We start from the raw sequence: 60948 nt of genomic DNA on the forward strand, positions 1-60948 counted from the left end.
AGTCCCAAGCATCAAGTCCCAGGCAAGTCTCAAGTCTTTTGAGGACGAGTCTCAAGTCAAGTCTCAAGTTACTGTGTGTGCAGCTTAAGTGCAGACTCGAAAGGTTAGTGGCTCAGATACAGTGTGTTAGTAGAGTCTCAGTGGTCAATATGTGCAGAGGGAAGGTGGAGTCCCGATGAAGGAATTTTTTATTAAACTGGTGTTGATCAGAGACAGTATGTGCTTGTTTATAATAAAAATAAAATGATCTAAATTCATTTCTGATTGCATGTTTATTTATAGATGCATTTATTTGCCCAACCCCAATCACCATCCATCAAACCTCTGATTCATGAGTTGGTCAGATTCATGGGACATCATAGATGTAAACAAACCTATGGTTTCACCAGAATACCTAGTGCTGTTATCTACTACATGTAAGGCTCTGACAAGACTAAGAACGTGCACAGCCATGCTGTATCTCAGCCCTGTACAAATACTACAATAGTACAATAGTACAAATTATTAATGTTTTTTTGGCAGTTGTCATATGACTAACTTGGACAAGACAAGGAAAATAGGCTGGTATATAGATCTAACAAGGCTCTTTATGTTGCATTTGAATATGCATGATATGGTTGATAGAAGGGTACTTTTAAAAAAAATAAACATCAGAAACATCAACAATGACGCAGCTGTAAAGAAAACAGCTTGTTGTAAGCAACAGACAATAGATAAATTAAAAAGATATGACTTATTGGATGGTGGTATTTTGTACCCTGTGACCATAGGACCTGCCTAGAGTGAAGGCTATACACTCAGGCACTGAAGCTAAACTAGTTTGCCTGGTAATGGGGCTAAAATGGCTTACCTTCAGACAGCAATTAAATATGAAGAAGCCAAGATTTTTCAACCATTTCACTCTGATTTTCTTATTTCATCCCCCTGGAAAGCCTGTCACATTCATCCTTGACACAAATACAGTATGAAAAACCTTCTCTGTTATATATAGTTCATTATTAGAACCAAAATCTAGCCAAAACCTCACCCTGCTACTGTGCTAAACTAGGCTATCATGAATACAGCTCTGTACTCATGTCTTTAAAGTGTAAATTAGCATCAGATTGATAAGTAGAGCTGACTTATATTATTCAGGTGTGGTTCAGATGTGTGCCCTGCAGCACCTCTCATCACACCCAGGGACTGCAGATGGAATTTAACAAGTAGCTACATCCAGTATGCACAGCATCTTTTCTCTTTCATAGGTTTGTGCACCTGATCTGTGACAAATACATGTACTAAAATAACCCAGCAGTGATGTCAGTGTTTGACTGCAATAAGAACATGAATGTGGCAGCAAAATTCAAGTAAGAGCCAGAATACTTTGGTATTGTAAGTTGAATAAAGTCATAGCAGCTGACATGAGGATCCTCTCAGTTGCCTCAGGACTAACAGATCCTCATTGTAAGCAGGGCCAGCTATTTCCCCTGATATTTGGTGTACTAATGTAAAAAATGGCTGCACTGACAGTGGCAGATGTGGTCTTTCTTCTCCCTTCCTCAGTCTTACATTAATAACACTTGACATTCTTGCACACCATGAGCAACAAACTGTGGCTTTGCCTGAAAAATCCTACAGAGAGGTTGGTATGCTGTCAAACTGCAAGTAAGGCAAGAATTTAAGACAATTTACTGAGCTTGGTGCTTTTGACTTTTAAAATATTTAACAACATGTAACGCAAGGAAACACTTTATGCAGCAACATTAAATCAACAATACCACAGAAAGTTATTACCATCTCCATTAAAACTGATTTTCCTGCAAAACATTTTAGAGTCTATGAGCTCATGTGACCTGAAGGCAATTGGAAATGGGAGACTGAGGTAGAGTCTGAAAAACATATACATGTGAATCCTATCTCCTCACATCCATGTGCTAATCAATCACTGGACACACATCTGAATTACAGACAGATAATCGCTATAGTAAGCTGTCATAATCAGATTTTAACTCAAATCTGTCTTTTAATGATCACTTTTTAAATTCTTTTTGTCTTAGATGTCAACTGAACAGCCACACCAATACATATCTAACCTTGATAGACATGCTGAGATAATACAGCATTTCAGACAGTCATTATAATTATTTCTTATCCTAATTGAACCTCTGTTTCTTCTCTGTCTGGTAGCAATACATGTTGACAGCAGAATATGAGAAAAATAAGTGCAATGTAAGAGAAATGTAAATGTACATGGTACCGACTAGTTTACTTGTTTTACTATCAGTTACCTTGCAGATAAAGAATCATATACATTAAGTCTAAAGGATAATTTAATTTTGTGTCTTAAACTACCTAATAATCTGTGCAGTTAAATAGAAAGAGATGAACGCACATGAATGAAGTAGTAAACAACCCAAAATGAATGAGAACTTTTCAACATGAAAAGTTCTTTATAAGCCTAAAACTGGATAAATAACTAAATAATTAGGTTATATGTGGATTAAATTCAGATCAGCCACTGATGGCCCAGAATAACAGGTACCTGGAGGCCTGATAAGATGATGCCTGAGAACCTCCACAGAAGTGTACACTGGGGAGCAATAATCACATGAAAAGGTAGCAATTCGTGATGATGACCTGACATGCCCAGATGAACAGAAACAATCTGGTAAGTGAGAGGGCTCAGAAACTGTTTATGGTCTGCATCCACATAGCCAGGGGCTCCTGCTTGATTCCCAACTAAATACTGTAATATCTGGGTTTTTCAACAATGGTCAGTTGGGCATTGCAGAATAATGAGCCCAGCCCACCTGCTCCCTCCTGATTACTGGTGGATCTGCCCTTTTTACTGAACAGGTGGATGCAGAATGTCAGAGGATACACACCATGCTGCAAAAAGTGCTACACTCGTCATGATTGTGCTCCAGTTTGACACAATCTATACTGACTCAAAGGTAATGCTGTTATTTCTCCTTTAGACTAAAGAGAGCAATTTGAATGAAGTCTTAAAGCCCTTTTACAGAAACAGAAACAATAACATACAACAGAACTTCCTCTTATTAACCAAACCTCTGTAAAATGAAAGAATGTAAAAACAAGTCTTGCCTTTTGGGGAAGGAGAAGAAATCTGTGGATTGACAAGAATTTCTTTACCTCTTTTATGCACAACTCATCAGCCTTAATGGCTAAATAGCAGGGCTCAATAAAACATCTATTTTTATTTAATTTCCCTTATTATCATTTTTATCATTTTTGATAATAATAGGGTGCTGATACAAAGAGCTGTGGGTCCCCATGTCATCTCAATTACACCATCTTGGCAACAATATACATAGAACAGGACAGCAGGTTCACACAGTTCATACAAATTAAGTACAAAATACAATTATAAACTTGACACTAGAAATTTAGCTTCCTCTCAAATTCACAATCCCATGAAATGAAATTAGTTTTTCTATTTTAAATGCAGGCGTGATCAGTAAGGCTTCAAAAGTGTAAAAAGGAGTGTAGAAAATGAATGTATTTGCACTAAGGACAAAAATATATCTGCTTTCCAAATTGTCTATTCTAAATATCTGAACATAAATACAATTTACAAACCAGCGAAGAGCTTTTCTGACAGGACACAAAACGAAACATTGAAGTGGTCCATGGTTAGCTCCTTTTCCTGCTGCTGCTGGATTTCAGACAGATACCATAATAGACAGTATAGATTGTGGTAGTGTTTGTAAAATGTTAATAAAACACTGTGTGAAGACAGTGGTGTGTGTGTTGGTGATATTGGTTTGTGGCACAGTGTTTTGAGAAATATGTCCATCTGTGCAATGTGAGAAGCGTCTGTTGAATTCCTGACAGCTTGTGGAGGCTGTCTAAACATTACAATGGTGCTGCTCCAACAGTTTCAGAACACACCATGAAAATGAATACACTGTTAAAAGTGTTGTTATTCTCAATCGATGTGTTTCATAAAAAAGGGCCGCTTTTTTTACTTTTGCAAGACCTGGCCCCATATTCACAAAGCTTCTTAGAATCCTCTCAGAGAGCTCCTATCTTAGACTAAAAAGTCCTAGCTGGGAGTCCTAGCCTAAAAGTGATTTAGGAAACTTCTAAGAGCAAAGCAATTAGTTAGGAGGTGTGGTTGACCTTGTTTCTAGGGGTGATGCAGCATTTCAAGGACTATGATTGGTTGATCAAAAACTATCTGTAAAGGTCTTAAAATGCCTCTTTGTGAAAATAGAATAAATGATAATAGAATGGACAGTGAAATCATAAAATGTTTGTATTAAGAAATTGTATAATCACATAGTTTCTGTTATATATGAAAATATCTTAAAGTTAATTAAAACAGCCAAATGTCAAAGTGCTTACATTTATTTACCATACTGATTTTATTACTTGTAATCCATTTGAGATTGATGGGAGCAAAATGGCTCACCTTTTTACCAATTTACATGATTGGTAAAAGAGGACAGTCTGTTTAAGTTGCACTTTTGGATGGCATGTAGCCAACAATCTAAGAGAAATGGAAGGAAGTAAAAGAACAAGAAAACCAAATTGGACAGAAGAAAACCAGAAGATTTCTATGTCACTATATGAGGCTGTGAAAGAGCTGACAGACAAGTCATCACTACTGCACTGTTGCATTTTTCCAGTTGCCAAATACCTCAGTGTTGTAATCATGTTAATTTCTGGATTTTCTGGCATTACTACTTTGGGTGGGAGATGTGAGCGCGTCTCTAAGAAGTTCGACCACAAACATTGTCCCATCGTGATCCAATCTGTAGCGTTTAATTAACTCAGGATCTTTCAGTGTTTGGAGAATATTTCCTATTTCAGCCATTTTGTCCTCTGCTAAAGAAACTCTTAAGCCTCTTAAAAGTCCTCCTCTCTACTCTTAACAATTTTTACCATAGGAGCTGTTTTTAGGGCTAAGATGTTTCATGAATCATTCTTCTTCATTGTATGACGCTAAACAGGAATGGATGAAGTTAATCAAGATAATGACTTAATCCTCATATTGTCTTCAAATTTACTACACACTTTTTGTCCTCCCGGGTGAAATTGACCCAGTCTGTTTTAACTGCTTATAAATCTATGGTGGTCAATTCATGTTCCTCGAGGGCCACTGCCCTGCTTGTTTTCCAGCTTCTGTTCCAGCATCTGATGGGCAGAACACACCTGACCCAGGTAATTAGCAATGGTAAGGCAGGGATAGTTGGATAATCTGGAAAACTGAATCCCTTAAAAAAATTCCCCATTTACCCCTGTGGACAGTCTTTTTTCTCCTTCAAGCTCTACCAGAGACCTAGGAACTTAGGTGTTCTATGCAGTATCTTAGATGTTCCTAGGACTGTGCTCTTCTGGGCAAAGATCTCAGATGTTCCTGGGATTTGAGATGATACTCTCCCAGGATGTCACAGCCCAGAGTGTTCCAATTTACCACAGGGACCACTATTGCCTTCACCTTCCACCATCTTTTCTATCTCTTCTTTCAGCCTGTAGTATTTGTAGGGCACTCCTAACTGTCTTGATCTGCCATTCCAAAAAAACGCCCATGGTAGTGGTGTCAGGCACATTTACAACAAAATGCTTTTTGGTCAGCTCTCTGAAGAGTCGGAAGAGTCACCCAGTAAACCACTCCTTGGGGTTTCTAACCTCCCATCTTCTGGTTGGAGGATTCTGTTATGTTTTTACATTTGAGAACAAACTCAGGAGGTATACAACGGGAAGTACACAGGTAAAAAAAAAAAAAAGCTAATTGAGCATAGGTGAAACTAATCAAGACAGTGAAACATAAAGCTACAGGAGGCATCCGGAACAGATGCCCGCACCACCTCAGCTGGCTCCTCTCGATGTGGAGGATACTCATCCTATCTCTAAGGGAGCACCCGGCCACCCTGCGAAGGAAGCTAATTTCAGCTGCTTGTATCTTGTCCTTTTGGTCATGACCTGGTCAGTGATACACAGTACATCTTTTGATAATTCCACAAAACTAAAAGAGTTTGACACAAAAAAAGAAATTCTTCTTTTATTAACCTGCACAGTGCTGGTACTGGGAACACAACACAACACATTCACCATGAATCATTCTTGAAGCCAACAACATCCAACATTTCTTTTAAATACAGCCATGGATGGGGAATGTACTGCTTTTCTGAATCTGCCGCATTGTCATCAGACTTGCCTGGATCCCTTTCTTCCTCCATGTTGCATTGCAAGTTTTTTCTCGATCATAACCTGAACACTCACTCGATTTCCCTCTCTAGTTAGTTACGTCTTTTACGTTGCGTCGTCATCCGCAGAGGTTGAAAAAGTAACAAGCCTGTTTTGATAATGTAAGGAGTAGAAAGCATTTGTGTTTAAATGTAGGGAGTAAAAGTAAAAAATCGTCAGAAAAATGCATACTCAAGTAAAGTACAGATACCTGAAAAATCTACTTAAGTACTTCCCACTTATCGGGACTCTTTTTGACCCTTGAAGATCAACTTTGAAAGATTGACCTGTCAATTGTGATCGACGGGTTGGCGACCTCTGCTTTAAATGAAGGTGTACAGCTGACTGTGGCCCTGAGGAGCTGCTCCTCTTGTGCTGGGCCATCCTCGTGTCAAGTGGTTGTTTGGTTTCCTCCAATGTAGAGTTCTGAGCATTCTTCTTTACACTGGACAGCATATACTACTTTGCTCCTCTTTTGTTTAAGTGTTCGGTATTTAGGGTGAACCAGTCTCTGTCTCAGTGTGTTGGTGGGTGAACTGGATGTTGCCCACTTAGGGTAGCCACAGGTTTTGAGGGCTGTCTTCAAGTGTGTGTCCCCCTTCTCTTAGCCATTGAGGTAGGGATGTTGTTTGCTCTGTGGCATAAAGTCCTGATGACTCATAGTTTGTTTTGCAATGGGTGATGGGAGTCAAATAGATAGGTATTGGTCTGTGTGTGTGGGTTTCCTGTAGACTTCTATCTCCAGTTTACCATCAGACCTGATGACGACTTCACAGTCCAAAAAGGCTAGCCTGTTTTTTTTTAGTGTCCTCTCTAGTGAATTTAATGTTTGTCTACTGCATTGATGTGATCTGTGAAGGCTTGAACTTCCTGGGTCTTGATTTTCACCCAGGTGTCATCTACATGTCTGAACCAATGGGTGAGTGCCATCCCTGTGAAGGAGCTGAGAGCTTTCTTTTCCACTTCTTCCATGTACAGATTGGCAACAATGGGTGACACAAGGGAGCCAATGGCACATCCATGTTTGTCTGTAAAATTAAACCTCTGTATGAGAAGTATGTGGTGTTCAGACAAAGGACCAATAGCAGGCCAATTTGATCTGGGTTGAGGCTGCTCCTGGCAGAGAGGGTGCTGTCTTCTTTTAGTCTTCTCTTAACCCAGTGTTTCTCAAACTTTTTCTGTCAGGCTGGCCTTTGGAGAAAAAAATTTCAGGCCCGCCAACCGCAGCAAAATTGCAACTATAGGTCAAATCTAACTTTTATTTAAAGAAACATCCACGTCTCCATCATTCCCCAACACAGGGAATTCTTCCGTTTCCAGGGGACCAGCTACCAGTACAACCGCCTGCCGTTCGGGTACTTGCTGGCTCCCCGCACTTTCTTGAAGTGGGTCGAGACAGCATTGGAGCCCCTTCGGAGACAGGGAATGAGAGTCCTGTTCTACCTTGATGCCCTGCTTCTGCTGGCCCACTGCCCAGAGGAGTTGTGGCAGCAGATGGCGGAACTACTGGATCATTTGAGCTCATTAGGTGTCACCATAAACTGGAAAAAGAGCACACTCCAACCCACTCAGTCCATAGTGTTCTGGGGAGTAGAACTGAACTCATTACATATGAGGGCCCGACTCTCGGAGGAGAGGAGAGGGTTGCCGTTCAGTTCCACCCCCCAGAACACTGCCTCACTTCGCTCCATGCAGACGTGTCAGGGCTCGATCGATGATGTGCCATCTGGGGATGATGGCAGTGGCTCATCCGGTGGTGCTGCTCGGCCTATTGCATACGAGGCTGTTTCAGCGCTGGTTTATCCAACTGAGGCTCGACCAAGTACGTCACCAGCGGCGCATACTATCCCTCTCCCATCAGTGGTCCCGGATCTGCTTTACTGGAAAAACCCCCGCGCTGTGTGAGTTACGCCATTCGGAGCGCTTGTTTATTCACTACAGAGAGTTTTCGCTGGGCTCCCCCCTCTCTGCAGAACGTTTCTCTCACTGGCTATATGAGACCATTGCACAGGCTTACTCCGCATTGGGCAGGGAGCCTCCAGTCGGCATCCATGCACACTCCACTAGAGGAGTGTCATCCTCCACGGCTCTCCTGCGCAGTTTGTCCTTGTGGGCCTCCCCGTGTTCCATTGTGCGTTTTCCATTTGTGGGATGTTGCGAGCTCATCCCTCTCTGATGCTGTCCAGGGAGCCTCCCAGTCGTAATTAGGCTGGCAAGCCCAGGAGGCGTGTTTTGTTACACGGATGCGGAACAGGCATCCATCTGTTTTCAGTTTTATATGAAACCAGTGCTTACATATCCCACCTGGTGCTTGCTTCGCTGCGGGTCAGGCGGTTACTCGCATTTCCTTTAGTTTTCTGACTCTTCTCCTGGGTGGCCGGACCCAGTGAGGCGTAGAGTATTTCTGGCTATCGCTTTGACCCATAGCGATAGACCAAAGGGCTGTGCACCAATGAGACAGAACGTTGGTTACATATCATAACCCAAGATCCTGGGAATTGGGTGCAGCCCTCTGGGCTCTGGGCCCCACTGGTCCCTTGAGCCGGCTGAAGAAAAGACCGGTTCGTTTTCTTAGAGAGGAGCTCGCCCGAACCACCGCCTTATATATGGGAGCTGCATTTAGTTAATCTGTCAGTCATTAGTGGGGAATTTCCTCAAATGCTAAGGTCTTATAAGCCCAACTTTTAAATCTGGAGAAACTGACCAAGCCTGTAAATATAGACCCATTTTAATTATGCCGGTGATATCAAAGGTTGTTTAAAAACTGTAGCAGAACAACTCATTGATTTTCTTGAGACAGATATTTTTTTCCGGCCAAAATATTTAATCGAAATGGCAACTTGCTAACAGAATTCATCAAAAAATCTTTAGATGGAGGGAATGTAGTTGGAACAGTATTTTTGGACCTAAAAACGGCCTTCAATACTTTTAAACACGACATACTTTTTGCATAAACTTAACCAGCTCTCAGTTGGTTTACATCATATTTAGAGTCCTGGGTACAGTGTGTAAAAATCAATGGCACAATATCAGCTCCTCGTGAATACAAAAAGGGCATACCACAAGGATCAATCTTGGGTCCACTGCTCTTTTGTCTTTACATTACATGAATTCCCAAAATTTGTAAAGAGGCTGAGTGCCAGCTTTATGCTGATGATGCGGTCATCTATGTCTGAGCAAAAAAAAAAAGATCAAGCTGCAGAGCTGTTGAACAGGCAACTGGTCAGTGTCTCTCAGTGGCTTCAGGATTATTGTTTGCCTTAAAACTTTAAAAGACAGTCTCAATGTGTTTTTCATTATGATCCAAATTCACAAACAATTTTCTGGTAGAAATCAGCAAAAAACAAATCCATAAAGTTGATGAATTCAAATATTTTGTGGATTCCCAATTAAAGGATGAGGCCCATTTAAGAAAATAACAAAAACTGTTAGGACTAATGAAAATTGTTTCTGTTTTATAAGATCTTGTCTATCACCAAGTGCTGCAAAACTCATGCGATGATTCTGTCTCATTTTTACTACTGTATCACTGTCTGGGGACAGGCCAACCAGTCTCTCAAAAAATCTCTCTACAAGCGTTGAACGTTGTGGACCAAAAACTCATGAAGTGGCACTATTGCAGGATATTAGAAAAACACAATTTACAAACATTTTTTTACACTATTTCTTTTTAAAACAGATTTTAAAATGTATTAATGACCTTGTTCCAGATGTTGTAGCTAATATGACTGAAAAATGCCACAGGTGTGACCACAAAGGGAGCTGCCAGTGGAGACTGCAGGCCAGCAAAGCATAAAACAACATTTGGTCAGAGTTCCTTTGCAGTAAAAGGGCCACAGATCTGGAACTATTTACTTACTGAGCAAAGCAGAGATCGGAAACTCTTTAACTATAAAATAAAACAATGGTTTAAATATAAATAAAACAGGGAAGACATCAGATAGATGACACCTTTGAGCAGGGCACAAACAACAAATCCTCCATTTCATGAAACTCACACTTCACTGTCTACAGAAATGTTTCTCTCCAGGTAAAGTGATTTAAGATAGTGTTGTGTTTCTTCTCAGCCTTCTGCACCCTGACACATCACATCACATCACATCAAATCACATCACTTGAAATCTGTTAGGGTTCATTGCTCAGAGCTTAGGTGAGATATTAGCAAGTTATTCAGTTTTGGTGCAGTTTTCTGTAATGCTTAGTTATTGCTCAGCTTTTTGCAGAGATTACAAACATTGCCTTTGTTAATGAAGTTAATAATTATAAGTGTCAATCATGGATCACGCCTCCACTCCTACAGACATTTTAGTCAAAACAAGGGCTGAAGACCAGACATCATGCATACTGCTAACTGTACATACTGGAAAGGAATGAGCCCTTCATCTGTGCTTATCTTAAGGAAACACATTATTTATGATTCATAATTGAGTATAAACACTACAGCAGAAACACATTGACATCTGCTGTATATCACCATATACAGGGGCATTAAAAAGTACGATTCCCCTGGAATTAACTGGTTTTCTACATTAACTTGCCATTAAATGTGGTCTGGGTGCCCACTTCTAGTAAGAGTAGCCACAGAGCCACAGTACTAAACTGTCTCCATTTATATATGTTGACTGATGAAGGCCTACAGACTTTGAGATGACTCCGTATCCTTTTCCGGCCTTGTGCAGATCAACTACTCTTGTTTTTAAATCTTCAGAGAGCTCCTTGTTGAGCAGATGTTTCTCATGAAATTTAAAATGTTTGAGCGTGTTTTATCAGTCAAAGCAGCTCTAAACTACACCCCCAAAAGCATTTTATTAATTGGACTTCAAGTTTGCAAACTACAGTACTGACTCCATTTAGCACTGGTTGAAGTAATTAGTCTATGGGTTCACTTTGTCCTCCAGCACTGTGAGTGTTTGTTTAATGGGTGTGTTCTGTAAGAGAAGTAGAATTGTGTGTGTTTAGCACATCGTGTTTGTCTGTTGTTGTGAGTTTGTTATGTTGCAGTATGAAGGAGAGGAGAAGGACCCAAATAACGAAGCCAATATTTTATTTCTCCTGGGAATCACAAGGGCTCAGGAAAATCAGAAATAATAGTAACCTCTTGCATCAATTCACAAATGGCAACAAATGATAATAATCCCACAAACACAAGGGAAAGGAGGACACATATATAAGGAGCGAGAACTAAAGGCAGAGTGTGAACATGTGAAAATAATTAAGGTTAATGAATGTAAAGCTGCCGGGGACCAGTACAGGGGAAAACAGGAATTCAACACAAAATAAAGGTCCCCGGCAGGAAGTCCGAAAAGGGAAACATAACAGACTTAGATAATGATCAGATCATATTTTATAGCAGAAATAGAAAAACCAGCTATCTCCAAGGGGTTCACATACTTTTTCTCGCCACTGTATGTACTATACATCAATCAGTTACAACTGAAAAATCAACTGCACTCTCTTCTTTTGGCTATAACTGCCATTATTTGTTACAATTTCCACAAAGGTTTTACACTGAATGTTCCAAGGGTCTATGAAAATGGGACACGAATAGAGTAGTGAGAACGAGTCCCTGTTGTATGTAACGAGTCATATCCTGCATGTATAGAATTTAAATGGTGGATTTTAATCAGCAAAATCATGAATGAATTACTGAACAGACATATTGGACACATGCATGGGAGGCCAGGGGTGTGGGAAACTCTTAACATTTCTTGTTAGAAAGTCGATCAAATGACACAAAAAGCTGCCACACAATGACCCCCTGTTTCTGGCACTGTCACTTCTAATAGCCAAGGGATAGTGAACATATTGGTCCCAGCTTTGCCACGCACTAACCCACTCAGTCTGCACACACAAACACACACGCGCCTGACATTACCACCCAGAGCCCCCTGCCTCCTCTCTCCTATCCCACAAATGGCCCCACCTCCACAATCATGAAGACTTAAGCTAACTACAATAGATGTAAAACCACAGTCATCCAACACTGATGAAAGAGACAAAGAAAGACTGCAAATAGAGTGAAAATGGCCACTGCTGTCTTGTTTATAGTTTACAGTATTTGGTCCTTTTTCAGTTTGAAGCTCTTAATCTATTGTAGGCCACATCATCATGTCTCATCATCCATCCATGCAAAAGCCATTTTTTGTGCATCTTTCTACTTCCATTTTGCAACTAGCTAATATGATCACACTCAAAAAATAGTTGCATTCTGATTATGGCTCCTTGCCAATAGTAGCCTGTAGCCTAGTAAAGAACTTCCAGTTACACTGGTGGTTCTCTTTAGAACTATTTGAAGGCAAGTATTTTCCACCTGCATTCTCAAACAGGAGTAGTTAAACGTTTTTTAGTCTTGTGATTTGATCATGCTGGCGTGACAGTAAAGGCTTAAACCAATTCTGCACAGGAAGCAGATCAACTGGTTACATTCTATCCAGCAAGCATCAGACTGTTGCACAACAACCACAAAAACTTTTCTACGTTTCTATCACAGTTGATTGTGTATATGGAGGCAGGAACAGTTAAAATAGTTCTATGAACATCTCTATCTACAGTAACTCATTCAGAACCACCTGTTCAACCAGAGGTATTTCTCGTAAAAAACAATCCAAAATTATTTGTGGATCATTGCCAGGATCACACTGATCAATATGAAAATATGAAAAATAATTTTTTTCCCATGTTATAGGCTATTTATTTTTGAATGAAAAATAAGTCAAACCTAGCTAAAGAGGATGTGTTTGTTAATCATCTCACAACTGCTCAGATTCATATTGAGTCTCTCTGAAGGGACCCAAACCCTAAGTTGGGAAACACTGCTTAAATAATATTTAACAACTTTACTTTAGTGGTTTGTGTCAATTTGGCTGATCTAATATGCTAAAATTCCTGAGTTCCATAAATGACTAAAAGGCTAACACTACACCTGAATAATGGTCGTAGCTAAGGAATGAAGGCCATCCAATATCTGTCACAGAGAGAGAGAGAGGATGTCTAATTTTAGAACCTGGCGATAAGCTGTGCTCTCTGTGGGACAGGGTGATATCAAAAGGAATGCATGCTTACTCTGTTGCCATGGCGATCATAGTTCAGCTCAGATATCTCCTAATTAGAAGGCAGTGATGGAAAAAGGTAACAAAAAGGAATAGCATGAATCAAAGTCATTATCATTACAGCAATAGGAATCAGTAGTTCCTGCCCAGCTATTGCACAATTGATATGGAGCGGTAGAAGGGTACACTTAGCTCTCAGAGTACAGAAGGCAGTGGAGAAGGCACAAATCATAATGTAGTGCTGCAGCTGCAAAATCCTCATCTAGGAGTCTGAACACCTTAATGCTGTTACATGTTTGTCTGTCTTATCTATAAATTCAAATACCAAGTAAAATTATGGAATCCCCTAATCTTACTGTGATAGAGAATCCTGCTTTTCTAGCTCCCAACCCGATATATAGCAAAACAGTTGATACATGTTAAGATGTTAAATGCATGTTAAGAAACTGCTGACGCATACTGTGCATTACAGTTAAGAAACTTCAGCTATACAGAGGGTTCTATGTGTCCTGAGGCAAAATATTCCCCATGAAGATGTCGGGCTTTCCTTCCTAACCTGAGAGGCTTGTGCCTGCTCATTTATATGTGTCAGATTATTTCAAATTAACAAACGAATGAATAATTGATTTATTCATTAGCTGCATGTGACATCCTGAAGAGTATAAAGCGTAATAAAATGCAATCTCTAAAAATGGATGTGGAAAGACGTTCCCCAGCACAGTAGGTTAATCAATCATCTGGGTCCAACTTTATATCATGCTTTTAAATTCTGTTGCAATGGTACCACTATTCATCAAGTGAAATACAGGACAAGACAGAAACATACATACACAGTACCAAACATGAAATACAGATTCCAGTGTTAGAGTTTAGTCAAATTGGGCTTCATGCACCATTTTTGAGGCATCAAAGCAAAGTCTTTCTAAGCACATTGCCTGATATCATATACACAGTCAACTCTGATAGAAACTAAGATCCTGGCAACTTGATATCCACAATCATCAAAATTAAAATTCTATGGACGTTATGGAATATTATTTTCATCCAAGGACTAAATTTATATGTGGTGTTTGCTTGTCAGTTAGACCATCTGTGATGTGCCTTTCCTGTTGTGTAGTTTCTGGGCTGTCATCACTGTTATAATCAATTGTATAGAAATTATGTTCCTGTGACATGTATATTTTGTTTAGTAGATGCTGGGATTATATACTAATCTGGGAAAAGATTGATCCTAATTAGATAATTGCCTGGTGAAGTATTATTAGAAATAAAGAAACAGTGAGATGAGATCTATGTACGTTATGAGCTGAAAGAATCAATGCTTTAGTTGTTTTAGTAACAGTTAGATATTGTGTTTATGAAACAAATTGTGTTTGTGAAACTAACTGATTAATTTGTGTTTAACCATGCTCTCCTGTTAAAGATCCCGCTGATTGGTTCTTTTTAAACAGAAGGCCATATGGGGAAAGAGGGAGAGAGGAAGACAAACCTTGGTGAGCATGGTCTGAGCGAAAAGATGGCTGCTCTGGAGAAGTAACTTTTGTTTGTCAGTGTTTTTCTAAAAGTGGATGACTTAACTAAAAAGAAAAAGAGCTTATGTTTGAAATCTGGGAACAACCAACTGTAAGAAACTGAAACAAATGCCATTATATTTTTGATTGGCAAGAATCCTGTCCGGCCTCTCCACCTCGCAACACCATCCACAGCATAATATCTCCATCACTGCTCAAACTACCAACAGTTGTGGTTTACACAGGATAAATCATATTGATTTTGGTGATCCATTGATCTATGCCATAGCACCACTATCAATTTAGATATTCCCCATGAAATGAATGTGTTTTCCCCTGACACTTCAAATGCATGACTGCATTTTATATTGCTGTACCAGTTCGTTGGTTTTAGGTACGGTGGTAGTAGGGCTTGTTTTGTAGGCTCTATTGGCATCTGCTAGCATACTATCTAATGATGCTTCTACACTGAGCATTGGTAACTGGCACAGCTTCAGTTGTTGGTTGCTGCAGAGATACCAGAGAGGCAGAGGGCAAAAAGATAAATGCTGTGTTCTCCAAACTAAGGTGTACTCCCAGCCGCAATAACACTGTAAGAACAGTGTCAGATAGAACATATCAGAAGGACATATGGGAGATAGAGAAGACACATCATCAGTGCTCAGTGGGTTCAGGAACTTAAAGCAGACCACAACAATCCCCTTGAATAGGAGGCAGGAGTTATCCATAATCACAATACAATCCAACAGTGGGTCAAGAACAGAAAGAGCTGGACTGTGCCAATCCCAGACAACTACAGGTGGCTGAAGAAACTAAAAACAGTGCATGAACTCCTAATGGCCCAGATGAACCAGTTGCTAGCAGGGGGCTCGAACCTGTTTAACATAAGGAAGGACAGTGCTGATCATGATAACCCCCCACAAGGAAACAATACTGCCCAACCACCAGGCACTAATTTGTCTCTTTGATCAAGCATCATAGCTGCCAAACTGCTGGACCACATGGTCACATACAGGAACATATTTCAGAAGGGCAGAGTAATGGGATATAACTACCAGCGAGCCACATGACTGGAATAACACAGCTACAAGTACCTTGATATCAATCACAAGGTATTTCAATGAGGTAGCAAGAAAGACAGCAACATCCAACTACCAAAAAAGCAGCTCAGTGGAAAGAACAACATCCAAGCCATCACCACATATGCATTACCAGTCTTCAGACACACTGGACTTGGTTAGTGTCAATGCCTCTGTCCCAGTTGAAGCCCAGAGCATCCAAGAGTATATCTGCAAGATGGTACCCACTCAAGCTCCTGTCTGAGGCAACAAGAGACAGAATAAAGATCAAGCAAAGTGCCATGGGATGTACCACTGACAGATAGCTGATTTGGCTGCCACTGTCAAATCCTACCAGTGCCTGGAAAATACTGGACTAAAAGACAGCAGTATGGCATGGATCAATAAAGACTGTGCAGAGTCCCTTCAGACATTCCAACATAAAGTGGCAGAGTGCAGAATGTACTGACCAACCTTCATGTCTTCAAGTAACGATGGACTGTTACACTTGACTTCCTTGAGAGATTACTGCAATTGTATGGATTACTACAACTTAATTTCTTTTTGACACTCTATATTAATACTGAAGACATGCAAACTATGAAATAACACATTGAATTATTTAATTTTAAAAAACTCTTAAATTAAGCAAACTATATTTTCAATTTTAGGTTCCTCAAAGCAGATATTTTGTTTTGATTAGCAGCTTCAATGGCAATATCAGGCACAAGTGATTTGGAAAGTGTTGTCATAAGTGAATACAAAAGGTACCAGTGTGAGACCCGACCTCCATTAAGGGGGTCTTAAAATCAGCTGCACACACCTACAGCTCTACTCATTTCCTAATTACAATAAATTGTCCAAGCTTGTTTCAGTCTGGGCCTGTTTAAAGAAAACACAGTAGGATAGCAGAAATTAACAGCATGCAACTTACAATTATATTCTTAATGATATTATGATATTATCCACCAGCTTTTTCTATTGAATTCTTTACTCGCTACTTACTCTAATGAAATCTAATGGTGTCCTCTGTTCTGACTTACTTTGTTTTCTTGGAGCACATAAATCATATCATGATTGCTCTATGGAAGGGGTGTCCAACTCTAGTCCTTGAGGTCCACTGTCCTGCTTGGTTTTCCACTATCCCTGCCCTACCCACTGCTGATTACCTGGATCAAGTGTGTTCAGTCAATCAGAAGCTGGAACATACGTGATCCAGGTAACTAGCTGTGGGTAGAGCAGGGATAGTTGGAAACCAAGCAGGACAGTGGCCATCAAGGAACAAGGGTTGGGCACCCCTGCTCTAAGGATTCTTCTTTTCCTTTGGGCTGCTCCCTTCAGGGGTCGCCACAGCGAATCATCTGCCTCCATTTAACCCTATCCTCTGTATCCTTCACACCCACACCAACTATCCTCATGTCCTCCTTCACTACATCCAAGAACCTCCTCTTTGGTCTTCCTCTAGGCCTCCTTCCTGGCAGCTCTAACCTCAGCATCCTTTTACCAATGTATTCACTGTCCCTCCTCTGAACATGTCCAAACCATCTCAATCTGGCTTCCCTGGCTTTTTCTCCAAAACATCTAACATGAGCTGTCCCTCTGATGTCCTCATTCCTGATCCTATCCATCCTCGTCACTCCCAGAGAGAACCTCAACATCTTCAGCTCTGCTACCTCCAGCTCTGCCTCCTGTCTTTGTCTCAGTGCCACTGTCTCTAAACCAGACAACATTGCTGGTCTCACCACTGTCTTGTCCACCTTTCCTTTCATTCTTGCTGACACTCTTTTGTCACACATCACACCTGACACTTTCCTCCACACGTTCCAACCTGCTTGTACACGTCTCTTCACTTCTTTTCCACACTCTCTGTTGCTCTGGACTGTTGACCCTAGGTACTTAAAATCCTCCACCTTCTTCACCTCTACTCCCTGTAACCTCACCGTTCTACTTGAGTCTCTCTCATTTACACACGTACTCTGTTTTACTGTGGCTCAGCTTCATTCCCATCCTTTCCACAGCAAACCTCCACCTCTAGATTTTCCTCCACCTGCTCCCTGCTCTCACTACAATGTCATCTGCAAACATCATGGTTCACAGAGATTCCTGTCTAACCTCATCTGTCAGCCTGTCCATCACCACAGCAAACAAGAAGGGGCTCATAGCCGATCCTTGGTGCAGTCCCACCTTCACCTTGAACTCCTCTGTCACCCCTACAGCATACCTCACCACTGTTTTACAAACCCTTGAACATACTTCTCTGCCACTCCAGACTTCCTCATACAAAACCACAGCTCCTCCCTCGGCACCCTGTCATACGCTTTTTCCAAATCTACAAAGACACAATGCAGCTCCTTCTGGCCTTCTCTGTACTTCTCCATCAGCATTCTCAAAGCAAATATTGCATATGTGGTTCTCTTTCTTGGCATGAAACCATACTGCTGCTCACAAATGCTCACTTCTGACCTCAGCCTAGCCTCTACTATTCCTTCCCATAACTTCATTGTGTGACTCATCAGCTTTATTCCTCTGTTGTTTCCAAAACTCTGCACGTCTCCCTTGTTCTTAAAAATGGGCACCAGTACACTTCTCCTCCATTCCTCAGGCATCCTCTCACTCTCCAAGATCTTGTTAAATAGCCCAGTCAAAAACTCTACTGCCACCTCTCCAAAACACTTCCATACCTCCACAGGTATGTCATCAGGACCAACTGCCTTTCCACTCTTCATCCTCTTTAACGCCTTCCTCACTTCATTCTTACTGATCTTTGCTACTTCCTGCTCCACAACAGTCACCTCTTCTACTCTGTGCTCTCTCACATTTTCCTCATTCATCAACTCTTCAAAGTATTCCTTCCATCTTTCCATCACACTTGTGGCACCTGTCAACGCATTTCCATCCCTGTCCTTGATCACCCTAACCTGCTGCACATCCTTCCGATCTCTGTCTCTCTGCCTCGCCAACCTGTACAAATCCACCTCTCCCTCCTTAGTGTCCAACCTATCATACAAATCCTCATATGACCTTTTTTTGGCCTTTGTCACCTCTACCTTCACCTTACGTTGCAGAAGTCTGCCCCAATCACCACTCTCTCACCACTAGGGATACCCTGGATCAACTCACCCATCTCCCTCCAGAATTTCTCCTTCTCTTCTAACTCACGTCCTGCCTGTGGGGCATAACCACTGACAACATTCAACATCACACCTTCAACTTCCAGCTTCAGACTCATCACCCTATCTGACACTCTCTTCACCTCCAGAACATTCCTAGCAAAATCCACCTTCAGGATAACTCCTACTCCATTCCTCTTTCCATCTACACCATGATAAAACAGCTTGAACCCTGCTCCTAATCTATAGGCCTTGCTACCTTTCCACCTGGTGTCCTGAACACACAACATATCCACCTTTCTTCTCTCCATCATATCAGCCAACTCTCTTGTTTTCCCTGACAAAGTCCCTACATTCAAAGTCCCTACTCTAAGTCCTACACTCCTGCCCTTCCTCTTCTCTCTTTGCCCACAAACACGCCCTCCTCTCCTTCTTCGACCAACAGTAGTCCAATTTCCACTGGCACCCTTTAGGTTAACAGCACCAGTGGCGGTCGTGTGTTAACCTGGGCCTCGACCGATCTGGTATGGAAGTCGTATTTGTGATTCGCATGTTTGATTTGGCTGAAATTTTACATCGGAGGCCCTTCCTGACACAACCCTCTGCATTTACCCGGACTTGGGATCCAAACATGAAGACACTGGAGTGTGCCCCACTGTGGTTGCATTACCCCTGCTCTAAGGATAATAGCAACAATATCCTCACCTTTGACCTCAGTCATTCTGAATGCTTGTAAATTGTGGTTATCAAGGATCAAAGCATTGACGTTAATAGTTCTGGTGTAATCAAGTCTCTCCTAAATTCCTAGACTTGATGAAAGTGTTAATAAAATCTAAATGCCAGATTTGTTGTGAGTCAGTGCCATCTGCTGGTACCACACACACACAGACTTGTCAAAGTCATGGTTAAGCACATTTGTTTTTAAGTGATAAAATAATATCTGTATAAAGTGGATCTTGTGAGATCATGTATAACAGCCCCAGTCTCTATCGGGGACTATAATGAGTCTGCCCATGAGGTAATTTATGAAGCAAAAATTCCACATTTTCATTTAAGCTTTTCAAATAAGATCATTTGTTTTATATTATTGTAAACTCCAGGGTAAACCAGCAGCTTAAACACAGCAGTGACTTATTGTCAGCTAATCATTGTCATGTCAGCAGAAAAAAACAATAACACATGACAAGAATATAGTGGTTTCACCAGTATTTTTAATCTTTGCAGACTTTCAGGGAAATTTTAGGGGAAAAGATTATCAAAATTTGTATGGAAGCCTGTCCCAATCACTTCAAAAGAACTTCCCACAAACTATCTGTAGTAGTACTATTCGACTCAGTGAAGCTCTACCATACAGGATGTAAAGCAAATTAATCAGTGTGATTTCTAACGAAAAGTCACAAACTAGGGACTTGTGAATTGTGTTGTCAGATACTACTAAGACACAGTGAGGCGTTGGTTCCACCAAATCCAAATGAGTTTGTGAGGGCGACCCGTCGGCCCTGAGTGTGCCAAGGCTGTGCTGTGCAGGGAACATAATTCAGGTCAAACTGTGGCTCGGTGCAGTCCAGGTTGAGAGTTGGGGGCAGGACCCCATGGTAGCAGGCTAGGGCAGTGAATGCTGCCTCCAGGGCCCCCGCGGCCCCGAGCAGATGTCCTGTGGCTCCTTTAGTTGAAGAGACAGCTAGGCTGTCACTGCTTTGCTGGAAGAGTCTTTTAATGGCTGTATTTTCTGCTGCATCACCCAGTGGTGTGGAAGTTGCATGGGCATTCACATATGTGACATCTGCTGGTGAGACATCAGCATCTCTGAGAGCTGCTGACATGCACCTGTGGAGACAGTCAAAAGTTAAAAGACAAATCCAGTTTCTTACAATTTTGATCGTAGTTTCATTGCATTTTTGTTATATCAATGTGTAATAACAACATTATAGTCACTGCAAAATAACATTGTCACTGTATTGTCTCTAATAAGACAACATAGGGGTAGTCACCTAGGTTATAAACAAGCCAATAGCACAGTTCAGTTCACTTACACCATTTATATGGAGGTGACAATAAAACTTTCATTATAATTATCACACAAGAAAACAAGTATAAGAAAATAGTTCAGCAGCCAATTTTAATACATCACATTTGACAGGTGGTCAGTCAGTAAACTGTAAACTGATGACCAGCTTTACCATATTCCTCCTTTTTCATATCCAAAAACGTTTGGGACACAACATTTCTTTATTATGTCCCTACTTGTTTTTTTTTAATCAATCAACCACCTGTGGGGGCACTGACCCCCAGGTTAGAAACAGCTGCTTTGTTTGAATGACAGTAGGTTTGTGCAACACTTGCAGCATTTTGTCTCATTCTTTTTAGTTAAATATTGAATATAAACAAAAACATCTTCTCTGACAAAAGAAAAAAGTATCTGCTTCCAAACATCTAAAGTGAGTCACCTGAATGCCCCATCCCCATCTGTAGTGGGTGCAGTGATGTGGCTGGCATCCCCTGACAGTCCATAGCCCAGGACCTCTGCATAGATTCTGGCTCCTCTCTTCACTGCATGGTCCAGCTCCTCCAGCACCAGCACAGCAGCTCCTTCACCCATCACAAAGCCCTCTCTCTCCGGGTGAAAAGGTCTTGATGCTAATGGAGGATTTTCATTCCATTTAGTGGCAAGTGCACGTGCCCTTGCAAACCCAGCTACTGACAGAGGCCCTACACAGGATTCTGTCCCCCCTGTAACCATAGCAACAGCATCCCCATGGGCAATGAATCTGGTGGCGTCACCTATGGCATGTGCACCTGTGGTGCACGCTGTGGACACAGCATGGTTGGGACCCTTTAAATTGTGCTTGATACTTATGTGTCCTGCAGCCATGTTGACAAGGATGCGGGGCACAAAGAAGGGACTCACTTTATTGTAACCCTTTTCTTGGAAGGCAGTGGAGGTGCGAGCAATCTCGTCCAATGACACCATGCCCATACCAACAGCCACCCCTGTATTGTTCTGTTCCTCTGTGGTTCTGGGGTACCACCCTGAGTCCTTCAGAGCGAGCTGAGCAGCACCGAGAGCCATCACAGTGGCAGGTGACATGCTGTTGATCTCCCCACGAGAGGCAAACCTCTCCTCCTTAAATTGACCCTCTCCATCCCCTCTGGGTACCAACGCGGCTACCTTACAGGGAAGGGTCTTGTACTCCTCGGAGTCAAGCGCAACGATCCCACTCTGGCCTTTAATCAGGCGCTCCCAGGGCAGAGCAGTCCCTGTGCCCAGGGGACACACCAGTCCTATGCCAGTAACAACAACTCTCCTTCCCTGATGTCCAGAGCTGTGCCGCCTGGATTCTCGGTTTGGACAAACACAGGCAATGTTTCGTAAAAATTTCGTTGCGTTCTGCAGTTTAGTCCAACAGGACAGCGATATAGCAGACATGTTGCCAAATCCCACCACAAGCTGGTAGCTTCGGTTAATGTCTTCAGTATCAGAGGAAAAGTTTCAACTAAAGTCAAATACGCTTCTTACAAAGCCGAAGTGCATAGGTTTGTTGCTTACACGACAGAGCAGCATTAGTATTAGTATTAAAGTTAGTAGCATTAGTCAGACACCAACAAAACCAATCCAGCCTTAAATTTGCCTGTAACTTTGGGTTGACTTTGTTAACGCTGCATTTGTTTAACTTTCAAATGTAATTAGAGCGGCAACATGCCATGACAGATATAACAGTGTCTGATGAAACTGAAGCAAAATATAATTAAGTTACATAGAGTAGAGCTGCGAACATTAATTCAGGCATTGACCAGCCAGCTTTGTCCAGGACCCAGCACATCTAACGCTAAGTCGTTAGCAGCACAGTTAGCATTAGCTGTCATACTCCAAATTAAAAGCGATCTTTAGTTTGTGTGAGACTGGGCAGGATGGCTGTGTCACCAGCAGTCACAACGCTGTGCGAGAATTCAAATGAAGTTTTCCTAGACGTCGCCAAGTTGTTACTTACATATGCGGACAACATTTTAAGGTAACGCTAGCGTTAAAACTTAATGCAATTCATCCTCGATGTTCCAGTGAATGTTTGTTATTAACATTATAGGATGAGGTTACTTTCGAAATATGTTCACATTACGGATGAGTAATGTTTCAACACTGGCTTAAATCATGATTTGACATTCAGTCTGACGTCTGTACCTTATACTGTTACACAAACCGCCAAACCAAACTCTCTTAAAACGTCCATAATAACTTTGTCAGGGCTATTCAGTAAACTGGGCATACGAGTTAGGTTTAGAAATTCCTACGATATCACTCTTGAGGCTTATGACACAAAGTCAGTATATAGAGGAAATGCCTACCATTGTTCAGTGGTAAACCAAGGGCCAGCAAAGTAGGATACTAGTGATCACTGGGTAATAACAGCTTGTCTGTGACACCAATCCATTATTTGTGTGCTTGTATACTTTTAATAAATTAAATAACAGTTATGTGTGTTGTGCCATATAGCAAAAGTATTTTCTGAAAAGCTTTGAGACCAGCCTATTAGTTACTCATTTGATGTCACTGTCCCCCTCAAACAGGTATCCTAATGAAGATAAATACAGATCAATCCGCATAGGCAATCCTACTTTCTCCACCAAACTATTGCCTATCAAAGGCGCAGTGGAATGTCTCTTCGAAATGGGATTTGAGGAGGTAATAAATATGAAACTTCCAGATGTAATTGATTAATGCCAATATTGCTGTTCTGTTCTTTAATTATCTACAGTTTATATGATCATCAGTGGTCTAACTTTGAGTAAATAATATATGCACCACTATTCAGGCTGAGACCCACTTGGTTTTCCCCAAGTCTGCATCCGTGGAACAACTGAAGCTCATCAGAGAATCTATAGCAGCAGAGAGGGATCAGAGGCTGCGTGGAGGACAGTGTGTCCAACCCATTGCTCAGGCTGCAGGCTCAGTTTCAGCACCAGAGAGCTCTGCTGCTGCTTCTTCCACTTCCACTCAGCCATTTTCACTACCTCCATCACAGCCATCATCCCTGGTAAAGGCACTCTCATCTCTGGTTTAAAGAGCACAAACTAGCTTAGAACTGCCAACACATGCCATATAATTTGCCAGATAAGGAAGAAATGATGTTACATCTGTCTGCATATAGTGCATCTCCATCAACAATTAATAAAATGTCACTGTATGTTCTCATTATTTTTAGTTGGTTAATGATCTTTCTGTTTTCTTTTCTTTCTATCAGGAGAGCAGTATGAGTTTCTATGTGACTCTCCAATCTAATTTCCAACATGTGATGCTGTATGAGAACCCTGAGCTGCAGCAGAAAGCCAGGAGCCACATCCCTCACCAGCAGCTATCCTCTGCTGCTCAACACAAGCTGAAGCAGGCGAAAGAGGCCGACCCAGGTGACATCCCCTCACACATTCAAATTAATCAGATTGACTCTCTGTATTGTCTGTATTGTATTAGTGTATTCAACCAAACATAAATGTTGCATTCATCAGTGATTCAAAGGCGCCAACTGACTTGCTTTTCTGTTTGTAGAATGTAAACTTGGTGTGGAAGATTTCCTGGTGCTGGAGTTACTCGGGTGGTTCAAGCAGGACTTCTTTTCTTGGGTGGACTGTTTGCCCTGCAGCCGCTGTGGAGGTCCAACCCAGAACACAGGGTCCCTCAGTCTCAGCACTGATGACCGTTGCTGGGGCGCACAGCGAGTTGAGAATCACTACTGTCAGGACTGCGGGCTCTCCACGAGGTTCCCAAGGTTTGTGTGTATCTGATATTTTGGCTCATACCTACTTATGCAGTGAGTGAGTTTAGAGTTTAGTTTAGTATGCTTGTTCTCTCCTTGTTGTTAATACTAGGTACAACAATCCTGAGAAGTTGCTGGAAACACGAAGAGGGCGTTGTGGGGAGTGGGCAAACTGTTTCACCTTGTGCTGCAGAAGCCTTGGTCTTGAGGCTAGATATATCTGGGACAGCACAGGTATGTATGTTCTTATTTAAGAAGAAGAAGTACTTTATTAATCCCCAAGGGGAAATTAAATTGTTACAGCAGTTGTTCTCATTTAAAGTTATTAAATGTAATATTATTTAAATTATATAAATTAATAGTAATTAATAAAGTAATAAAGCAATTAACTTGTATGTAGAAAAGTAATAAAGTAATTATTTATTTTTGGGGGTTTGTGTGTGTGTGCGTGTGTGCGTGCGTGCATGCATGCATGCGTGTGTATGTGGTGTGTGTGTGTGTGTGTGTGTGTGTGTGTGTGTTATTGTTTATATTGTGGAATTATAGTGTCTTATGGCCATGGACACAAAACACTTCCTGAATCTCTCAGTTAACCACTGAGGAACATGTCATGACATTCCTCATCACCAGAGAATGTCAGCAAAATATCAGAGTTGGCTTTCAAAACTTCTTAATTACTTACTTACTAGATATCAGAACCCGTTGTGTTGTCTGGAAGTGAATGAGCGAGTTACAGAAAAGTATTTCTCTGTGTTGTTTCAGACCATGTGTGGACAGAGATTTACTCTGCCTCTCAGCGTCGCTGGCTGCACTGTGACTCGTGTGAGAATGTCTGTGATAAGCCACTACTGTATGAGGTTGGCTGGGGGAAGAAACTGGCCTATATTCTGGCTTTCTCTAAGGACCAGGTCAGAGAAATGGACACTTACTGCTATTACCATACTGTTACATGTATTCTAGCCTTAAAATGGTTAGATTATGTACATTTATTTTTCACTATCAGACAATTCTATAAAGAAGCAACCCACCCATACAGTAGCTACTGTATATCTGCTTATTTTTGAGGGTCATGGAGTTCCAGCTCACACTGGGTGATAGGCATGGGAAGAATATACATTTACATGAGTGCATTTACAGTACATGCATTTAAGTAACCTGGTTACCTCTAACCTGATGTCTTAATTGTTCCCATAATTGGGTGAAGGGATCAGTGAAACCTAATTTCCCTGCCTGTGTTTTAGTCTAGTTTAACACAGGCATGGCAATTAAATAACAACTCTTTTCAATATACAGTGAGCCATGCCTCCAAAAATAAGTCCTGGTTGAGAATTCCATTTACTGATCTGCTGCATACAGTGAGGGAAAAAGTATTTGATCCCCTGCTTATTTTATTTGAACAGTGAAACACAGAATAACAACAAACAAATCCAGAAAAATGCATTTCAAAAAGTTATAAATTGATTTGCATTTTCAATCAGCAAGATTTCTGGCTCCCAGGTGTCTTTTATACAGATAACAAGCTAAGATTAGGAGCACTCCCTTTAAGAAAGTGCTCCTAATTTCAGCTTGTTACCTGCATAAAAGACACCTGTCCACAGAAGCAATCAATCAATCAGATTCCAAACTCTCCACCATGGCCAAGACCAAAGAGCTGTCCAAGGATGACAGGGACAAGATTGTAGGCTGGAATGGGCTACAAGACCATCACCAAGCAGCTTGGTGAGAATGTGACAACAGTTGGTGTGATTATTCGCAAATGGAAGAAACACAAAAATAATATAAATATTCCTCGGTCTGGGGCTCCATGCAAGATCTCACCTCATGGTGTTTCAGTGATCATGAGAACAATGAGGAATCAGCCCAGAACTACATGGGAGGCAGGGGGAGTCGTGGCCTAATGGGGGCAGTCGTGGCCTAATGGATAGCACTTGGGAATGGGATAAAATGCAAAGCATGGGTATGGGTCACCATACTTGGCCAGTTAAGTCACTTTCACTTTCACTTCACTTGTCAATGATCTCAAGGCAGCTGGGACCATAGTCACCAGGAAAACAATTGGTAACACACTATGCCATGAAAGACTGATCCTGCAGCACCCGCAAGGTTCCCCTGCTCAAAAAAGTACATGTATGTATGCCCGTCTGAAGTTTGCCAGTGAACATCTGAATGATTCAGAGGAGAACTGGATGAAATTGTTGTGGTCAGATGAGACCAAAATCGAGCTCTTTGGCATCAACTCAACTTGCTGTGTTTGGAGGAGGAGGAATGCTGCCTGCGACTTTGTTGTTAGTAGGATACGTTCATTGTCAGTTTGGTTTTTGTGAAAATAGTTGATAATATGAAAACAATGAAATATCACCAGACTAGACCTGGAGTACTCAGTGAACATTGGAATGTGTCTAACAAATTTTACTGTGGCCAGATTCCAAAGAATTTTTGAAGTTCTGATAGTCTGTCAGAAAATCTTAATCTGTTTTCTGCCCCTGGCTAGAATAGCAGCTAAATATAGGTATATTTAAGTTGCCTTGTGAAGTTTTCTAGTAAGCAAATTTTCTGTTTTCTGTCAGGGATTCTCATTAAAATGCACTGTGGGTAGCCTTTTCTACCAAATTTTCTTTCCTAATTAAACATTTCCTAGGATGTATTTATTACGTATTTGAAAGCTGCATCTACGTGTACTTCCAAGCAGTATTTTTACTGCCATTGTTGCTTATTTTGGCATGTCATTTCCATCTATAGATCAGTGTGCATTGCTCATAATCTGTGGACCCACACTTAAAACCATTTCCCCAAAGCACTGCTAATAGTAAAAACTCCACAAGATAGCAGAGTTTCATTTTCAGTACATGTACTTCACTATACATGTGTCATGCAGGTGGTGGACGTGACATGGAGGTATTCCTGCAAACATCCAGAGGTTTTGTCTAGAAGGACCAGTGTTCAAGAGGCCTGGCTGCTTCACACCATTAATGGGCTCAATTCCTCAGTAAGTCTTGACCCTTTTGTATAAGACCAGTTGCCATTGTAACTCTGATGTAAGCCACCTTCTGTCTGCTCTGATACTGAAGAGGCAGCAGTCCCTGAGTCCAGACAGGAAGAAGGAGCTGACAGAGAGGCTGCTTGTTGAGCTGGTAGAGTTTATTTCCCCCAAGAAGCCAAAACCGGGAGAGCTGGGGGGACGCAACTCTGGCTCTTTGGCATGGAGGACAGCAAGAGGGGAGACCAGCGCAGCTTATTCAGAAACCTCAATCCCGGTACAGTATAATAAATTGTTTTAAAATGGAGCTTACTCCACTCAGCTTTATGTATCTGATGAAATTAATTATACTGTATATGTTTTAATCAAAATTTTAATACCTCCTTTGTCACCAATATGAACATGCCAAAAAAAAATCTGTTAATGTTTTGAATAAGATCAGTATTTTGTGTCAGACAACATCTTTGGTGGTCATGACAGATAAATGATATTACCAACACCTTCTGTTTTGTTCCATAATTAACAGAACTTAATGGAACAACATAGCTATTATACATACAACTATTTATGTATTTATAACAATTTCTTGATGTCTAAGAAGGTCAGTATTTGACAATGTGTGTCTGTGTGGTTATGTTTTTTTTAGGCTGCAGGTTATGTGTTTAGTCCTACTGAGAAAGAGAAGAGTGACAGGTTACTGCATGTGTCCTACAGTGCCACCAAAGACCAGTACTGTCGAGTGTCCAACAGCTCTGAGTTAATTCAGAGCTGGGATCATTGTGTATGGAGCAAGGATTCAGTCTTCAGAAAGGTGGAAAATGATTGGCAGATGGTAATGTCACTACTGTTTGATTAAAAACCTTTGATTTTCAGATTAGATAATGATAATTCTCAATATTATGACTCCCAACAATAAATGTGTTCTTAATGAGCTCAAGAATGATGTACAGTATGTATTTCAAAACAGTGGTAACTTAAAATTTAACCTCTCTGATTCAAAGAATCTTTGACTAAATATTTTGAATGTTTTTGTTTATACTAAGAATTCCAAATCACAACAACAATCATAAATAATAATTCCAAATCAGTTGAAATTCAGGTATGAACTGAGTGTTTTCGCTTTTCTCAATATTTTTATTTCTTTCTGTGTCAAAACTGACATTTTTACTTTAACTCCTGTCTACTTACAAACACAAAAAGCTCAGATGGGAAACTTGTATTAGACAGACAAAAAAAGAATTATCAAGGTTGATGCATCATAAGTTAAGATATACTGGCTTTTTGTTCTGTCATGAATCAAGCTAATAATTGATTGAGTAATCAATAAGAAATTAGATAAGATTATCTTATTTAACAAAGTGCCAGTGTTAATAAATTCAATTATACAAAATGATTACTAGGCTAGGAAGGGAGATTATGTTTTAAAACAGCACTTTATGTTAGGCGTTCATCAGGCCACCAGCACCGACAAGCACATATACTTGGTACTCCCACCAGGTGTTGTTTAAAAACATAAATGTAATTTATTTTGAATATGATTAAAGTTAAGAACAGCTTGCAAATATAAATATAATCTTAAGTTACAGAATAAAGTGATATAAAATAGTAAAAGATGCTAAAATGAGAACAAATGCTGGACCCCTGGAACTACATGCAGCTTTCATCCTGATTGTATTTCTTTCCTCAGGTATACATAGCTCGAACAGAAGGTTCCTCTGTGGGAAGAATCAGCTGGAAGTTTGATTTTGCTCCAGCAGGAATGAAGATAAAGTCTGTCTCAATCATGGCCAGTAGCCAGACATTCCACTCGGGGAAAGTCTCCTGGTACTTACGTTCAGGCCACAACACCACAGAATTCTCTGGAGGTATAGTTAGGCAATACATACTCCTGATAAATTACTGCAAATGCGATTTTATGACATATCCCTCCTATTAATTTCCTCTCTTGTGTTTAAACCTTCAGATGGGAAGATGCAGTTGTTTTCCAGTCTATCTGGGTCCTCAGACTTCATTGTTGTAGCAGAACTCAGTGGTGGAGATGGGGAAACATCTTGGCAGCATTCTCAGTTGTTTAGACAAAGCTTGAAGGAGACAGCAGAGTCATCATTTGAAATTCTTATCCACTTAGAAGATGCTTAACAATTATTCTCTCTCAACAGAAATAGACCTCTAATATCCCTTCACTCTTGGCTGTTTTGAAAGTCCAGAGGTACTTGATTGGAGGATAGTTTGGGCTCCCATGCTGATGTATGTTGACAAATCAGTGCAATACTTAAATATATGTCAGGATGATTACTGGTAAATATGTATGGCCTAATTTTAGATCAGTGACAAAGTATCCTCTACAAAGTACAAAGTACAGACATTGTCATACATTTTAAACTTTGATTTGAGTGAGGGCTAAATAACAGTCTACAATGTACCAGAAAGTTTTAACCTTAAAGCCATACAGTTTTTGTAACATAGGCTTAATATATGCCTCTACTGTGAATGTGTGCACAATGTGTGATGCATAGACACATCCCACACAACAAACCAGAGTTGATACCCTCAGCTCACATTGCTCCAGTTGGCCTGTTACTAATTGAACTGAATTGAAAAGACAAAAAGAAGTAAGAAAAAAAAAACGTGTGTGTTATTCAGTACTGAGCTATTGTATTTTTACACCTTGACATCCCCAGTTTCATTATTGTGTATAGTTATAAATAAAACAAATTAATGGTAATGTTGGTGTGATGGAAGATCCGAATGTTAGAAAACTATACCGTGGTGTGACAGATATATTTTTTACAGTCTGAAAGTTGAGTGTAGTAAATAGTAATAACGTTAAACACTGTATGGGCTTTAAATGGTGAGATTTCAGTGGATTTTGTCGCCATCTTGCGTTCAATAAAAAGAATGGCTCAGTAAAAGTCGACTTTTCCTATTGGTCGAGGTACCGGAAGCTTTGAAAAGCAGCCCCCTGATTGGCTGGTTTATCTGCGAGACGATTCGCCGTCTATCTTGCAGATGGCGGAGCCGGACGGTGGGTGCTGCTAGCTAATATTCGTTTAATTTTAACGTAAATGAAAAGTATTTAAGTCTGTCTTAGAGTATTTTAGCTAAATTACTATTTACATCTCTGACGTTTTCACATGAAACTGTAAACCTATTTAATACGTGCGTTTATTTATTTTGAAGCAATAAGCCTGGTTAGCATCTTTGTTCGAAGTTTAGGCCTACTGTGCCGCCGCTGGTCGATTTTAACAATAGCCGCGATTCACTCGCCTCCTCTGCTTGTTTTCATACATGCTAAGGAAAATCTTTAAAGCAAGCGGAGAAAGGAACATGGGATATAAACAGAGTTGGTTACCTTTCAGCGACTGAGACATTTGTTATGCAGACGGACTTTTGGTTTCACGTGAATTGACATTTTTCGAGCTGCATCACAAGAAAATTGAGATCACAAAGGAAGATGTCCAACGGCGCAGCAGGGAGCGGGGGTCTGGCTTGGATGGTAAGTTACTTTGGCAACAACCAGCTAACTAACTTATACATCTGCAGTTCAAATGGTGTTTTACTGTACGTGAAAGTGTTGAGATTACCTTGTCACAATGCAACCGGTCGTTACAGGCTTTAGCAGGACAATCTCCAGTGACTGCTCTGCTGCCTATTGGTAACGTTATGCGCGTTGAAGACCGGCCAGCCGTGGTTTGAATCCTCACCGGGTTACAAAGGCCGGCGGCGCTTTGATGCAGGCACCCTGCAGAGTTTTAGCGAACATAACAACGGAGAAAAACAAACCTGCAAAACATGGTATACCAGAATAGCAGACTTCGTCACAACGGCAACCTTTGTTACTGCAGCCACAATAACCCGCATTTGACCTTTTTTAAACAAAGTTAGAGGGAAACTCAATGAAGTCGTAATTAATGCTGTGTTACTGTTTCGATGATTTCTTGGTTACTACTAATTGATTATTTAAAGACTGAAGAACTTTACAACCAAACAAATGCTTCTTATGGTTCCCAGTGTTTATGAAAAACACGTGACCTGATCAAGTCAGTAAATGGTTCTTATCACTACGTGCAGGTGACGGCGCTTGTTTCAGTGGCGCAAATGTTGGAGTATGCAGTGGAAATGTGAGATGGGCTCTGCCAAGAAACAGCGTAGGTGCAGGTTCTTCATATAAAGACAGTGAAAATTATAGTGACCCAGACACCCCTCAATCGCACCCCCCACCCCATACACGCATAGGTCCTATTCACTTTAAGTTCTGATTTGGGGTTAACATTTACAGTTAATTGTAGAGTTACTATTTGCGTATCAGGTTTTGTGATAATATTTATATTATCTATCATGTAAGATTAATAAAAATGGCCTTGTATTTACTCAGCAACCCTACTTGCACTTCAGTTGTTTGGATGTTACTGTGAGATGGCAAACTAAAGTTTGTCTTGTGATTCTCAAAAGAAGTCCATACCCCAGGGGCCTAATGGATAGGGAGTCAGACTTGTAACCTGAAAATTGCAGGTTTGAGTCTCAGGTCTGCCAGGAATTGTCGAGTGAATAGCCAGTGCCCTGTCCACCTTCAATACCATGACTGATGTGAGACCCCTGAGCAAGGCACTGGACCTCCAACTTCCCCCTGGGCGCTGCAGCGGTGGCTGCCCACTGCTATGGGTGTGTGTTCATGGTGTTTGTGTGTTCACTGCTGTGTGTGTGCACTTTGGAATTGGGTTAAAATGAGTATGGGTCACCATACTTGGCCATATAAGTCACTTTCTTTCACTTTCAGATAATTTGCTGCGTAACAATGCGGTAATACCAAGAGGTAGGGACACCACTTTCATACAGGACATGTAATTCTTACCAGACAGTTGTCAGGTTATATTCTGCATACTGCAGTGTAATGTAGGTACAATACCTTTAAACCCACTACTCTTTAAAATCCAATGTAAAGTTATCTTTTAATAGTGTGTCTTTTGCATTAACTTAATGCCATTTATACATCATGCAAAACACAGTTGTTGTGGAAGGATGTTGTACTTACTTGACCTTGCCTTACTGTATTTTATGTTGTGGAGTAGCAAAGGTTTGGAAAGATTGAAGAGCGTTTCTGAAGCACTGATACTTAGGAATTTAGAAATTTCCCATATTTTTTTTATTTATCTATTGCAAAGTGTTTCTTTCTAGACAGCTCTGCAACACATTTGTTAAAATGTCACCAATTTATTGGAATTTAGGTGGCTTGCAGGCCAATGTTACAGTGTATGTTTGATCATTTGTGAGGTGCATTGTAAGAGGCTATGCTGAGTTTCCCCACTGTCTTAATTTATTGGCTTCATGTTATCAAGGATCTTTTCTTCCGGAGATTCAGGCCAATTGCTCATTTTTATTTAACTTTAGCTAATAAAACTGTCAATTTAGGATTCCGTTTACATTTCTGTCTACATATCATGACACAAATGCTTTTTATACTTAGATACTATTCTTGTTTACTTAAATATAATTTGCAAGTTTATTCATTTTATTGTTATTTCCATAAATTAATTAGCAATTAAATTAAAAATGTATTAGTTGCCAACACAGGGAACGTGATAGCAAGAATTTACTTGCCCAAGGTTTAAATAGTTGTCCATCTACTAATAACAACAATTCTGTCAAACAGGAGGCTGCAAATGGCAGAGGTGACACTAGCAAGATGGAAGGGGGCAAGAAAGAAAAGGCAGGGAAGTTGTCTGTGGAGCGAGTATATCAGAAAAAGACCCAATTAGAGCACATTCTTCTCCGTCCAGACACGTATATTGGTACTGTGGAGCCCATCACCCAGGTAAGCGCTGACCAGACTGCCTTCTGTTGTTGTCTTAAGGGATCCATTGTATTTCATAAACATTGCTAATTTTACATTTTGACATTATGGGCATTTTCCTGTAGTAGTTGCTCTGGTACTATGCCTGCCAAGGACACAGTAACATTTTTGTAAAATTGTCTATGTGGTCCAAATATCAATAAAGAGCAGTGGCATGAAGTTGGTTAACACTATTCCCACTGCCTTTGTGAGACACTCTGTTGGCAAATACCAAGTGTCATTTAACAACCTTTTTGCATTTGGGTCATATTACTATGTAAAACACTTTAGAAACTTGTCCGGTTAACTGCTGTCTTTCAATCAAACATGTGGCATGTCTCTGTCCACACTACAGCACCAGCATAGCCAATAGGCAAACACAGGACAGTCAAAATGTCATAAATATGATGTTTCTGCATATAACCAGTCACGAGATCTTTTTAACCAAGGATATGGACCATGATCACACAGAGTATAGCTTTAATACTGACATATGAGAACTGCTCTCCTTCCATGCAGAGGAGGCAATATCAAGATTAAGCATCTAAACAACCACTGATGTAATACGTAAGTTCCTATATTGCCAAGTTTCACAAGCTGAATATGGTGTGAGCATTGCAGCGCTGTTTCTAACAGTCCATTTCATGTATGAACAAATACAACTCAGAACATCTCCATAACAGAATGTAAAACCTAAAAAAATTGTACTTTTACAGATGGATTACCATAATGGGCTGAAAAGCCTTTTATTTCATCCAGTACCCTTACACTACTTATTCCTTAACTCGTGTATTTAAACAAATTTAAATGTTTCCTCTGCATTATTCATTTATTTAAAGACAGTATTACATCCAGTCACATTTCCTCTGTAGCTGCTAGTTCATGAACTTATTTGTGCCCTGTGTTTTATTAGCCAAAGGTCTTATGGTTCCCAACTAGAGACTGTTATATGAAGGTAGAAAGAACACAGGTTTTGCCTTAACAGGATTGCTGTGCTAAAAACATAGCCAAAACAATACACAGAAAGTCAGACTGACATTTTGTGAGTTTAACTGTATTTGCTCCAAGCTCAATGTTTGCATGGGTGTCTGTGCTATATGGTAAGTAAGGCCAGCAGAGGGTGTCCTAACCTTTGCCTTGTCTCAGGCTCACTTTTTAAGTGTAATTGCCTGTAGATCAAAGCATTAAGCTGCGTCAGCAGGGGTAGTTGAACATGAGAATATATTTGATTTAGTGTAAAGAGTCTAAGGCTTAGACTCAAGACAGCTTAGAGGCTAAGCTGTCATGATACAGGGAAAATTAAGATAAGATAAGATTTATCTGTCACATGCACAAGTACAGTGTACAGTGAAATGTATTTTTTGTACCTGCAGCTAATAGCTAAGCAATTCCACACAAAAGTATAAAAGATAAAAAAATATAAATATATATGTATATATAAAAGTATATATGGTGATGATAGAAGGGTAGCTTATGCTTTGGAATTTACATAAGCTGTGACATTAAAGTGCATAGTAAAGTGCAGGACAATGAAGAGATAAATTAAAAAAAAATGTTAGTGATATGCAGGGACCTCTGTTTAAAATAGGTATAACTAAACCTTTTAAGGCAAAGAAGGACAAAACACCATACATCTGTGTGTGCCAGACAGTTAGAATTTGTGTCCAAGCAGCCAACTCTACTTAGCAGGACACTGAAGTGCAGTACAGAGAAATGTCTTTGATTGATTTGTTCATGAGCAGTGTGGTCCACCTCTGAACTTTTTTACCTTAATGTGGAACCTCACCCATTCAACAGTGCCAACCACTATATCATATAGGTATTCTGCTTATGCACAGATCAAAAATTTCTTGACGTAAAAATTATTGGCTCAAAAGTATAGCTTTTGTCCAAGATTTTTACAATTTCAGTTGCACCAAGATCAGCCAAGTGGAAGAACATAAGTATAAACGCAAGGGAGGATTTGTTGAAGACAGCAATTTCTATGGCAGTGAGTGAGAGCTTGACAGGGCTCTACCTATCAATTAAGCCTGAGATATCAAAAACCATTATTCTCATTTGGTTTTTCATTAATTGTAATAATAATCAGTAGCGCAATCAGTAATTAAATCATTGTTACTTGCATCTCTATTTCACTTTTAAAGTCCATGTCAACTTTTATTTCATGTACGTATTTGCACTAGATGCTTATAAGCCTACCAGACTAGCAGTTTATCATTGAACTGTCTGCTTCCATTAACTCTTTCTTGTATTAATAGAATTTTGTTTGTAGTGCTGTCCACCTAATCTTTTTGTTATTTTTCCTTTCAGCAAATGTGGGTTTTTGATGAAGATATAGGCATGAACCAGAGAGAAATCACCTATGTTCCTGGACTATACAAAATCTTTGATGAAATTCTTGGTAAGGAAGTGCACACTGCTAATATTTCTTTTTTGACAGTTAGATCTCCACAGTTATTAAAACGGTTCATTTGTCTTTTGAGATTGTCTTTCTGCAACTGGAACATTGAAGTCTTAATATTGTCACTGTGAAAATGGCACCATCATTTACTGAATCACGATCTGCTGTTGGCTCTACTTGGCAGCACTGATCTAGGTCTATGAATGGGGATTAGTTTCCCTCTGTGTGCTTGTCTTTTTGTGCACTTTTTGCAGCCCGAATAGAGACATCTGTGAAAAAGCTGAAAAATATTGCAGTGTTTGTGGCAGCTCATGGTCAGATCTGCAGTTTATTTGGCCTGGTAAAGGGTGAGCATGCTTGCTCAGCTTTCCCTGGATATCCAAAGGTTAATAATGCAGTTGTACTGCCTGTCTGTTAGCATATTAGTGTTAATGAAATGTGGGAGTAATGCTGTGCTTGATGCTTCTGCTAGTAAAGCAGAGCAGTAATGCTGATCAACACAATGCAAATGTTGCAGATGATTGCTTTCATGTCTCCACATTTAGTCTGTGTGTTTGCAAGGGTTTTGATTAATGACACCATTCCATCGCCTGAATATTATCACTGTGCCCATGTAATTATATGAGGCACAGGGCTGGAGTAGTTATTTTTAAGGCAGAATCACACTGAGCCTGTGTGAAATCAGTTTCTTTTTTGTCACTAATCTGAACCAAGTGAGTCACATGACTATTATACACTTGCTTTAATGTCCACATTCTACTGAATTACACCCAGGTGTGAACAGATTGTTGTTGGTGGCAGTAAAGGTGATTATTTCTCCCATTTTCAATTTAAGGAATTTTCAACAAATCATTCAATCATGTATCTATTAAATTAACTGCAATAATACTAAATGTAATATTAATTCAAGGTCCACGTGTTTTTTTCCTGCAGCTTCCAATATATCTATTACTTTTATTAGTATATAGAGTTATTGTCCATCATAACTCCCAGTAGGGGAGGTGTCCAGTCAGCTGGAGAAACTAAAAACACCTGTGTGGGTGTGCAAGTTCACTATCCACCAACAACACACTTGCAGCAGAGGTGCCTTGTATATACTTATGATAGACCAATGGGATTCTTTATTTAAACTATTCATGAGTGAAATAGAACATTTTTAGGTGTTGTCTAGCAGAAATACCATTTTCCTTGTTAATGTCTCTCTATTTTATGTAATTGCAAATTTAATAACTTTGCTTATTGGGCAAATAAAACAAATAGAAGATGCCAACAATGCTATTGTTTGGCATATTATAGATTAAAACATTGATGGAAAAAACAATTCACAGTTTGACAGTATTAACAATCCTTAGTTGCAGTCATGTTGATTTTGCTCTATGAAAGTATCAGTTTGTATACTTCTGTTTGTATAACACACTTTTGTCTTTTTCCTTGTCAGTCAATGCAGCAGACAATAAACAAAGAGACAAGAACATGACTGCCATTAAGATCACCATTGATCCGTGAGTACAATGCTTAACAATGTAATTACCAGAAAGATTTTATGTACTTGTCAAAATGCTGTTGTATTACCGCCACAGTTTTTGGCTAAAAGGTGATTATTTCTTTTTTTTTCAGTGACCAACTTTTCAACCATTAAAATTTTATATATTCATTTTTGGTTAGTGCCCTAAAGGCAGCTCCTTTAGGAAGGAAATTGCTACTCATTTCTCAGAGTCTGTCTGTATTCGTCTGTGTGTTGCTGCGGATATAACCAGGTCTTGGTGCGGGAAAAAAAGTGGATCCAGGAAAACTACAGTATAATGCTGCTGAAATACAACTAGCTCTTATTTTATATGTGGTCCACCTCCAGCCTGCCAGCTGCTTCCACATCAGACTGCTTAAACAGCAGTGTGTCCTTCAGCTAAACTGCTGCTCACTCTAATGTCCCCTGCTGTATAAATGATACCATTAGCCTTGTGGCACACAGGTCTCTGCCACTAATGTGATTTTACAGAGATGTTAATGCTCCTCTTCACAGCTCCCTCAGAAAGAAAAAAATAATTACCTCTGAATGGTGCTTTTGTCAACATCAAACATGGGAGACTGGCTGAAGTTTTCTGAAGTCAACAAAACAAGAGTAAAATGTGAGGGAGGTAGCACCAGGCTTATGTTTATTTTATTTACCATCAAAATGTTACAATAAGAACTTATTGGATGTGTGCTTGTTCTCTCGGTGCTGGCAGTTTTACACCAAATTCTTAACATTAGGTTCAGTGTGCAGCAAAACATTGATGATGCAGTTGATATTGAGTGAATGATATAAAGAATTTATTATTTACACTGTGTTGTGTTTACCTTGGTTCCTCCATCTTCAGCATTTGCAGCATGTCCCCCACTCAAGAACAAACACATACCAGGCTTCTTGAACATCACAGAGCAGTGATAAAATATGCCTTGGAAAATCCACAATCCTTTAACACAGTAGACTGTTTAGTTTTAGTAGTTAATTACCACTGAGCTTATACATTAGTAGTCTGCCATTGTAGGTATCTCACCAGAAATGATCTTTAGTCAACTTTCTTGTGATGACACTGAAGTTAAATTCCAGTCTGCAGCTTGGGAACCTAAAAACAGAGTTGAATGACCAGTTCTGTACTGTTAGTTTTATGAAACCATTCTTTTATTTGTAAAAGCAAAACTGGCACTTTCTCTGCATTTTCTCTACAACCATACACCAGGTCTAACTAAAAAACCTGGTCAAAAATAGCATAAAGGTTTCACTGCTGCTGTTTTAATTAAAATGCTGCTCTTTACTTATCCATTAAGCAGTTGATTATGTCATTGAAAATGCTCTGGAAAATTACTTGTTAAAAAGATTGCAAGAACTAAAAAGAAGTGCCAGGCATCCAAAATTCCAAGCTTCCCAGGTATATATTCCCATTTTAATAATAATAATAATAATACATTTTATTTCATGGCGCCTTTCAAAGTCTCAAGGTCACCTTACAGATAGAAAAGGAAGCATACAGCATGATATACATAGAGTGCATTAAAACAACAGTAACAAGAATACATAAACGGCGGGAGAGAATGTAAAGGCAAAAGCGTGGATTATCTAGGAAGTGGGCGAAGTACAGTACAAGTAAATTGAAATACAGAAACCCAGATGACAGAACAACAAATATGAAACAGTATGAGACAATATGAAATAGGCAGAGGGTGGTAGGACATCACGGGCTGCTTTGAGAAGTTAAGAGAGTTAGGTGGAAAACGCTATACGGAACAGATATGTTTTGAGTGATGATTTAAAAGTTGATAAGTCCGGAGACGACCGGATGCGATGAGGGAGAATGTTCCAAAGGCGGGGCGCAGTGTGGCTGAAGGATCTAGCGCCCATGGTGGCCAGGCGCGCTGTAGGGGTGCAGAGGAGAGTGGAACTGGAGGAGCGGAGAGGACGAGGCGGAGAATAGATATGAAGTAGTTCAGTGATGTATGGTGGGGCAATAGAGTGGAGGGCTTTGTAGGTGAGAAGGAGGATTTTATAGTTTATACGGAAGGACACAGGGAGCCAGTGAAGTTGTTTAAGGACAGGGGTGATATGATGTGAGGATGGAGTTCTGGTGATGATTCGGGCAGCAGAGTTCTGGACAAGTTGAAGTTTGCGAAGTGATTTGAGAGGTAGACCAGTGAGGAGTGAGTTACAGTAATCCAAACGAGAGGTGACAAAGGCGTTAATGAGTATTGCCGTGCTATCGGTGGTGAGTGAGGAACGGATGCGGTTTATGTTACGGAGATGGGAGTAGGCCGACCGGGTAGTGGTATTGATATGCTGAGTGAAGGAGAGAGTACCGTCTAGGATGACACCCAGGCTTTTAACTTGGGGGGAGGGGGGGACAGTATTGTTGTCAATTTGAATGGAGAAGGTGCTGGTTTTAGAAAGGGTGGATCTGGTGCCCACGAGGAGAATTTCAGTTTTGTCAGGGTTGAGTTTCAAAAAGTTATGGGTGAACCAGGATTTGATATTATGTAAGCAGGTAAGGAGGGAGGGAGGGGGGAGGGTAGAAGATGGAGCAGCAGAGAGGTAGAGCTGGGTGTCGTCTGCATAACAGTGGAAATTGATGTTATGTTGCCTAAGGATATTTCCGAGAGGAAGGAGATAAATAATAAAGAGGAGGGGCCCCAGGACAGAGCCCTGAGGCACGCCACAACTGACAGTATGAGGTTACTGGTGACCTGTCCGGGGTGTACCCCTGCCTTTCACCCAAAGAGAGCTGGGATAGGCTCCAATCAGTGGCCCTGGTTAAGGATTGAGTGGGTATAGAAAATGGATGGATGTGTAACAGAGAAATTGTTTGATTATAGAACAAGTAATCATAACTAAGAATCTGACTAGGTATTTGGTTATTGTCCTAAAAAGTTGAACACACGGTCCAACACATGGATATGTAGAATGTCTGCAGCCAGCTTCTGTTCAAACTTTCAAGTCATTAATTTCCCTCTTCTCCACCAGTGAGTCCAACACTATCTCCATCTGGAACAATGGTAAAGGAATACCTGTGGTGGAACATAAAGATGAAAAGATGTACGTCCCAGCTCTTATTTTCGGCCACCTGCTCACTTCCAGCAACTATGATGATGAAGAGAGAAAGGTCACAGGTGAGAGGCGCTATCGCAGCATCTTTACTAGTGATAATGAAGTCACTTCAGAGAGATAACCATTTATCTCTACAATGCTCTTTTTTTTTTTCTTTTTTTTTTGGCCCCAGGAGGAAGAAATGGCTATGGTGCTAAACTCTGCAACATCTTCAGTACCAAGTTCACAGTGGAAACAGCCTGCAAGGAATACAGACACAGCTTCAAACAGGTGAGGATCACTATTAAAAGTAAACTGTATTACTTAATGTTGTATCTTCCTCTTTCCCAGATTTGTCTGAAAGTGAAGGCTTTGTTATATCCAGTTTTGTACAATCCTAAATGCACATAGTTGTGTTTACAGTCTGTAGAAGCTGCTAACGTGTACAACTCCAACTGAATTATAGTGACACCAAGGTAAGGGTCCTGTTTGTTTACAGACAGTGGTGATTTGATCTTATTGTAGCATATTTTCATATTTCATAGGGTTTTGACATTTGGTCATGTCTGTCTGCCTTTGATGGTTGCATGGGCACAACTGCTAAGTCACATGGTGTTTCACATCACAGTTGGTTGGCATAAATGCACTTGATTATGGCTATTCTGAGTTCAAGTGATTCATGTTTAAACACTGCATAAAACATCATTTATTCAATCCAAGTGAGAAAATAAAATGATCTGGACCCTGATAAGACTATAGGCACTGGCAACTCGTGTATAATACATGTTCTATTTTCCTCAGACGTGGCAGAACAACATGACCAAGACTTCTGAGCCCAAGATCAAGTTCTTTGACGGAGATGATTTCACCTGTGTGACATTCCAGCCAGACCTGTCCAAGTTCAAGATGGAGAAATTGGACAAGGATATTGTAGCGCTTCTTACCCGTAGAGCATATGATGTAGCTGGCTCCTGCAGAGGGGTGAAAGTTACGCTGAATGGAAAAAAGTTACCTGTAAGTTTCAAACTGAATACACATTTTTAATACTTTAAAGTTTGTGTTGAGATTTTACATTATAACCTGAACCTGTCCTGCCACTTAAGGTGAATGGGTTCCGCAGCTATGTGGATCTGTATGTGAAGGACAAACTGGACGAGACGGGTGTAGCCCTGAAAGTGGTGAATGAAACTGTGAACGACCGATGGGAGGTCTGCCTCACCATGAGTGAGAAAGGATTCCAACAAATTAGCTTTGTTAACAGCATTGCTACTACCAAGGTATCAAAACATTTGCAGGGATATTCCATGTGTAAAAACTAGTTGAAGTGGAATCAGTAGACATAGAAGCATAGAATAAAAATGGGTTTTTTCATGTGTATGTTTCAGGGTGGCAGGCACATTGACTATGTCGTGGACCAGATTGTGTCTAAACTTATTGAAGTGGTGAAGAAAAAGAACAAGGCAGGGGTGTCAGTCAAACCTTTCCAGGTGGCTTCTGTTATTTGTGCAGAATTTCTAATTGAAAAGAAATATGTTTTTATTGTGTAAGTGTGTTGAAAGCTGATTAACCTTGCGTCTTTTGTGCTTCAGGTGAAGAACCACATCTGGGTGTTTGTGAATGCACTGATTGAGAATCCCACCTTTGACTCCCAGACAAAGGAGAACATGACACTCCAGACAAAAAGCTTTGGGTCCAAGTGCCTTTTGTCAGAAAAGTTTATCAGGGCTGTAAGTATACTTTCAGCTCCTTGCTCTGTTGTTGGTTTTTCATATGGTTGAGTGTCAGACCAGAAAGGATTAAGCCTCTTTGTCAATCACAGGCAACCAACTGTGGGATCGTGGAGAGTATACTCAACTGGGTGAAGTTTAAAGCTCAAACACAGCTGAATAAAAAGTGTTCATCTGTGAAGCACAGCAAGATCAAAGGCATCCCCAAGTTAGACGACGCCAACGATGCTGGTGTGTTAACACAGTGATCACTTACTAATGTAAATAAATGTCCACCACCAGTGGCACAGCTTTGATTTTTGCCTCTTAAATGAAACCATAAATGTTGCAGTAGTGAAAGGTTTTATAGTGCACTTTAATGTGTGTGAAATCTTCCTCCTAAGACATTACAAGGCTTCAGGAGTATGTTATTAGCATAATATGAGTCTTTACTTAATTGGCGCATGACACTAACACTGTCGCAGGTTAAAGATAATAAGTTCTGGACATACAAATCACTGCTACATTGATGCAGAGCAATAACACCTTTGAGTTGACATGAAAAATATTCAGTGCTACACATTTTTAAATCAATCTTTTACCTCTATGTCCTAGGTGGCAAGCACTCCTCTGAATGCACACTCATCCTCACTGAGGGAGACTCAGCCAAGTCTTTGGCTGTCTCTGGACTGGGAGTCATAGGTCGTGATCGATATGGAGTGTTTCCACTGAGAGGAAAGATTCTAAATGTGCGAGAGGCAACACACAAGCAGGTACCAGACTGTTAGAGACGTTTCTCCTATAAAACAATAAGTAGCAAACACTAGTAGTAACAGATGGTGGATGAAATAGCAAAAACACCACTAGAACTTTGACTGAATTAATATACTTGTTATGTAATAATGATCTAATATGGTTAAAATGACAGTGTTATCCAGGGTTTCTGGAGCTGAGGTAAACGGTGATTATTGTGTGTGGACTATGTGCTAATTTGCTTTTAATATTTTGGAAATATTCACATGACTTCATTAGGACAGTCAGCCACCCCTCATTGCTAAAACGTTCCTGTGCAACTAAACTGCAAATGCAGATGCGTTTTATAAGAAATGTATTTGACTGATTAGATTTTGATATAACCCTTTGCTCTACCTTTTCTACAGCAAGAGTACCATTTAGATGCTATGTAGTAGGTTGGCTGAGGTGAACAATGCTGCTCTTTCATGCAGGAGATGTGATTTTGCTCTCACTTTAAGCTGCACTCTGAGACTGAGATGAGAATTACTTTTAATTTTTGCTCTGAGACTTTGCACACAATAAATCTTCAAGTACATAACATTTACACTATAAGCAGAAAACTGACCTTTGTGATGGAGAAAATATGTTGGCTGGAAACATTTTACTGACATGTATCAACGTATTGGCAGTTGCACTTTGTACATGTATACCAGTGGCAAATTAACATTGTCAGAGTTGTTTATTAACACTGGTGATTTAGCTGTTTAATGATGTCATTTTTAAGAAACTGTCAGTAGTATAATGTAGTCCCCGACCGGAAAAAAAAGGGTGGAGGTTTTCATTGAGATTTAAATGCAGTCGTCCAAAGATATTAACACCTTTTCAGGTGGAAAACCATCACCATGGCAACCACCGCCACCCCATACCTCTCTGTTGAACAGTTTTTCATTTTGATTTACCACAAGGGGAAAGTACTTTATTTTAACCAGCCAAAGGACGAACACAAAAGAGAGAATGTACGACATAAAATAAAAACAGATACACAACACAATAAAAACTGCAATACTACAAACTGCAATGCAAGGAAAGTTGCAGTACTGTATGCCACACAAATACAGTTTAAAAAATTACAGCCATACCTGAGTGAAGGCATTTCGACTAAAGCGTGCTTTGATGCTTTCAAAAAGGGAGTTAATACTGTTTTTATGCAAGAATAATACACATACCCAGATGGAAGAAAAATAAAATGTGGACACTAAGTAAAAGTGTTACATCTAGATCAGTGGTTCTCAAACTTTTATAAGCGAGCCCTCACTAAGTTGGTTAACTGTATTTTGGAGGCCTCCCCCCTGCCCCACCATAGCAAGATAGATTTTTTTATACTTTTTTTGTTAATGTTATTAGCCTATTCATCATTATCACAACAAGCCCTACGAGGCTGTTAAGGCTTAGCTCAATGTGAGACATGAGCTTGCTTTGGTTTACAAAGTTGTTGAGTTCTCGGCTCAATTTTAGATAAACACAGTGTCAGGTCATCTTCAATGTGAGCATGATTTCCTGACAGAGGACTCTGAATAAGCTCATGTTCAGTGGAGGTGTTGATTTGAGCACAGGCTCAAAAGGTTCCAGCATTTTTTTGCACCATTTTGCAAGCATAGCTACATGCTGAAGGTGTGTCCCTAGGCCACTCACATGTCCTGTCATTGATCGCATCACATCAGTACAAATGCCTACACGCTTGTCCCAGCATAATAATAGAATTGTTGACATATGAGTCAAGAAGTTCAAAAAATCGCTTCCCTATTTGGACAAATAAACAGAACATCCTCTTCAATCCTGTGGTCTTCAACAAATTTCATACAGGAAAGCACTTGAATTTGCCCAGCAAATGTCAGTTGTCTCATCCAGTTAGTCAAGTATGGACTCTGCCTAGCATACTATATCAATTGCTCCTTAACATCATTTGCCAGTTCAGAGATTCTGTGACACACTGCGTCATTTGACAGCGAAAGGGCACAAAGTTTAGTGGCAATGTCTTCATCGAGCATTATTCGGCATATATGTTGTGCCGAAGGCAAAATCACTCTCATCATATTTGTGGAGTTTTGTCTTTTTGGGAGCTGGCACATCAGTAGAAGCAGTTCTTTTGTCATGAATTAAAAATTTATCCATGTCGCAAAATTCAGTATTCTCAATTTGAAGGCTGACCTGTTTTATATGAAACTAGCTATCAAAGATTAATTTCAATGCTAGCTCCTTTAGTGGCAATGCTAAGACCATGCAACGCAGAGCTTTAGCAAAAGTGATTAGCTTATCTAGATTTAATAAATGTTTGTTTTTAATGTAGAATATGTGGTCTCAATACTTAGATCAGTAGAAATAAAACATTAGGATAGCCTACATAGAACTTGCAAGAAAGAAACAAAAAGAGAGGAAGATAACCCTTAAAAAGACTGTTTCAAATATACTGCAATACCTGTGTTGCAAACCTAACGTTATAGAAACCTACCTAAGGAGATAGCCTTGAGAAGGAAGACAGCACTCAATGGCCTATACTGTCTCTAGCTAAAATGTTAAACATAGATAACTGCAGGTCCCACGTTATTAGATCCTGATAATTTGTTTCATGGTCAAGACATACGAGGATACTGTTCCCTTTTGCTTCTGTTTTTAATGATTGTCTTAAAGGGTCAGTTGCTTATATTAACACACAGCACAGGAAAGAAAGCATGTCATCTAACGTCTCCATCTTATTAATCTCATAATTCATTCGTAGGCAAACAGATGCATACCTAAAAATCCAAGATATGCATGTCTTTGCTCTGGCTCCTCAAATATTCAATGGTCTAGGAGCCCTGGTTTGATTTCTAAAAAGTTAGCCCTTACAGCAAATGTGAAAAAGTAGCCTTTTTACCAGTGTTTCTCATGTGATTCAATATAAAAAAAATATTGCATAATGGTATGTCTGTCATCTATCATCACCCTTTCTGTCAGATAATGGAAAACGCTGAGATTAACAACATTATCAAAATTGTCGGCCTCCAATATAAGAAGAGTTACGATGATGCAGAGTCGCTGAGGACCCTGCGCTACGGCAGGATCATGATAATGACCGATCAGGTAACCTATAGAATTGCCAATTGATGAAATTAACTACAAGTTGAATAAAGCCAAAAATCTTCCATACATGGGTATGCTGTTGGTCTTGGCTGTTAATAGAAAGTAGCTGTAGGATAAGTAGTAAGTGAAGTAATATCCAGCTGGCATATTTTATAGTTGTGACATTTCTTCTCTTGTCCCAGGATCAAGATGGTTCCCATATCAAAGGTCTGCTCATTAACTTTTTCCACCACAACTGGCCCTCTCTACTGAAACATACATTCCTGGAGGAGTTTATCACACCCATTGTCAAAGTAAGAAAGATACATACACGTACAATTCATTGCTATTATAGTACACCTGATAACAAGTCTACAAAATATCAGTTGATTTTCAGAAATTTGACAGATTATACAGTGCATCTATTGTTCACAAAGATGATGTAACTTAGAGATGCAGTGGTTGATGATGCTATTTTCTTTTGCACTGCTCTTTTTAACTTACTTTTTGCATCACAATAATGATTGGTTGAGAGGACGAAAGGTCAGCAAAAAATATAGTAAATCTGGCCATTCACCATGTTCATTTGATGTCTACAGGCGACCAAGAGCAAGCAGGAGCTGTCCTTCTACAGCATTCCAGAGTTTGAAGAATGGAAGAAACAGACAGAGAACTATAAAACATGGCATATCAAGTATTACAAAGGTTTGTTACTCAAGTATTTAATGAATATATCTATCAACACTTCCTTCTGTTGTTATTTGATTTAAAAATGTTGAAATTATATTTTAGGTTTGGGTACAAGTACAAGTAAAGAGGCAAAGGAGTATTTTTCTGACATGGAGAGGCATCGCATCACGTTCAGATATAGTGGCGCAGAAGACGATGCTGCCATCACCCTTGTAAGTTTAATGTTTCAGTTTCATGGTATTTATGGGAGCAGAATTATAAGAATTATTTTCCAATATGAGGATCAGTAAAACTCCACCACTGAATATAGCATGAAGAGCTGCAACTTAGTAGAGCAAAACCAACTTTATTAGGGTTGTATTTTTCTGGCCACTGAACATGTGTTACTTGTTCATCAAGGATACAACTCTAGTGACTGGCAAAAGATCAAAGGATCAAAGATCAGACTTAAACTATGTGTAAAAATATTGGATAAATAGAACTGCAGATTATGTCTAGGTCTGAGTATTTGTTTATAGTAGTGTCAATATTATAACTGACCCTACTTTGCAAAACATTTTTCACTGTTCTCAAACTTTAGAGGCTTCATAAACAAATGCTATGTTTTAATATAATGGAGTATAACATTTGATAAATTACAATCTGTAACCTGTCCTAAAGCCTGTTAAGAAGCATGGGAATCTCAGCAGACTAGATTTGTGCTGTTTAGACACTATATGATCTGTCTGTCTGTCTGTAGAGGATGATGGTTTGGCAGAGGTTGGCACTATTGCCTCACAGCAAGAAGGTTCTGCATTTGAGATCCATTCTAGTCCCTTTCTGTGTGGATTTTACATGTTCTCCATGTGTCTGTATGGATTTTCTCCAAGCGCTCTGGCTTGCGTTCACAGTTTAGGGTTAGCTAAATTGTGTGTGAATGTTTGTCTGTTTAGTCCTGTGATACGTGATCTGCCTTTCATCCATGTCAGCTTTTTTTGTTTGTTTGTTTCAGGCCTTCAGTAAGAAGAAGACAGATGACAGGAAGGAGTGGCTAACTAATTTCATGGAAGACAGGCGTCAAAGGAGGATGCATGGCCTGCCAGAGGTTTGTGGCTTTGCTCAAAGTTGTATGAGGCAGGGATGATTAGAGGAAGAAGGTTATCTCTATGAAGATATTTTAATGTATGGGCTGCTCCCTCTTTGGGAATTTGTTGTACTGAAATTTGTAATCGCTATGAGAAGGTTGATATTTCATTATTTGCATGGTATTTCTCAGATATGATTTAAGTTGAAGGACCTATCATTGTATATTACTTTGTAGAAATTTCAGCATGCTTATTCCTGTGCTAAAATGAACCTACAACCACTCTAATGTGACATTATAGCCCTGATTGAAGTATGTATATTCATTTTTATTTTACCTGACTTTCAGCAATACCTGTATGGAACTCAGGCCAGGCATCTCTCCTACAATGACTTCATCAACAAGGAGTTAATTCTCTTCTCCAACTCTGACAATGAGCGATCCATCCCATCCCTGGTTGATGGTTTGTATATAGACATTTGTAAATTACTGATGTTCCTCAGTGGAGCTTTTTACTTTTCCCATGGCTGTGGTAAAAGACAGAGTCTCCCTCTGATAATGCAATGTGTGTGTGTTGTTTTTAGGATTAAAGCCAGGTCAGAGGAAGGTGCTGTTCACCTGCTTGAAGAGGAACGACAAAAGAGAAGTAAAGGTAGCACAGCTGGCCGGATCAGTGGCAGAGATGTCTGCCTACCATCACGGAGAGGTACAGTCAACTCTTCATAACATTAGGGAAGATGAATCTTTAGAAAGCCAGCTTGAGATTTCCTTCCAGTGTTCGATCCAGTGTAAAATAATGACTCTTTGAATTAATGCTTTTGTTTTTCTTTGTGTTCAATGTTGTTACGTGTCAATTATACTGACAGCAATGGTAGCTGCATGTAAGAAGTTGGTATAATAATTTTCAAAACAGAAGTGGTTGTTTACTTGACAGTTTAGATCTTCAAAACTTGAATAAGGAAATCAAAACAAATCTTAAGAGATTTTACTTTGTGAGCTGACTTGTAGTAATATTGTAGTGATTTGCTATTCTATTCACTTTTACTCACTACCCACTTTTCATCTGTCCATGTAGCAAGCTCTCATGATGACTATAGTAAACTTGGCACAGAACTTTGTGGGCAGTAACAACGTGAACATCCTGCAGCCTCTGGGTCAGTTTGGAACTCGCATAAATGGAGGCAAAGATGCTGCCAGCCCTCGTTACATTTTTACCATGCTCAGGTAACGCAATGAGCATAACAGTTGGATTCTTTTATTAATCCTGCATTCAGGTTATTGCTGATACAATAATTGAATAGAGGTTATATATTCAGTAGAGTTTTACTTTATAAGAATGTTCCACAGAATGTACTTATCAGAAAAATTTTGACAACTGGAAAACTCATCGTTGTCAGATGTTAGTCTTGTAATGGTGGTGTGTCATTTTTTTATAGTCCTCTCGCCAAGTTGTTGTTTCCAGCGGTGGATTCCAACCTGCTCAAGTTCCTGTATGATGACAACCAGAAGGTGGAGCCTGAGTGGTACATTCCTATCATTCCAATGGTATTAGTGAATGGTGCTGAGGGCATTGGGACAGGATGGGCTTGTAAGATCCCAAACTATGACCCACGAGAAATCGTCAATAACATCAACCGCATGCTCAACCACCAGGATCCCCTGCCAATGGTAAATAGTCTGAGGGCTTAAAGCATGAACAAGAAATTATTTTTATGTGTTTGTTATATTCAGTGCAACACACTTTTTCGTTGCTGCTAGGTACACAGAATATTTATTTTTTTAGTATCTATACTAGCGACATTTTGTTGTGTGTAAACAGTTGTGAACATCAGTTTTCCCAGTCAAACGTGTCAATCTTCAATCTAGCTTTCATTAGTTGAACAGTAAAAATAAGTCGGTTCACTAAGACAACTAAAGATTCCGATTAAATAAGGAAATTCAATACCGAATTCAGGTTGGATGCAATTTAAAAATCCCAAACTGTATTTAAAAAAAATGAAAAAAAATTTATAGGGAAAGCCCATCTTTTGTTATTTACCAAGCACCGTTTTGGTAATCTTGTAGTGAAGTCACTTTTTTTGCTGTTTCATCTCCCCCTAACCCTGACGCTGGCAGAATTGTTTAACGTTACTTCACATGGATGAATGAATATCATAATGCACTTCTGCTTGTTGTTATGCCTAGCCTATGTTCTTCGTAGGCTAATTTAGACTGTATTTATTATAATTACAAATATGACTTATATACAGTAACAGTCAAAATTTTGGAGACACTTTTTCATTCAATTCAATGGTAAAGTGTGTCCAAACCTTAGACTGGTACTGTATGTTTTTTTTTCTGTTCAACAAGGCTGTTTTTGCTAAAGCCTACTTATAGCAACTTATAGTCCAGAAAATACAGCAATGTTTTTTATTTATTAATTTTGTCCCTCAATAGACACTGCATGGTTCCACAATAGTTTCCTTTGTCATAAGCTATGCTGTTACTAAGGAGCCTGTGTGCCATGCAAGATCCCTTTTCTTTGTTTTCAGGCCTTTTTGAACACTCACCAGTTTGCACTACTGAATAGGAAACTTTCATACAGCTGTCAGCTGGTCATTAAAATGACATCTTCTCATTTTTGGTAAATTTTTGTCACAAACTAGCTTCCCAGCTACAAAAACTTCAAAGGAGTGATCCATGAACTGGGCCAGAATCAGTACCTGGTCAGTGGAGAGGTGTCGGTCATAGACAAAAACACCATAGAGATCACAGAGCTCCCTGTCCGGACATGGACGCAGGTACGCCTTTATATTTTGTAATGCACTGTATTGTTTTTTTTTACCAGTCACACAGTTAGAACTGGAAAAAAATATGATTAAACAAGAATAAAAATAGGATGTGTGGTTGCATTATTTAAATGTTGGTGATTATGTATTTTTCACACTGTGAATACTGTATTTACTGTATTCGGTTTTCCTATGTGCAGACCTACAAGGAGTCCGTGCTGGAGCCTATGCTGCAGGGCACTGAGAAAACACCGGCTCTCATCACAGATTACAAGGAATACCACACAGATACCACAGTTAAGTTTGTGGTGCGCATGTCTGAGGAGAAACTGGCCCAGGCTGAGGCAGCTGGCCTTCATAAAGTCTTCAAGCTGCAGTCGAGCCTCACCTGCAACTCCATGGTAAGCTGAAGTGAAACATCAGTCATTTCAAATGTTTTTTCTCCTCTTTTAAAGTGTGGATGGTGTGTACTGAACCGATTTTAAACAAATTTTTCTCAGGTGCTGTTTGATCACATGGGTTGTCTGAAGAGGTATGATTCAGTCCAGGACATCCTCAAGGAGTTTTTTGAACTCCGTCTGCACTATTGCAAACTGAGGAAGGACTGGTTACTGGGCAGCCTGGGAGCCGAGGCTGCCAAACTGTCTAACCAGGCTCGTTTTGTTCTGGAGAAGATCGAAGGAAAAATTTCAATTGGTAAGAATTCAAGAAATACTTTACATCACTTTTAAGTACCAGCTGTTTATTTAAAACAAAAAGTATTTTGTTCATATTTTTAGTTGAAACCCATATTTTTTATACTAACAGAGAACAAATCCAAGCGTGAACTGATCCGTATGCTGGTCCAGAAAGGTTATGAATCTGACCCAGTGGTTGCTTGGGCAAAAGCTCAGGAAAAGGTACTGTCCCAATTCATTGGATATACACACACATACACAGTCATATAATAACAACATGACTTTAAAAAGGTAAAGGTTTATGAGGGCTACTGTAAGTTACATTACAACAGGAAAAAAAGGGTTTGGTTGCACATCAATCTTTGCAATAACTATTAACATGCACAGTAGGGAGACAGTAAATACATTTTAATCATGTCAAGGGGAGAGGAAAGCAGGATGAGTAAGTTTTTGTTGTTTTTCATGTTTTCCTCTGTCAGGCCCAGGAAGAAGATTACCGTGACGGAAATGAAAGCGACAGCTCGGTGGACTCTGGCTCCTCATCTGGGCCCAACTTCAACTACATCCTCAACATGCCTCTGTGGTGCCTGACTAAAGAGAAGGTGGAGGAGCTACTAAAACAGAGGGACCACAAGGTATTGTAAACCATTCTTTGCATTTAAGTCTTTGAATCTGTCTTACTAGATACCCAAATTCATGTAAGGATTGGTATCTGGTTGTTTATCAGGGGTTATTTAAATAACAATCAGTCCCCAACTCCAGCAATGTCAAGTTCTTTATTCAACTTGGCAAGAACCAAGACAGTGCAGAATTTTTATATGGGGTGCCAAAGGTGTGGCAAAAGGTTTTGATAGGATGTCCATAAGACAAAATATTCATATTTTACAATATATATGTTCTTACACTATATTAAAAAAACACTTCTTAATCTTAGACAAAAAGAACCAGTAGCCCCTCCTTGGCTCCCTGTAGAGCCACCCCTGACACAGGACCACAGATTTGGTATATGAGAGATACGGTAGATATGTTTTGCTTAACAATATGAATGTATGCTGTTGTGCAGAGAGCAGAGCTGAATGATCTCCAGAGGAAATCCTCCGAGGATCTGTGGAAGGAGGACTTGGCAATCTTTATTGAAGAGCTTGATGTAAGTTTTGTTGTCTCAGCACCAACAGTTCCACTAGCTGTGAAAGGGGTTGATTTGCTTTTGGTTTTTGTTGCTGTGAAGTCTTGGTCTGATGTCAAAACAAATTTAAATGCAGTATGTGGTACATTTTCACAGCATATATACCATTAGTACAACAAAGCCATGTCATACTCTGCTTCTCTTCTGACAGGGATCATTTCACTAATCCTTTCCAGTTCCTACCTTGTTTGCCATTTTGATAAATTTTAAAGCAATAGGTCAGCATATTTGGAAATGATGCTTATTTGTTTTCTGGTGCAGGATCTGATGGGAAGATAAATTTCTTTCAGCAAGCACTAGGAAGCCTGGGAACAGCTAATCTTTCTCTGTTCAAAGGTAACAAAATCCACCAATAAGCACAGCACATCTAAAGCTCATAAATGAACACATTAAATCTATAACTTAGGTTAGTTTGAGAACACCAAAGTGTAAAATGACTCCCAAGTCAACATTTTAATTAGTGAGCTTTAGAAGTGCTAGCAGATGGATTATACTGTTGGACAGAGCCAAGCTAGCTGTTTCCCCTGTTTCCAGGCTTTGTTGTAAGATAATTGATATATGATCTGAGTGGCTGATTAGTGGCTGTAGTGTTGTATTTAACTGACAGTCATGATATCAATCTTTGAATCTAACTCTGCATCTGAAAGCTGTGTCTTAAAACTTCAGCTTCCAGGTTAGGGGACAAGATGGGCGCCAGTGTGTTTGTTGACCTGTCAGATCCTACCATCTGTCTCATGTTCTGTACACTTGTTTTTATGTGCTGCGGTTTTACTACTGCTCCAGCACCTCTGCCTGGACGTATAATTGTCAGATACTGTTGCATATCAGAACCTCTGTCAAGATTCAGTCTAGTGGGGGTTTTCCATGCATTAGATCTCACCCGACGTTTATCCACCCTTCTGGCTACCTTCCAGGTTGTGATCTGACAAGTAGGGCTGTACCAATTTCATGAATCAGCTCATAAGGTCTTAATTCGATTCGAATCGATTCAGTATTGACTCATTTAATGATATTTCCATTTCAAAACCAATACTGCTTGGTATTGAAAGAGATTGATGTTGAGTGATGTCTGCTCAAATGGTTTGGGAGATTTGTGTATTTCCACAGTATTTCACCTCAAGTTGGTACAGCTTACATATGGCTTTGCTTTGTCTAGCTCAAAATGCTAACACACATCTGCCTTCAGGCCTGATGGTGGTCTCACTGTTGTAGCTTCTGTCATGTTTTGCTTCTCCCTCACACACAGACTTATCTTGCGAGACTCGCATAATACTCACGAGATCGTGAAAGGAGATTAGTCCGCAAGGCATGTCGGAAATATTTTTAAATTAATCCATGTATTTTATGAATTGATATTGGATCTTTGAAATGAAGATCAATTTGAATCAGAAAACCACAGCCCTAGAAACAAGACACTTCATATTTTCGGTCAGAGGGTGGTTCGTTTCAGACAACTACTAAAAAGTGTGAACACATTAATCTAGCCCTGGCCTGTCTGCACTGGCTCCCTGATCATTTTAAGAGTTCAGTTTAAGGGTTTACTCACTGTTTTTCAGGCTCTTAAAACCACCTAGTTAACCTGGTCCCAGGCCTGGGATAAAAATTGTATTTCCAGACGTCACCAAAGATCGGCGGACAAATGTGAATACAGTCAGACAAACTATATATCAAATGAAAGGAGAAAGTCTCTCGATTCAAATGGTATAAAGCAATTTAGGATTGAATTATCACAGCGACTACAATTTCTTAATGTTTAACAAGAGTGAAAATATTGGAAAAACGCTAGCTCTTACCTTTTCTGTCGTGTTACTTTATAGATGTACTAAAACATCAAGTATTGCATATCCTTTTTTTTTGTTAGAACCCAGGGAACATAAGACATCCATGTTTTAGTATTTTAGTATTATCCCTGAATAAATCCATAAAACCATCATCCTCCTCATGAAAAGTTTTAATCCAGTTTGTTTTACGGTTGATTTCGTTGTTTATTCAATAAAGGTTGACATAGCAAGCTTCTGTGAATCACATGAAACCTGAATCAATCTTATTGGTTACGTTTTACAGCATAGCTAAGCATAAAACCAATAGAAATCACCCCTCAGAGCAAATCCCACCAGGGGGATAGACCAACTTCTAATGACAGCCAGTCACATTGTTTGGCAATGATGACTGACGTATCTTGTAGCCAATGAAAAGCCCTTTCCAACAATGTATTACACTGTATGGCCGACTAGGTGGAAGGGGGATTTAAACGGCCCCCACCACTACAGTAAATTGCCTTGACGACAGCAGGCACACAGCGGGCACAGCTACGGGGGAAAGGGAGTCATATTTCATATTTTACAGCGTGAAATAATAAACTGGAAAGCTTTTCCTTCAAACGACACCAAGGTCATCAATATAACCCTTAAAATGTAAAGACAACAGCTAGTTTAATTTGGGTATGTGTTGTTCGGCCGTGTGCAAAAAACATGGTGGGGTGACTAACAGTATAATTGGCAGGCCCCAGCTTATATTACTGACCTTATTTGTTTACATTCAACCTCTGGGTCTCTTAGGTCTTCCAACAAAACTCCCTTACATGTGTCTATGTCATGTCTTAAACAAAAAGGTGACAGAGCATTTGCAGTGGCTGCTCCATGGCACAAAACCTACTTTTATTCTCTTCCCACCCTACTAATCACCCATTTGTTGTTATGTCTCTTCTTATTCTCTGGTTGTCTGTTGGGGAAGGTCATTCCATTTGTATTTATGTATGTTTTTTTTTTTTTATCTTTGTTTATTTTTATGTACAGCACTTTGGTCAGCAAAAGTAACACATCTGCTCTATAAATACATTTAAATGCTTACTTCTACTGTTTACTTCTAACAGTCCACTAATGTTTCACAATCCAAATCTTCCAGTGGTTTAGGGGAAATTACTTTCTTGTCTCTTAACTTGAAATGTCTTGAGGAATGGTGGAGTGTAATTGATGAAGCCTTGTAGTACTAGTACTGAATAGTGAATATAAACAACATTACTGTTCGAAAAATAAGTCAGAGGTGTGGAGTATGACATGATTGCATTGTACCAATGGAATTAGTCTTGTGGAATTGTACTCTATGCTCAGTTAACCATCTGAGCTGTCAGAGGACAGGTAATTCAACCTTTGCTCAGTGTTTTTTAACCCGGTGTTTTCTTATTTATTTGTGCTGGCCATTCAGTTATTGTTGTATGCTGGATTTTATTTTAGAATGTAGTGTATTTTGAAAATTGTAAGCAAAGAGTTGCTCTGTGTTGCCTGTCAGAATGTGGAGGCCTTGGAGCGAGAGGAGCAGAGTTTAGGAAAGGCCATCAAACTGGTGAAGGGTAAAGTGGGCAAACCTAAGGTGAAGAAGATGAACCTGGAGGAGACCATGCCCTCACCGTTTGGCCGCAGGGTGGAGCCTCCAACTCAGCCAATCAAATCTGATGCTTCCAAGAAACTGACCAAAAAGAAGAAGGTAACAATGGCTGATATAATTCTGAAGTAATAGAGGAATATCAGTGTATCAGGGATTGTTAAAAGTTGTATTTATTGTCAGGGTGACACAGATCCAGCAGTGAAGTTGGAGTTTGATGATGATGGCTTGGGTGGAGAAGGAGGTGCAGGAGATAATCCTGCAGTCAAACCAAAGGCTCCGCGTGTCAAGAAAGAGAAGAAGGAGCCTGGTCGGTTTTTCTTCTTTGTTTGACTTTATTTCAACTATTAGTGTTTCCCTCTAGATGGGTTACATTAAAAAAAACAAAATGGGAAAGTTGAGGTGGAGTGTTTAAAGGGGATTAGATTTGTTGTAGATAAGTGACAAATGATATCAGCACTAACACACATTTGCCAATCACAGCTTTCCGGAAACAATGTAGTATTGGCTCTCGTATGTAAACTGTTGGCCTGGTAGGATTTACCGCATGCGATCAGTGCAGCAAGCAAATTCTTATCCATTATTAAACAAAAAGGGACCTCAGTCCTACGTTAGAATACTTAATCTTGTGCACTGTGTTACAGGAGCTCCCAGAGTGAGAAAACCTCCAGGACCCAAAGGTACCCCTGTTAAGAAGGTGAAGAAGAGAAATCCTTGGTCTGATGATGAGTCCAAGTCAGAGAGTGACTTGGAAAACAGTGAGCCTGTCATCCCAAGAGAGACCAAGTCCCAGAGAGCATCAGGTACAGTTGGGCCCTCAGTTGGCCAAATATTGTTATAGTTAGTGTAGAGTGTCATTATTTTTTAACTAAATATATGAATCATTCACTGGTTTTGGCATCATGAGTGTTTCAATAAATGAATTCAAACATTTGCGATAATGTAACCTGGAAATTACAATAGACTTTGTTCACTGTTTTCAGATATTATGTAAGCCATGTCATTAGAGTAATTGAGAATATCATCTGCATTTTAATTGGTAATGAAATGGTTAGTTGCAACTCCAAAAGAAATCTTAAAAAAAAAAAAATGTTTGCTGATGTTTTATATTTTTCTTTTTGGCAACAAATCTAATAAACAGACTAAAACCTAAAATGAATGTATCATACTAATAAGTCCTGTCTGTGTATTCAAATCCTGGCATGATAGATATAGCTGTATTTAGAGCAACACAAAATATCTCCAGTTTGATCAAGTAATATACCCTTTTAAAAGTCTGTTGTTGACTGTTTCTCATTTCTCTATCATGCACACTAATTCATTCTGTTGAATATGTTAATATATACCCAGCCCTAAACGGGAGAAATTATTAAAATAGCCAATGCGTATTTCAGTGTATATATGGCGTGTTGGTTGTGTGAAATAGCAACCTAACCTCTGAAGGAGAGGGACTGTGCTGAGAAGAACAAAAATGACTCTTAAAGATTTTGAAGAAATGAAAGTGTTGTTTATTCCTCATTTGGGTCTCTAAATTCCCTCTGTTTTTAACATGTGTAACTGGTCAGCATTCATTATCTGTTTTTCAGCATTTGTTTCTCTGTGACTATGTAAAAGTTCTTTGATATTACCCACTGCTGTCAGCTCCAGGTAGCTGGTTGAAGTGAATGGTGGCGTGTATTTGATTCCACAGTGAGTGCCTTGACTTCAAACTGCCTGAGGCCAAAAATAACTTGTGAACTCAGTGTGGTGTACCTCAGTCTGATTACCGTCTGACAACTGACAGGATGTCTGAGAACGCAGTGTGATGCAACCTAGCTGAAACAGGAATATATATCTGGAATAGGAATAATGTGATTTGACACAGACTCTGCTCTTGTCTTTCAGCTTCCAAGCCAAAATACACATTTGACTTTTCAGAGGAGGAGGAGGAGGAAGAAGAAGCAGACGAAGAGGAGAATGGGGACGACGACGTGGCTTCTTCTCCAGTGAGGTCATTTCCAGATACCTTTGCTTTGTCCAACACCAAGGACCGCTACAACGACCCCAATGATGATGATGATGATGATGATGACGACAATGAAGACTCCTACCCTCCTCCCAAACAGAAGACTGTGTAAGACGAGCACAGTTCAGACTCGTGCTTATTTGAAAATCAAAATAAAAAGCTAATTTAGCAGGAATAGGTACAGGTTGTTGAAAAGGACAGTGACAGTTGAATAGCAGTCACTGAAGTTGTGTTTTCCAGCATGTTGAACATGCCCTAGTGTTTTTTATGGAAAAGCTGTAATATTGTGTTTCTGCTTCTGTGAAGGTCTGTACCTGTAGCTAAAAAGAAAGAGACAACCAGCATCTTCTCATCCAAATCAGCCTTCTCTGAGAAGAGCAATGACAGCGGTGAGTGCAACCTCAGTGTCAGTGCGCAGTCCCACTCTGGATGCTGCCACGATTTTTTGCCCTTTACAGTGTGTAATTAAAATCAGTTAATAAGCTAAAACTATTCAGCGGTTGTCATATGATAAGTTAGAATAGCCTTTGACTGATGTGTTTGACGTGTGTAGTCTTTAAATCATGACTTGGATCACAAGTTTAAAAGGGCCTTTTGGTTTTGTTTTTCCTGTTCTTATCCGTCTGCCTGTCATATCACACAAAGCAAAGGCAGAACTGTGGGACCGACTCATAAAAACAGCTCCATAGCGCCACTAAAGGTCTAAAACACCACAGGGATCCTTTAAATGAAGTCCTGTTGCTGGCTTGAGTCACTTGAGTCCCGTAAGACCTCCTGCTGCTATGTGGGCTGGCAGATCTTTAAAAACAAGTCTTTAAATTAAACCAAAGATGAAATGATCTATTTTCATTTTCTAAACATCACTGCTGAAATGTACAGTAATACGGTGTTAGTGTTTCCAGAAAACCAACACGTGATCACCAGTTATCTTGTACAGAACACAATCATATGAAACTCAACTGTAGGATGTGTAATAAAACAGAGAAATTTGAAACAATTGTGAAATGACATGACAAAGTTGCAGACAAGCATCTATTAACATTAAGTCTGCAGAGCATCACAGGCCAGGATAAAGGATTGTACACATTGGGATAATGTGCTCTGATTAGCTGTAAATTAAAAAATGTCAAGATGCAAGAGTGATCACAACATGAAGTGGCATCACACATAAAAGTCGGCATGTGTTTGTGTTGTAGATGGGTCCAAGTCCGACAGTGATGATGACAATGGCCCAGTGTTCTCCACGTATTCCAGCAGCACTGCTTTTGGCAAATTATCACCAGCAAAGAAAGGTAATGTTTCAGTATGTGCAGCAGAGGGAGCTCTAATGCAACATTGCTCCCTCACCATGACAGGAGGCAGACGGGAGCATTTTCCAACTTTGCATTAGGGTTAAAGCATTAAGGATTATTGTCATGTACAAGTGGAGGTAGTAAAAAGTTTGCAACATCTGTGCTGGCTAAGTGACCATGCAGGTACTGTAAGTGAAACTGTAAGGTCATGTGTAAGCATTGTTTAATCACTGTCGTGATTTACAGCAGCTAAGAAGCCCTCTGATGCAGCTGCCAAACCCAAGAAGCCACCAGCACCAAAAGCAAAGAAACCAGATAAATCCATATGGGACTCTGACTCAGACACCGGGTCCAAAAAGCCAGTACCACCTCTTAAAGGTATATCTCAGAGCCTAGATTATTAGAGAAAATAAATATCATGCTGCAATTGTGACTTTTTATTCTGGTGAACTTTGTGCAGGTAAAGGACGGGGAAGGAAGAGGAAGGGCTCTGGATCTGAAGATGAGTACAGTCCAGTTAAGAAAGCAGCCAAACCTGCTGGCAGAGTGAGTATCTATGTATAGATACAGTGGAGCTGTTTGACATGCCAAATGTATTAGCTGCTACACTCACAATCAATGGAGGAAAAAAGCCAAGAGAAGTTCTCATTAATGACAAAGAAAAAAAATTGTTTCATTTAATGTTTCAAGAAGAACTTAAGTTACCACAACTCTCAAATTCAATACAGATATTGAGAGCAGAGAATTAAAATTCTGTCTGTGAATATTGCTTTTGCATCACCAATCTATGTAAAATGTACTCTACTGCTTCTGAAATGCGCAGAGAGATAGCTGCCTATTGTTGCAGCAGTGAAACTACAACCCTGTCTAAAATGATGTTAAGTTGTTTAATACAAAATTTGCTGAAATTGGAACAAAATCCTACACATTTTATGAGGATGTCAGAGTGAGCACAGATAGACCTGCCACTGAAAACACAGAGATGACTGTTAATATTGATCCATCTATGCAGAAGCCTCAAAAACCTCCATCTGATGACGAGGATGACAACAGCAACAGTGCGATGAGTGCGATCAAGGCTGTGTCCCGAGACCGGCCGGGCCGGGCCAAGAAAGAGGTCAAGTACTTCCACGAGTCAGACAATGAGGAAGATGACGACGAAGACATGTTTGATTAAAGCAACCTCCAGTCACGTTGAAACACACTCTGCTTGTATGGAATTTTCTTCCTCCTACTGTGTTCCCACAGACTTTTGTACATTTTCTGTTTTATTTTCATTAATGGTGATGTTCAATGATTTTTAATGTGTAGGTGTTTTACACTTTTTATTATACATATACAGGTTTCTTTTTTTTTAATGCTCATTGAAATGTTCTGTATTTGTCTGAAGCGGCTTTTAGAAGTTTAGAACGCTGTGCTTTAGCACATTTTGATTGTTAAAATACTATGTAACTTTTTCAACATGAAGTTGAAAGTAAAGAATGAAATGTCCATGTTTTTACTGGCTTGATTCTTTGATGACTGAGCAATATTACACACAGAACTTACTTTCACAGTTATACTTGAGTTCAAAAGCTGTGCCCCACACCAAGGTTGTATAGTTAAAGGTCCTGCCTCAGTGAAGGGTTATTGGTACAGACCAGTGCTACAGAGAGATGGATGGACTAGTTAAATTCAGTAGCATGAGGCCACCACTGAAGTCTTAATAGTATTAATTCTGTTCAGAGTTTTGAGGACTGACACTGTAATTTACACATACTGTAAGTTTGCAACAACATGAAGCCCTAGTGTTAAATCTTCAGCGTTGTTGCCATGTGTACTACTCTTCTACACTGCCTTGTGGAATGTCTGGTGGACAGTGGGCTCTGTTTGCAATGCCAGATGTTTTGCTTTTAATGCCAAACATTTTTTTCAGT

At 39.9% G+C, this 60948-nt stretch overlaps 3 protein-coding genes across 7 annotated transcripts; 2 read left to right on the forward strand and 1 right to left on the reverse strand.

The window, feature by feature from the left end:
• Positions 1-20149: 20149 nt before the first annotated feature.
• Positions 20150-22515, reverse strand: oxsm (3-oxoacyl-ACP synthase, mitochondrial). Its single transcript, XM_026300299.2, has 2 exons — positions 21368-22515; positions 20150-20747 (listed from the first exon to the last, which is right to left on the reverse strand). The coding sequence occupies exons 1-2, from the start codon at positions 22345-22347 to the stop codon at positions 20345-20347; spliced, it is 1383 nt and encodes a 460-aa protein (XP_026156084.1). The 5' UTR covers positions 22348-22515; the 3' UTR covers positions 20150-20344.
• A 208-nt stretch (positions 22516-22723) lies between these two features.
• Positions 22724-30369, forward strand: ngly1 (N-glycanase 1). Of its 2 annotated transcripts, none has more exons than XM_026299775.1 (12): positions 22724-22930; positions 23484-23598; positions 23729-23950; positions 24158-24320; positions 24460-24679; positions 24780-24901; positions 25430-25575; positions 27543-27653; positions 27736-27921; positions 28291-28476; positions 29332-29509; positions 29608-30369. In XM_026299775.1, the coding sequence occupies exons 1-12, from the start codon at positions 22830-22832 to the stop codon at positions 29781-29783; spliced, it is 1926 nt and encodes a 641-aa protein (XP_026155560.1). In that variant the 5' UTR covers positions 22724-22829; the 3' UTR covers positions 29784-30369. The 2 variants fall into 2 exon arrangements, with proteins under 2 accessions (XP_026155560.1, XP_026155561.1); XM_026299776.1 differs by having other exon boundaries at positions 28291-28455.
• A 254-nt stretch (positions 30370-30623) lies between these two features.
• top2b (DNA topoisomerase II beta) lies at positions 30624-60523 on the forward strand. 4 transcript variants are annotated; one of them, XM_026299772.1, is made up of 37 exons: positions 30643-30669; positions 30941-31140; positions 33295-33456; positions 35785-35875; positions 37314-37377; positions 40368-40513; positions 40624-40721; positions 41232-41444; positions 41534-41707; positions 41816-41917; positions 42020-42157; positions 42250-42388; positions 42752-42909; positions 45866-45991; positions 46174-46284; positions 46570-46675; positions 46763-46872; positions 47652-47744; positions 48072-48186; positions 48308-48429; positions 48799-48947; positions 49160-49391; positions 50369-50503; positions 50692-50892; positions 50992-51187; positions 51299-51390; positions 51648-51803; positions 52232-52315; positions 55643-55837; positions 55919-56045; positions 56380-56538; positions 57620-57848; positions 58047-58129; positions 58937-59032; positions 59279-59410; positions 59493-59578; positions 60045-60209. In XM_026299772.1, exons 2-37 carry the CDS (start codon positions 31099-31101, stop codon positions 60207-60209), a joined length of 4827 nt encoding a protein of 1608 aa, XP_026155557.1. In that variant the 5' UTR covers positions 30643-30669; positions 30941-31098. The 4 variants fall into 4 exon arrangements, with proteins under 4 accessions (XP_026155556.1, XP_026155558.1, XP_026155557.1 ...); XM_026299771.2 differs by having other exon boundaries at positions 30624-31140; positions 60045-60523; XM_026299773.2 differs by having other exon boundaries at positions 30624-31140; positions 59282-59410; positions 60045-60523.
• Positions 60524-60948: the final 425 nt, after the last annotated feature.

Source organism: Mastacembelus armatus, chromosome 11 (assembly GCF_900324485.2).
Source record: "Mastacembelus armatus chromosome 11, fMasArm1.2, whole genome shotgun sequence".
NCBI lineage: Eukaryota > Metazoa > Chordata > Actinopteri > Synbranchiformes > Mastacembelidae > Mastacembelus > Mastacembelus armatus.

Excerpts from the sequence above, each read along its gene's own strand:
- ngly1 (XM_026299775.1), top strand. The coding sequence starts at position 22,830 with ATGGCTGTGTCACCAGCAGTCACAACGCTGTGCGAGAATTCAAATGAA. Across the intron at positions 27,654-27,735 it reads TTAATGGGCTCAATTCCTCA|AGGCAGCAGTCCCTGAGTCC; the intron begins GTAAGTCTTGAC and ends CTGATACTGAAG. Across the intron at positions 28,477-29,331 it reads TGGAAAATGATTGGCAGATG|GTATACATAGCTCGAACAGA; the intron begins GTAATGTCACTA and ends TTCTTTCCTCAG.
- top2b (XM_026299771.2), top strand. The coding sequence starts at position 31,099 with ATGTCCAACGGCGCAGCAGGGAGCGGGGGTCTGGCTTGGATG. Across the intron at positions 33,457-35,784 it reads CTGTGGAGCCCATCACCCAG|CAAATGTGGGTTTTTGATGA; the intron begins GTAAGCGCTGAC and ends TTTTCCTTTCAG. Across the intron at positions 51,188-51,298 it reads CGAAGGAAAAATTTCAATTG|AGAACAAATCCAAGCGTGAA; the intron begins GTAAGAATTCAA and ends TTATACTAACAG.
- oxsm (XM_026300299.2), bottom strand. The coding sequence starts at position 22,347 with ATGTCTGCTATATCGCTGTCCTGTTGGACTAAACTGCAGAACGCAACG. Across the intron at positions 20,748-21,367 it reads GATGGGGATGGGGCATTCAG|GTGCATGTCAGCAGCTCTCA; the intron begins GTGACTCACTTT and ends CTGTCTCCACAG.